The 71,037-nt window shown below is 45.0% G+C and overlaps 1 protein-coding gene and 1 long non-coding RNA gene across 6 annotated transcripts; one reads left to right on the forward strand and one right to left on the reverse strand.

Annotated features, from left to right (window-relative positions):
• Positions 1–12,857: 12,857 nt before the first annotated feature.
• On the reverse strand, positions 12,858–15,827 carry LOC131565902 (uncharacterized). The gene is made up of 3 exons (XR_009275497.1): positions 15,700–15,827; positions 14,058–14,174; positions 12,858–12,974 (listed from the first exon to the last, which is right to left on the reverse strand). It is a non-coding gene; the product is annotated as an uncharacterized LOC131565902 (long non-coding RNA).
• Positions 15,828–26,072: 10,245 nt separating this feature from the next.
• On the forward strand, positions 26,073–48,113 carry LOC131565709 (synaptonemal complex protein 1-like). 5 transcript variants are annotated; one of them, XM_058816733.1, is made up of 28 exons: positions 26,075–26,174; positions 27,897–27,972; positions 28,135–28,181; positions 31,056–31,220; positions 31,613–31,680; positions 31,846–31,919; positions 33,236–33,294; positions 33,684–33,753; positions 34,321–34,394; positions 34,827–34,935; positions 35,458–35,552; positions 35,689–35,873; positions 36,313–36,380; positions 37,300–37,361; positions 38,404–38,507; positions 38,998–39,115; positions 39,371–39,441; positions 40,084–40,165; positions 41,014–41,076; positions 41,742–41,804; positions 42,665–42,781; positions 43,368–43,478; positions 44,142–44,234; positions 45,141–45,215; positions 45,476–45,535; positions 46,760–46,906; positions 47,219–47,305; positions 47,391–48,113. In XM_058816733.1, the coding sequence occupies exons 1-28, from the start codon at positions 26,097–26,099 to the stop codon at positions 47,532–47,534; spliced, it is 2,565 nt and encodes an 854-aa protein (XP_058672716.1). In that variant the 5' UTR covers positions 26,075–26,096; the 3' UTR covers positions 47,535–48,113. The 5 variants fall into 5 exon arrangements, with proteins under 5 accessions (XP_058672720.1, XP_058672716.1, XP_058672718.1 ...); XM_058816735.1 differs by lacking the exon at positions 46,760–46,906; XM_058816734.1 differs by lacking the exon at positions 45,141–45,215.
• Positions 48,114–71,037: the final 22,924 nt, after the last annotated feature.

Raw genomic sequence — 71,037 nt, forward strand, 5'->3', positions numbered from 1 at the left:
TCTATTGTGATGCAGTGGAACCTCATGGAACCAAAGGTCCATTGTTACACTGTGGGGCCCTGTGGAACCAATGGGACCATGGTGACACTGTGGTACTCCATGGAACAAAGGGACCATGGTGACATCGTGGTGCTCCATGGAACCAAGGTGCTCCATGGAACCAAGGGGCCATTCTGATTCTGCTTTGCCTCATGGAACCAAGGGGCCACTACCATACTGCAGGGCCTTGTGGAACTAAGGCAGCCTTGTGACACAGCGGGGCCTTTGGAACCAAGGGTCCATTGGGATAGTGCAGGGCCTCATGGAACCACAGAGACCATTCTGAGCCTTCGGAACCCATTGGAACCTAGGGTCCATTGGGATATTGCAGGGCCTCGTGGAACCAAGGGGACCTTATGAGCCTTCGGAACCCATTGTAACCGAGGGGCCATTGTGACACAGCAAGGCCTCATCGAACCATGGAGACCATTGTGACACATGGGGCCTTGTGCCACCAAAGGACCATTGCGGCACTGCAGGGCCTCATGGAACCAATAGTGACACTGTGGGGCTCCAAGGGATCAAAGGAGCATTCTTAAAGTGCAGAACCAAGGAGGCCATTGTGACACTCTGGGGTGTTGAGAATTTAGCTGACTAGAGACTAGGAAAGTACAAGGCCATGGCTAATTCCAAGTCCTGCACCTGCAAGATAGTGTGTCCTTGGGCCTAGCTGTGTATGATAACAAGTGGACAGAGAGACGTGGGAAATAGAGAATGTAAGCCCAAAGGAATGAGGAAGAGTTGATGGTATAGTTTAACCAATAGATCACTTAGCTTACAGAATATTCATAAGCTTATTATTTGCTGTATAAGTGTCTGATGCTCTCTTCAATAAATGGAACTTGCTTATCACTCATATTTAGTGTCCGAGTTTCCCCTCATCGACAAATGGCTCATCCCCAACAAAGGCCTCATTCTGCAACAAATGGCTGCCCAAACAGGGACCTAAAGGAAGTTTGAACTTGAGAGCCATTCTGCAACAAATGACGCCTGAACAGCGACCCTATGGACTCTACAGACCCTACAGACTCTACAGACCCTACAGACCCTACGGACTTTACAGAAGATTTGGGCCTGCGAGTCACGGTCGGTGCAGTATTTTGGTGTCGGTCCCGATGCAGCCCAGGAGGCACAAAAAGTGGGCCCTGCCTTAGGCGACCCTACAGAGGAGTCCTGGAAAAAGGCAAAAGGGCGGGCTTCGGTGCCCTGGCGACCTCACAGGAGAGTCCAGCTGACTGAATGCCTGGCAACCTCACAGGAGAGTCCAGCTGATTGAATGCCGTCGATGTTTTGCAAAGGGCTGCAGCAGCGCTGACTATCAGGTTAGAAGGTAATGGAAAGGCAAGTGGCTAATCACCTTTTTAGATGCTTTTTAGAGAAACGAGGATTACAGGGTATAGATCTGCTTATTAGAAAAGCGGGGACTATAGACTGTCGACTTGGGAAGAGAATTCCCGAGATTGCTGCATATAGACTTGTAAAGACGTGAGTTGTGGTGCTGGCGCTGCAAGTATACGCACAGTGGGTCAGCAACCCTGCTGTGATGGCAGCAGTAGCCGCGGCTCGGGGCGCCTGCGGGGCTGTGCCACTCCGAACTCGGCATGGGCACTGCGCCATGGGGAGGAGCCGCGGCGGGTGGTCGCCTGAGATGCTGCGCTGCAGCGGCGGTAGCGGTGGCAGCTGCGGGGGGAGCGGAGCCGCCGTGGGGGGAGCGACCCACGCTGCCATGGGTGCAGTGCTGGTTGCGGCGCACGCAGTGATTCAGGCTGCCGGCGAGTCTTGCGAAACCAGAATCCCAGCGCGGGGGGGTCGCGCATTCTGACACAAGCGGCACATGACCAGAGCGCTTTTCCAGTGTGAGCGCTTCTCCCTCCGCCCTGCGGCCAGCAGGAGTCAGTTTCGACTTAGCAACCTAAACAGACAGTACTTTGACAGACTCCAAGTATAGCTCCGCGGCTCAGCCGGCGCCTCCACAGACAGTGTCTCTGGCGCACAAAACTCGGTGCGGCCGGCCGGCGCTAGGCGAGCAACAATACGAACAGCCACAGAGCGCAAGCCAGGCGGGTGCTGTGCCCATGGTGCGGTGTGGTGCGCACCGGCAAGGCTGGGTGCACGGAACTCAGCAGCAGGCGGGCAGCCTGTGGCGGGGCCCACCGTGCCCTGCTGGCAGCCTGAAGCGGTGGCGGCAACGGCGCAAAGAGGGCGCAGCGTGGTGGGGGGGGCCCCCCGCCTCGGGGGCCACGACTCGCGCAGCCGAAATGCTGCGCTGCGTCCAGCAGCAGCTCCGTTAACCCACCGCACCACAGTGACACGAACAGCAGCGGCCCGATCCCAGGGCCTTCCAAGCGCGACTACTTTCCCACCTCCGCCCCATGGCCGGCAAAAGCTTCAGTTTTAGACCTAATAGCCATAATAAATGTGGCTCTTGTCAACAAAAGAAAAGATCCCTACTGCAATTAAGAGACTTGTGATAATAAATAAGCGACACCGAACAGCATTGCTATCAAGACACTCCTCACCTAAGTTAAAAAGACTTTTTGTTCTTCCTGGCAGAGACTGTGAAAGAGAATGAGTAGTGAATGCGTGAGCCAAATTTCGGCCGATTTAGCTGAGCGTCCATTATACTGTCTTCAAATCACCTGTATTAACATAGACTTTAAACATCAGAAGCCCAGATAACTCAGTCGGTGGAACATCAAACTCTGAGATTGTATTTTGAAAAATTTACAAATGTTAAAGATGTGTTAAAGCAAATGTATAAGTAAGATGTAATAAGTGTGCTTTTTGCATTCTTTGAGCTTTGCTTGGATGTGGTAGATGTAAAAGCAAGCACTGAATTGTCGCAGACATTTCTCCACAGAAATCCTTCCTTTTGGATTTCTGCATCTTCGGGAGGCCAGGGGCCCCCGAAGAGAAGGTAAACAATTATTATCAGCTGCTGTGGAATGCAATAGGATTCACCTTGATTGGCTCATTTTCTATGTTTATAATTAAGAGCCAATCATCAGTTCAAGCCAGGGGACTGAGTCCTTGGCCACAACTTTGTTGTGGGTTCTTTTCGATCTATTCTTAGCTTAGCTAGCAGCTCTGCAAACCTCTCTCTATATTCTTTTTAGTATAACTATAATGTATTATATCATATATTAATAAATTCAGCCTTCTGATCAAGATGCAAGATTCACCGTCTCTCTCTCACCAGCAGCGGCCCACTCAGGTCGCTGTAATATCTGGTGACCCCTCGTGTCAGAGCAAAAATTAATCTGATAAGACCAGAGGAGCAAAATTGCTGCACTGGGTAAAAATCCTGTATGTGTAGCATTTGAGGGTTGCTTTGAAGTGACCTCAGAAAGTGGATTCAAGCCAGGAGCTGAAGAACCGAAGATCCTGATTTGGACAGAGTTCACAGCCAAGGCTGACCACAAAGAGAATCTTTCTTCTGGAAAATCATCAGGAAAGATGATGGAAAAGAGCAGCAGACCTGTGGAGCTGGCCAGAGAAAGCTGGACTCTTTCAGAAGGTACTGTTCACTTTTCTATCCCTGATGAACCAGCCCTTCGTAGCTTGTGGCTGTTCGTATGGCAGACCCATGCCTTGCCAGAAGAGATTCAATTCTCCTCTGCAGAGGAAAAAATCATAGCCCTCTGGAAACATTGGTGCAGAGAAGATGGTTGCTTTTTGTCAAAAACAGATATCTATGGGTTCTTTCGATGGGCAAAGCTTTTTGGGTTCTTTGCTGATATTCTGTATGCTTTGGATGTTTTTGTCTGGGAGTGCATGGACTCGATTATCCAGTGCGTCTACCTGGAGGGACGCGTGTTGCCTTCCATCTACCCAGCATTTATAAAGCTTTTCCCAGTCCTGAAACGCAGAGCAGCTTGTTTTCAATGGATTTCTAACTGTTATGGCCAGGCTCCGTTTCCACCGCCTTTGGCAGAAGACCCGGTGGGGGACGACTTTGGGTTTTTTCCCCCCCCCTGCTTCGTGGCGGGGGGGGCCGAAACTTCGCGGCGCGAAGAAGTTTTTTTTACTCTTGCTCCGGAGCATGCTCAGATGGAGTGTCCTCCTTCCCCCCCTTCTCTCTCTCCGGGGGGATGGGAGTGGCCGCTCAAGCCAGCGCCGGCCTCTCAGACTCCGCCTTCAGAAACGGGGGCGGCACCGGTCTCCGAGGTTTCCTCCACGGCCCTGCTAGAGCCATCACTCCAGGAGATCCCGTCTCCGCCTCTCCAGGAGGTCCCGCCCGCGGTTTCACCGGCCTCCCTGCCCCCGCCAGAGCCTGTGTCGGAGAAGGCAGAAGAGACAGCACTTCCGCCGATTGACCTGTTGCTAAGCAACGGCGACGCTTCGCCGCTCCTCCCAGCTCCGCTGGTGCCCGTGCCGTGCCCGCCGCCGTTTTCAGAGCCCAAGGACGCAGCACCAGCGTGTTCCCGCGTGTCCCCGCCGCCTCCACAGCAGACCCCAGAGTCAGCAGCAGAAAACGGAGTTGAGCCCGCGGGACCCTCGGAGCAGCCCGCGGCGGATCCCACGCTCAGCGCGGTTCCCCCCCCGGTTCCGGCTCCCTCCCCGATGCTTCCACCGGACGTCCCAGCAGTCGCTCCGGCAGGGGGTCTCTCCTTCCGTGGAGCGGGGGCTGCCCGCCAGCTCACTGTTGTGGCAGTCCAGCTGCCTGTTTTTAAGATCAGCATTCTCGGCGGTTTGGGGGGTGGTTTTTCGGGGATTGTCCCATGGAGGCTGCCACCTCTCTTGTGTCCTAGTGGCATGGGGGGCAGGTGCATCCAGAGAGTTCTGCCTCTGATCCCCAGCCCGGAGGGGATGGGGATGAAGCCAGGGGGCGGATGAGAGACAAACCCGATGTATTGCAGAGGGAGAGGGCACAGTTGGAGGAGACCATGGCTGGTTTGCTGTGGGAAACAAACATTCCCAGACCCGAGATGAAGATTCTCGGGGCAGCTTCTATTTCCCTGCTGCTGGCATGCCTCAGTGGTTTAGGGGAAAGGAAGCGTCTCACTGCCCGTGCTGCCATTGTGCTGGCAGCAAAGTTCAGGCCTGTGGGAAAGCACAGCCTCCCTCACGAGTTTGGCCTGGGATGCTGGGCTCAGGAAATTCCTGGGCCGGGCCCGCTGCGAGGCCTCTTGATGTTTTTGGGGATTCTGGTTTGTCCTACTGGTCCGGGTCCCCCTGTGTGAGCCAGTTTTGGGGTTCCTGGTCCAGTATGGGCCAGGGCCCCCAGGGCCTTTCCTAATCTGGCATTGCTCTGCTCGGCTGCTGCTCTTTTGCTTTTCGATCAAAAAAAAAAAAAAAAAAAAAAAAAAAAAAAAAAAAAAAAAAAAAAAAAAAAAAAAAAAAAAAAAAAAATTATTTTAAAATTAAATAATAAAGACTGAAAATACTGGGCAGCAGCTCTGAAGCGCTGAAGCACTGAAAGGCCAGCAGAAAGGACATTTCAAAATTGTACAAATTATTTTAAATTGTGTTATGCTGTTTCAGGACCAAAAAGGACTCTCAGATGTCCAAAAGAAACAACTTCAACTGATGGACTGTTCCTGAAACTCAGCTGCATGGACTTGAATTCTCTTTGCATTGTTTCTTGCAATTTTCTTATACTGTAGGATTGTTTTAGTGAATTATTAGTATTCTATATTTTATAGGTGAAGGAATTTCCTGTTCATTCCACATCAGCATTTTTCTTTTATTTTTATACAATTTAGAAAGGTGAGATGTCGCAGACATTTCTCCACAGAAATCCTTCCTTTTGGATTTCTGCATCTTCGGGAGGCCAGGGGCCCCCGAAGAGAAGGTAAACAATTATTATCAGCTGCTGTGGAATGCAATAGGATTCACCTTGATTGGCTCATTTTCTATGTTTATAATTAAGAGCCAATCATCAGTTCAAGCCAGGGGACTGAGTCCTTGGCCACAACTTTGTTGTGGGTTCTTTTCGATCTATTCTTAGCTTAGCTAGCAGCTCTGCAAACCTCTCTCTATATTCTTTTTAGTATAACTATAATGTATTATATCATATATTAATAAATTCAGCCTTCTGATCAAGATGCAAGATTCACCGTCTCTCTCTCACCAGCAGCGGCCCACTCAGGTCGCTGTAATACTGAATTCAAAAGAATTTTTCCACAAGTATACCTTGAACAAACTCCTTATGTTTAGGTGCATTCAAGTGTAAAAATGCTGTAGCACACACATGAAGGAAGTTGTTTTAGCTTAGTATTTTAGAGTCAGGCCTGTAAGTAAGTTATAGTAAATGCTATATTCTATGTCTATAGTAAGTTCCATCCGTTGCTAAGTAGTTTAACTTAAGTTATCTATTAAGTGCCATTAAATGTTAAATACTGTTAAGGTTAAGTTTTGTTAAGTTTATGTCCTGTTAGGTTTAAGTGCTGTTCAGTTTAATTTCTGTTAAGTGGTATTAAGTTTAAGTGAAGTTAGATTCTGTTACATTTAAATTATATTAGGTTTAAGTGTTATGTAGAATTTAAAGTCAGTTAAGTTCTGTTGAAGTTAAGTTCTGTTAAATTTAAGTGATTTTATGTGTAAGCTCTGCTGAGTTAAAGTTCTGTTGAGTTAAAGTTCTGTTAAGTTTAAGTAAAAATAAGTTTAGGTGATGTTAAGTTCTGTTAAGTTTAAATATTTTAAGTTTAAGTATTTTAAGTCTAAGTGCTATTAAGTTTAAGTGATGTTAGATAGATTTATGCATTTATGCTAAGCGTTTATTTTATGACCTGTGTGCAAGGTGTTGTCATGAACATCAGAGAAACTCTAGTTAAAAGAGACAATCAGAAGCATTTGTGAGTAAAGCCATTCTTTTTTTAAGTATATCTGCTGCTTGAGAATGGAAAGCAAACTTACCAGATAATCAACGCAGATGAAACCTGCGCACATGTTGCTCCTTTAGCTTATTTTTGTAAGTTATATTAGCTTATTTTTGTAAGCTATATTAGCACACCTTTGTTTGAGCCTTGTAGCAGCATAGAATCCTTTCTGTGTCTGTCGTATAGCATATCCTATAAATAGTGATAGCCTTTTCAGTTTGTCTCCCTGTCTTAGATCCCTTGTAAGAGAAAAAGCTTGCTAGTTGAGAATACTGCTTGTAATGTAATAGTTGTTAGAATTGCCTATTCTTGTGTTGCAGAGTGTGAAGCAGTTAGCCCATAGAACTTTGCTTGTTCCAAAAGAAAACGGGGGAAATGTTGAGAATTTAGCTGACTAGAGACTAGAAAAGTACAAGGCTGTGACTAATTCCAAGTCCTGCACCTGCAAGGTAGCATGTCCTTGGGCCTAGCTGGGTATGATAACAAGTGGACAGAGAGACGTGGGAAATAGAGAATGTAAGCCCAAAGGAATGAGGAAGAGTTGATAGTATAGTTTAACCAATAGATCGCTTAGCTTACAGAATATTCATAAGCTTATTATTTGCTGTATAAGTGTCTGATGCTCTCTTCAATAAATGGAACTTGCTTATCACTCATACTGAGTGTCCGAGTTTCCCCTCATCGACAAATGGCTCATCCCCGACAAAGGCCTCATTCTGCAACACTGGGGCATCATGGAGTCGAGGGTCCATTGTGACACAGCACGGCCTTGTGAAACCATGGAGGCCATTTTTACACTTTGAGGCCTTGTGAAACCAAAGGGCCATCGTGGCACTTTGTGTCCCCAAGGAACCAAGGAGTCCATTGTGACACTACAAGGCCTGATGGAACCAAGGAGTCCCTTGGGATACTATGCAGCCCTGTTGGGCCAAAGGGCAATTGTGGCACTGTGTGGCACCCTGGAACCAAGGAGAAAATTGTGACACTACAGGGCTCCATGGAACTCAGGACTGATGGAACAATGTGGGACTCATGGAACCAAAGATTCATTGTGACATTGCAGGGCCTTGTGGAATACTGGAGCCCATTGTGACATTTCAAAGCCTCATTGAACCAAGGGGCTCTGCAGGACCTTGTGGAACCAAGGAGACAGTTTTGACACTGCAAAATACACTATGGAAAACAATACAGAGAGAATTGTCTTGTCCTGTATTCTTTTCTGGTTTATAGACTGATACCAGCAATGTCCAATTGATATTGACACCCAGAACCTCCTAATGCAGTCTCAATAGATATGAAAATCAAAACCCTTCATGGCTGACAATGAATCCCACTTTACCCCTAACCCCTCCTTACCATTTCCCTCGTCCAAGCTCTGGGACTTCTACAGATCAGGAATGGTGTGGCCAGCAGGAGCAGAGCAGGGATTCTTCCCCTGTGCTCAGCACTGGTTCAGCAGCACCTAGAGTGCTGTGTCCAGTTCTGGGCCGCCAGTTTAGGAAGGCCATGGAGGGGCTCGATTGTGTCCAGAGAAGGGCAACAAGGCTGGTGAGGGGTCTGGAACACAAGTCCTGTGAGGAGCAACTGAGGGAGCTGGGGTTGTATATCCTGGTGTCCTGGTTTGAAAAGGAGGTGAGTTTTTTGGGATGCTGTGGTTAGGCCAATAGGTGCTCAGATTTGAATATTGGCACATGGTGTGGCCACTGAGGACATGAATATGCCTCTGAGAACACAGGGGGTTCAAAGCAGAGAACTGCCAAGAAAACTTTCTTTTGGTTCCAGTGGGTGAAAGAGGTCAGAGCTCCCCTGCCCAGCTGCAGGCTGGGTGCGGGAGAGGAAGCCATGGGGCCGGGTGAGGTAGGCCGGGGCCTTGGGCAGAGAGGGGAGGTGAAGGCCCCTGCAGGATGGAAGGGTGGAGGAGCACTGAGAGGCAGCAGGCAGCCCCCGGCCCCCGAGACAGAGAGAGACAGAGCCTGTGCCTGTGCTTGTGCCACCTTGAAATTTGACATCATGTGCTGGCAGCGCGGCTGAAGGAGAAGGGGGGCATGCAGCAAGGGTGTGGCGAGAAGGTGCCCAGCAGGGCCAGCATGGGAGTCCTGGACAGGCAGAGCCTGAGATTTGAACTCTTTTCTTGGATGATGGAAACCTTACAAATGCTGATCCTCCTGGATCTGAATGACAAGAGAGATTGAGATGAAATAGAAGGAAATGGACAAGTGTGATGAAAGTCCGTGCAAGTGAAAGATATCAGAAGAGTAGAGAAAAATCCTAGATGATGGAATGGCATTTGGCTGGACTTCTCTTGTATAACCATGGACAGAACCATTTTTCCCGTGACACAGAGAGTGCATTTAGGGGGAGGCAAGGCCAGAAAACCTGCTGGCTTCTGCCTGCACACAGCCATGAAGTTGTCATGTTCCAGAGGGGGAATGTGCTACCTAAAAGCAAACCAGCACATTATCCTGGGGGAAGGAAGAAATTCCCCTCTAGCAGATCAGGTTTGGGTAGGGATGTTGTGGGGATATAGTCAGGCAGGCAGAGCAGCAAGAGAGGAGACCAAACACTGTGGACTTACTGGGAATAAAAGCAAACCTGAAAAGCAAAAGAAGGAAGGAACACAGCCAAGACCATCCCTGTAACAAGGAGATGGCAAAGAGAATTTAAATGGGCAGTAAAGCAGCAAGGAAGAATCATAAAACCATGACAGCAATCAGCTTGCCATAAGTGACAGAAACACAGGCTGTGCTTACGGACTATGGGCTTCAAAGGCATTTTCTGCCTGGAAAAACAGGACCAGCACTGACTGACAGTGTGGTTCCAGTATGAAAAGCCAATCTTGGCTCTCCAGGGATTCCTGCTGCCTGTGAAGGCAAGCTGGGCTGCTGGGCATTCCTGCCTCTGTTCTGCCCTCTGGGGTTCACAGACACAGCACACATGCATTTTCTAGCACACTGATATCATCAACCCCTGAGCACCAAAATGCTCTCCAAAAGTCTAAACCAGATGATTTGGACTCCCTCCTGTCTCCTCCCACCAGCCCACTCTTGGCACAAGCCTCATTTGAGAAAATGTCTCCCATGACTGAAATTCCAATGGTCTCAAGTTTTCCTCTTTACAGTGGAACACAACTGCTGACATTTTTCAACTTCTTCCCTCTCAGCTCTCTTGGGAAACTGCAAAACAATCTCAATTTCTTCAAGTGAAGGTGGAAACCTCCAGGAGCACATGGCTTTGGATGTGCTGTCGTTCTCCAAAGGGAAAGCAGAGCACAGTGTTGATTTTGGAAAAGATGAGCAGAGCTGGAGGAAGCTGAGCAGGAGCCTCAAGTGGCACCTAAAGGCCTCTCACTGCTTCTGCTCCATCACTGTGATTGCAGGGGTCTTCAAGAACACGGTTCCTGCAGTGCCAATGCCATTTAAGAGAAGTGACTCCAGCATAAAGTGCAGAAGGCTCAGCCTCTGAGCTTTGGCTGTGACCTGCACAAAGGGAGCCAAACTGGCTGAGAGAAGCAGAGATTCCTACCAGGAGCCAAGATTAACCAAGGAGACACAGGGTGTGGTGTAGACCCAAGGCAAAGCATGAGAGCAGGTAAGAACTGTACAGCCCTCAACATTCCTGTCAATCCAGAGCTTGCAAGAGAAGGAAACTCCTTTGGGATACACACCATCAATGCATGCCCAAAATCAGGGGACAAGTCTCAGCACAGAAAGATTTCCACCACCTTGCAGAACAAGGTGCTGAGATATTTTCTTCTGCATGTGCTGCAGCAGATAACTTGCTTTGCTGTACACTGGGAGAATGACAGCACTCTCCTCTTCCAGCACAGTGTTAAAGCTTCGTGTGCCAGCACTTACCTTGTCCTTATTCATGAGAGACAGCACCATTTCAGAGACCTCCCGAGCGACGAAGTTCTGAAATACCAGCTCTGGTGGGGAAACCCCAAACCAGCTCTGTTTCGGGGCAGCTGACGGCAGCTGGAGAGGAGAGACAGCAGGGAGAGCTTCAGCTGCTGTGAGGAAGGTTCATGCAGGAGAATCTTCCACTGATCCCCAGTGAAGTACAGACTCTGAGGGAGCACGTCTGCCCAGCCCACACTGGGCAGACAGTGGCTCACCCACCTCTGCTCTGAGCTGATCCACAGCTGCTGGGCCACACAGAGCAGGCTCAAGCCAAGCTGCTCTTTTGGCATGGATTTCTCCAGGTTTCCTTCTCCAGAGTGCCAGGCAGCACTTTCCTAAAACACAGCCCTGTGCCCATGTGGTCACAGAGCTCTGGGGCACTGACTGAGCACTCATGGAGCAAGTAAAACCCATGAATTTACATTAGACTCCATGGGAAAGGATTTTGGAATGTCCTTTACTCTGAGACAGGGAAACCGAGGCCCACACAACTGCAATATCTTTTTTGCTCTAGAACTTAGACATCAGTAAAAAGAGCACAGGCCCAGAGGAGGTGTGAGAGATGAGGTGACATTTGGCTGAAGCCAAAAGTTTATGAAGCAAACGAATGGAATTTCTTGGTTCTGTGTGTTGTTTGTGGTTTGGATTTGCTCAGGTTGGTTTGTTGAGTGTCACAGTCAGAGGCACGGGGTTGAAGACCTGACCAAAAAGAAGGAGGATGAGAGGAGAGGGGACAGAAAAGTTGGTGCTCAGTAGAGAATGGAAGCACCTGAGTACCCATCCAATGGCAAAGGGCACAAGGACCGCCCCAGCCGGGTACGAAGGGGATACAAAGATTGCCATTTTCTCAGAGGGTGTGTGTGTGTGTGCTTGGCTCTCCAGGAGGGAGACATGCCCGGCTCAGCTGAATCGTTACTAAGAAACACTTTTCTTTTGCTCTGATGATTTTGTTCCTTTTCATTGTACTTAAAAGTTAGTACGTTTCAAACAGAGGGAAAAGCAAAAATAAAAAGACAAATGAGATGAAAATAAAAAGACAAGTGAGGTGAATGCTGAATGAGGATAAGTTTCAGTTATTTTCTCAGCAACTTGGGTAAAAGTAGAGTTGGTATCTCCTTTTTCCATGAGCTTTAAATGGGTGCTTTCTTGTCATTACTGCGATCTTATTTAATGTCATTGTAGAGGCACATCTGGAATGACACAACAACAGCAAATGCTTCTGGAGCAGAGACATTGTTTGGAGAAAACTCTGCCCTGCTTTGTCTGCCACACTGCTGTCACTGCAGAGACACAAGCAGGTCTCCTCTGTGACTTCACAGCAGACACATTCTGCTGAAGGGAGTGGCTGCAGCACACTGTCCCTTAGCTGTGCCCTTCCCTGAGGTGTTCCCAAGGCTCCTCTCCAGGACAATCCTTCACCTGGATTGTGTTCTGTGTCTCTTGCTGCCAATTTCCTGCTCAACAGCCCACCTCAGTCACCTACCCGTTTGGACTGTGCTTTATACTGAGCTAGTCCTGCCAGAAAAGCAGCTTTAAACACACCTCTAAGTAGGCGCTGATCCAGACAAAGCACATCCATTCCCCTCTGCCCAGGGCCAGTCCCCTGTACATCTGGCAGCCTGAAAAATCCAACACCCCATCAGGGTCCAACACATTGTTCCAGCCCAAAGAAGTAATGCAATTTGTTCTGTTAAATCTGAAGTAATTCCTGCAGATCCTTGTCCTTCAAAGGCCAACGCTGCCACTCTGGAGGGAATCTTGTGACCCCAAGCATTTGATGGTGGCCACACCAAAGCAAGAGGTGGCTCCTCCAGCAGGAGAGGGGCAAAGGGCAATTTTGGGCCTCTGTGTCCCCAGCCTTCCTCCTATTGTTTTAGCAATGGCAGCTGCACTCCAGCACACCCCAGCAGCTTCAGCAGAGGGTATTTGTGTTGGCTTAGTGCAGATCAGGACTCCCAGTCCACCCCTCCCAGCACTTGGCAATGACAGCAGGACCTGGACACTGAGGTATTTTGCTGCAGGCAAGCCTGTCACAAGCACACACCCTCTTCAAACTTCATATGAAACAGAAAGGAAAAGAGCAGGAAAAGGCTACCTTTGGGCGAGTCTCACTCCTGTCTAGAAATGGGCCAATTCTGGGCAGAATACTCCCCCCAGTGTTGGCCTCCTTCTTCCTGCTGAGAAACTTCTCCCTCTGAAACTTAGAGGGAAGCAGCTGAAAGGCAAAAATACACCAGCTAGAGCCTCAGATATGTGCTTTTTCAGAAAGGCTTTTCTTGAACGAGTGACACTGGTGAATAACTTGTGATCACAGCCACTAGGACAGCCCTGGGAGCCCTGGAAGTTTCCTGCTGAAATACTTAGCATCAGTCAAATAATAAGACAGAGTGGAACACACATAGTCCAGCCACATGGCTCTGTCCCATTGGCTTCTCCGTGACTGGATGGGACATGGTAGGGGATTTCTGCTCTTTGGGCATTTGTTTCCTCTTACGTTTCTTTGGATTGAGGCAGTGACCTTTCCAGAGAATGGGGAGGAGCTCTCAGAACTGCCTGAACTCCATCCCTGCACAGCACTCAGAACTCACAGCAAGGAGGTATTGCTGCTGGCTGAGTCCAAGAGATGAAAGAAAACAAAGTTGAACCAAGAGTGAGGTGCACAGGAATGTCTCTAGGTTTTAGTTCTCCCTGTTGATTGTTTTCTCTGTCTGGGCTGACAGAGCCCTCCACAGAAGAAAACAGAGGCATCTCCTTGACAGAGCCTCAGCAGTGCGGCATCTTCAGCCAAGGGAGCTGCAGACAGCAAGGGGCCTTTGTGGCCCTGGCTCCAGTGCTGCCTGTAGGGCTGGATCTGTGCCCGCACAGGAGCTGGGAGAGAACAGCTGCTTTGGAAGCTCTTCCAGCTGGGACCAGCCATGGCTCTCAAGGCTTTGGGCAGAGTATGAACTTCCCCCCGCCACATGCCCAGGTGCCCAAGGGCAAGATGGTCAGAGCAGCACAGGTGAGTGCCCAGCCTGACAGAAGGAATTCCTGTGGCAAAGGGAAAGGGACAGAACACATGCCCAGGCCTTCAGCTGTACATTGGTTTCACTTGGCTCCGCTGGCACAGCCAGGCAAGACACAGCTGAAGCATCCCACAGTGTTCCCTATTGCACCAGGACAGCCCCAGCAACAGCAGCACAGCACAAAGGGCTGGGGAAGGGCTCTGCAGCTTCACAGCACTGCTGGACAACAGGGGCAGGGAGAGCAGGGACACCAGGGCAGTGCCAGCCTTAACACAGCCCCAGTGGGTACTCACAGTAAAAGACTTCAGTCCTTTCCTGGACAAAAGACGAGGTGTTGTTGTCTTTTCCGGGAATCCAGACGCCATTTCCAAGGGAGGATGTCGCAGATGACTGACAATGCCTCAACAAAACTGGAAGGAGCAACAATGGAACTCTGAAAATCCAGAACCCAATTCATGGTACATTCAAGGCATATACTGGTGCTAAAAATGTTACATTACTTGAAAGTAGCTAAGTGCTTGTTTGGTGTAAATAGCTAGTATAGTTAGACCTCTAGTTGGACTTTATTTGAACTATATGGCTACTTTGTGCAATTCACAGATGGATCATACTGAAACCTGGAGCTCAAAAGCTGAACATTAATAAGAGTTGGAACAGACAAAGTCGTAGCTTAAATATTACTTAAAAATAGCTAGAGTGGGCCTCCTCTTCTTTAGGCTAAAGCACCCCTGCTCTCTCAGCTGGTCCTCACAGCTGAGAGACTAATGAGAGACTGGAATGTTATGGCTAATGGCTTAAATGTCATTATAAAGGACTTGCTGCCCATTGTGACAAAACTGTATAAAGAAGCTGCAACCACTCAAGCCCACCCTTCCCTGAAAATGCCTCCTGACTGGAACTTGGCACTGTGAGTTAAGCTGCCTAAGGGAACTTGAGACAAGATCAAGGTGACACTACTGTCCCATTAGCTCAGGTCTGGGGAGAAGTAAACAAAGCTGAGGAGTAAAACCTATCTACAACAAAGCCAAACCCAGCAGCTGTCCTGAAAATCAGCCCTGTTTGGGTTCAGGCTGGGGAAGTCATACCCACAGACTCTTCTGCTGAGGCCAGGTTTGCACACAAATCTCCCAGCAAAGACCTCCACAGTGCCTCCAGACCCATTCCTGAAGCCTTGCACCAGACAACTGCAGGGCATGCAAACTAACAGAACAAATCTGAAAATCCAGAACCCAACTCATGGCAGACTCGAAGGATATACGGGTGCTAAAGATTTTGTATTATTTGACAGTAGCAAGAGACAGACTCCAACTTGCCCCACCCCAGGGAGGTACCTGGGCAGTCCCACCTTGCCCAAATCTGCATTAATCCATTGGAGTTTTACATTTTGCCAGACCTCACCACAGAGAAGACCAGAAGAGGATTTAATGGTATGCTGATGGCATCCATGGAATGGTGATATTTTCTACTAAATCTGTCTCTGTCACTCTCTTTCTCCACCCCTTCCCAACCCTCATCCCCCTCTCACTTTTTCTTTTCTTTCTCTCTCTTTCTTCCTCACATTTACTGTTCTATAAAATCCAGACTATTGACTTTGGCATATTTGCACCTCAATACAGAGGCATCCCCCTAATAATTTTAATCACCAGATGATAAAAACCCACTGAAACTTGAACAGGACTTATTCACCTTTAAGCAGTTTAAACAATTACTATAGGAAAAAAATGCATAGACTAGTATATTTAGAAGATGTTGCATTTCTTCAGTGAAAAAAAGCACAATCAGTAGAGCATTTACTGTTCATCCTTTCAGGTGTACATGTCACTGAACTACTGTGCCAGAAGACCGGCATGATCACATCCTGTATTTCCCTTTGGCATTCTCTTTCAGAGCACACATGAAACAAAACCAAAAAGTTCAACTTTAGTCAGTCTTTACCTTCAAATGAAATTCAGGACTCCCTAGCAGAGACCGATGCTCTGCACGCTGAGGAACTTTTCGCAGAGGCCAATGCTCTGCACCTTTAGGAATTCTCTGTGCAGAGCAATGCTCCGTGAACAATTCCCCTGGCGAATGGCCCGGTGCAGCCGCCTGCAGGAGCCCAGGCTGCGCACACCCAGCCAGGGCCGCGCTCTCACACGGCTGAGGCCGCGCCGCTGTCACAGGCGCTGAGGGCCCGGGCGCGTTTACCGGGCAACCGCGGCACCGAGTGCGGGGCCGGGCGGGACCGGGCCGGGCCACAGGGATTTGCAAAGGAGATTGGCACTGCAGCGACTGACTGCAGTTTGGGGCTTCCCAAGAGTCTTTCTGTAAGTAATGAAAGGTTAAAATGTGGGGATAAAGGCACCGATGTCAGGTGTATACATTGCTCTTTGCCGCACTAGTATTCTACCCTGGCCGGAACAGCAGGAGGGGCTGAGGGAGCTGGGAAGGGGCTCAGCCTGGAGAAAAGGAGGCTCAGGGGGAACCTTCTGGCTTTGCACAACTACCTGACAGGAGGGGACAAGAGGCTGCTGCAAGTTCAGGCAGCGCCGGAGCCGCGTGGTTCCCCCTCTCCTCCCCCGCTCCGCCTCTTCCTCCCTCCCTCCTCCTGCTCCTCCCCCACACCCGGAGCCCCCGCAGCCCGCGGGAGGGGCAGGGATGGAGCCGGGACAGGTCGGAACGCAGAGAGGGCTGGGGGGATGCCAGGAGTGGGAGTGACTGGGCTGTACTGGGATCATTCTGGGTGACTGAGTTCTACTGGGATCATCCTGGGATCACACTGGCAGTGAGGAGGAGCAGCGCGATGGCTCCAGCGCTGGGGCTGGGGGCGCTCCTTGGGGGCCAGGGGGAAGTGGGAGGCCCGGCACGGGGACCCTGAACCGCAGCTGCCGGCACGGGGACCCCCCTGTTCCCCTTATCCTGCACAAGGCTCCCCCTGAATCCCCCATTTCTGGACATCAGGGCTCCCTGCTTCCCTTCTCCTGGCCATCCCATGGCTCCCAGACTCCAGACTTGCTGTGGGCTTGACCCTGAGATGCCCTGGAATGCCTTGGTCCCCCAATCCTGCCTTTCACAACCCCCAGCCCCAGCTTTGTGCAAAATCAGAGACCCCCTGAACTCCTCGTTCTCAAACATCCCGGGTATCCCCACCCTGGTCCCCCCTTTTTGGGAAATCCTGGACTCCCCTTTCCTGGGCTCAAGGACCCCCTGGAACTCCCTTCTACCTCTCCACATCCCTGCTCATGTCCCCTGTCCCTCAGCTGTGCCCTGTCCCTGTCCCCTGTCCCTTGGTTCTGTGGGGCCCAAGGTGGCAGCAGGAGCCAGGGCAGCCCCAGGGGAGAACAACCCTGAGCCCCAGCTGGGCCAGTTTCCCCCAGGTCACTCCCAGCATGGGCCCTGTGGCTCCCAGTCACTCCCAGCATGATCCCAGTATGATCCCAGGTGTTTCCATTCACCCCTACTATAGTTTCAGGCACTCCCAGTATGGTTCCAGTCCTTCCCAGTATGATTCCAGTATGAACCCAGTGACTCTCAGTACAGTGCCATTTGCCACCAGTATGGTCCCAGTCACTCCAAGTCACCCAGTATGATTTCCAGTCACTCCCAGTAGGATTCCAGTCACTCCCAGATACTCCCAGTATTATTCCAGTAACTTCCTTTATGGTTCTTTTGTGATTCCTGTCACTCCTGGTCTCTCCCAGTACATCCCAGTTGTCCCTAATGTGTTTCCACTCACTCCCAGTTGCTCCCAGTAGCTTCCAGTATGATTCCATTTGCTCATAGACACTCCCAGTCACCTCCAGCATGATTCCAGTCACTTCCTGTATATCCCAGTTGCCCCAACATGGTCCCAATTGCCCTCAGCCTGCCCCTAGTCACTTCCAGTATGATTCCAGAAGGATCCCAGTCACCCTCAGTGTGGTGCCAGTTGCTCCCAGTATGATCCCATTTGTCGCAGCATAGTTCCATTTCCTCCCAGTGTGATCCCAGTTGCCTCTAGCACAGACCCACTCCCTCCCAGTATGATCCCAATCTGATGCCATGATGATCCCAGTTGCTCCCAGCTTGGTCCTAGCTGCTCCCAGCTTGGTCCTAGTTGCTCCCATTTCCTCCCAGTGTGATCCCAGTTGCTCCCAGTGGCCCCTGTGTTATGTTTTGGAATGGGAGGAAATTTAGGGAAGTGATACAAAGTTTTTTGTGGATCTGACAGTCTGTTGACCTGCTGAAAAGTTAGACATGCTTTTGTGAAGCACACATGGTAAAGACCAAAAAATTCAGAAACTTTTCTTTTCTTTGTTGGTCGGCAGGGAGGTGCTGGGTTTGGGTTTTGGCTTCAGCTCTGTGTCTCGGCTGGGCTGGGCTGGGCTGGGCTGGGCAGTCTTGCTGCAGGCTGGGCTTCTTTTCTATTTTCTGGGTTTCTTGCTGGCTTCTCTCTCCATGGGCTCTGGTTTGGCCAGGCTGGGCTTCAGCAGCTGCTGGGCAAGGAGACAGGGGAGGCTGTGGAGCTTTAGCCAGAGCAGGGCTGACTGTGGCTGTGAAGATCTCGCCGTCAGGCTGCTGCTTCTTCTTGTGAGCATGGCTGAGATCAGAGACTTCTGTAGCTGCTGTAGAAAACTAAACACTAACTATAAAGCTGTTCTGAACACAACTGAGCCACAGCTTTCTGTTACAAGTTATTGGTGGGTTAGGTAGGCTTCAGGCGTGATGTTAACTTTTTCAGTACTTCAATCTTCTTTTGAGTGAGAGAAAAGAACAAAATGCAAGTATATTGAAAACAAGATGAAGATGCAAGTTAATAGTAATTCCCAGATGGGAGGGGTGAGAAGATGCTTTGTTTTTAGAGCTGAAATACTCTTGTAAGATATAAAGAAAAAACTCTTTTCCCTTATAACACATAAAACTCCAAGGAAATGAAAGTGTTTGAATTGATATTAGGTAAAGTGTGGGATCTCAGCACCTCAGGACTGATGTGCAGAGTGACTGAGACCACCCTTGGGGGGCTCGGGAGTCCTGGAATGTTGCCAGAAGTGTCTGGTGGCTGGGCTTTGATCCTACACGGGAGACGACACCTGTATGAGGATGGGAGGATTTCACTGGGGTAAATGGTGAAGGGATAAGTTAATTAGAGTGTGAAACACAAGGTTTAAGATTTCTGTACAGGGGGGTCTAAAGAAGTAAGATGGAGGAATTGGGGCGTGTCCTGTCCTTCTTCTTCTTCTTCTTGGCCTCCATCTTCTTTGGTGATGTTGGCACTTTGGGGTTGGTTATTACTAAAAGTGCACTGGTCAATAAGGGCAAAAGGTATTGGGGAAAATTGATAAATATTGTATATGTAATTTTGAGTGTAAAGATAGGTGACCGCCCCGGGGGCGCGCAGTGTGCTCATGGCTGGCTTGCTGTGCAGACCTCTGTTGGGCTGAGAGAAAATCTTTTAGATAAACAACTAATAAACACTGAAGACCGAGAAAAAACCTGAAGCCTCTTCTCGTCCTTTGAAGCGCGGGCTGTCCAAGGCCACCCCGGGCCTTTCCAGGTTTTAAAACAGCCTAGAAACCGACAGTAAAGGCTTCTACATTAAAGTAAGCAGATGTTGAAATAGCTGTAATCCCATGAGAAGTTTGTACAAAGAAAGAGCGTAGTCTTGTGCTTCTAAAAATGAAGATCTCTGCTCCCAGAGATGAAGAGGATTTTAGAGATAGATAATGAGAACTTTTGCCTTTGAACAGCTCATCTTTAAAACAATACCCCATCAATCAACATAGCACATCTCCAAGCTGTGGGAAGGCTTGTAGAAATAAGAAAGATTTTATGATAGCAAGGTTCCCCTGGCGGTTGTTATTCATGACAAAATTGAGAACCATGAGAAAACTGTTTTTTCCTTTTGTAGAAAAGTCTCCATAACTTTAACAAGAGGGACTTCTCTCCCTAAGTGAACTAAAAAATGACTATTTTAGAGGTAGTAAACTGACTAGAAATCTTAAGTTTAGTATCTTTACATTGTCAGTGAGAAAGAAAAAATTGTGGGGAGAAGTATTCTAAAAAGTTTGCTTTCATTCCTACTACCTTTTTTTTTTTCTTTTAGTTACTATTAATAAAATTTTTCTTTCTACCCTTTTAAAGTTTTGAGCCTGCTTTACCTTTCTCCTAATCCTATCTCACAACAAAAAATAAGTGTATTAGTAATTAACCACACCAAACCCACGACATTCTTTAGTCCATTAGCCAAAAAAGCCTCAAAATTAAATAGATCTTAAATTAGCAAACCAAAACCACGACACCCTGGCACAGAGCCAGTCACTCCCAGTATGATCCCAGTATGAATGCACTGTGATCCCAGTCTTCCCCAGCACAGTCCCAGTCAATCCCAGTTGCCCCCAATGTAGACTCAGTGACTCCAGTCGCTCTCAGTGTGTTCTCAGTCATCCCCAGTATGGTTACAGTCACTCCCAGTATATCCCAGTTGGTCCCACTGTGATCCCTGTTGCCCCAGTTCTGGCCCTGCTGAGTCCCAGTGTGCTCTGATCCTGCTCCCAGTGGGTCCCAGAGCTGGGTGCAGTGTATCCCGGTGTATCGCAGTGTATCCTGGTGTATCCCCGTGTATCCCACTGTATCCCGGTGTGTCCCAGTGTGTCCCAGTGTATCCCAGTGTATCACAGTGTATCCTGGTGTATCCCGGTGTCCCAGTCCATCCCAGCCTGTCACAGTCCGTCCCAGTCCCTTCCCTTCACTGGGAGTGACTGGGATCCTACTGGTGGAAAGTGGAACCTTACTGGGCCAAGTGGATGTGACTGGGAATGACTGTGTGTGTGCTGAGGGCAACTGGGATATACTGGGAGTGTCTGTAACCATACTGGGGGTGACTGGGAACACACTGAGAGTCCCAGAGGGTCCAAGGACACCGTGGTGACACTACAGAACCTCATGGAACCAAGGGGATCATTGTGGCACCACTGGAGCCTGTGGAACCAAGGGGCCTTGGTGACACAGCAGGGCTTCATGGACCCCAGACACCATTATGGCGCTGTGGGGCCTGATGGAACCATGGAGACCATTGGGACCCTTCAGGGCCTCGTGTCACCAAGGGGGCATTATGGCACCTCAGGGACACATGGAAGCAAGGGACCATTGGGTCCCATGGAACTGAGGGAACATGAAACAGGCCTGGCTGGCTTGGCCTCCCAGGGGCCACCGGACAGCTCTGGCTGGTGTTGAAATGTCAAGGGCTGCCTCTCATCAGCTCCTGGAGCACTGCGGCTCTGTCCTTTCCTTGCTGTGAAAACAACTGTCAATCTCTTCTAAGTACCCATGGCCAGAATTGGGATTTCAACTCAAAATTTTTCCCATAGGAATATTGCCAGGACAAGTCTGGCTGGCAATGGTTTCAGGAGAGTCACCTCCCATCTGTCCCCAAAACACTGGGGAAGGCTCCGTGCTTTCCTCCCTATGAGAAAGAACTGTCCTACTTCTCCAGGCACGCATAGCTGAGATTGGACTTCCACCTCCAGAATTCCCTATATCCAAAGACTGCTCCTAGACAAAATCTGCCATTCCTGACAAGTCTGGCTGGCCTTGGCCCAGTGACACTCTCACTTGCCTTCCAAACACTGAGGCTCTGTGCTTTCCTTCCTATAGAAAAGAACTGTCCTTCTCAGCCAGGTACCCATGGCCACAATTGGGATTTCACTTCTAGCATTGCCTATTGTGACAGACTGGAGGAGATTGTTGGCTCAAAACATTTCACGTGCTTGGGAGGAAGGGCAGGTCCAGCCTTGCCCTGCCCTGTAAGCCCAGCCCTGCCCTGCCCTGTGACCCCAATCCCCCCAGAGCCCCTATCCCAGCCCAGCAGTGGCTGCCAGTCCCTGGCACAGCACAGGCAATGCTCCACAGCCATCTCTGCAGCCCCCAGCCCAGCTCCTGAGGGACCAAATGAGCCCAAGGACCACCCATGGGAAGGGCCCAGGAAGTCCAGGGGGTATTGAAGCCTGACCACAAGGCAAGCACACATCTTGACCCTACCTCCTCCTGGAATTTCTATCTGAACACTGCTGCAATCTAGGAGTTGGTAGCTGTGTGTGTGCTTCTCTGTATCTTTTTTGTCTTTCTCTCTTTCTAATTCACTCTTCTTGTAAATTTTGAGTAACCTAAAATTGAACAGGCTCAGAGGTAGTGAAGTTGAATGGGCCAAGTCAGTGCTTTGAGAAGTGTTTTTTGTTGATTGAATGTCATAATAAACCTTTTGCCAAAGTTTCTCTGATTTTCTAAAGTTCCCAGTAAAGGCTGTTTTGTTGTTTTGAGCTCCTGAGAATCTCTTGTTGGTATTTCTCCAGAGCATCCAACTCAGAGTACAGAAACAGCTGTAATTCCTTTTAAATGTCTCCTTGAGAGATTTTTTTGGGGGATGGGAGTCAGGGCTTGTCTGTCCTGCTTGGCACAGCCCAGCAGGGCTTTCCCAGCCACACTCCACACTCCATTGCCCAGCTGAAGCCGCTTGGTGCCTCTGAGTTGTGCTGTCCCAGCCCCAGGGACACTCTCCTTGTCTGCCCATTCCCCCACGGTCTCTGGGCAGGGATGGCCTCAGTGGGGGCTGCTGACATCCTCAGCACCTTGAAGGCTGCTGCTGAATTTTCCTGCTCCAGAGGCTTTTTCAGCCTTCAGCTCTCCAGTGCAGGAATTCAGTGTCCCAGGGCTCAATAACATTCAGAACACCTTAACAAGCCAAGCCTCTGGGAATAATTAGATTTAGGTTTTCAAATCTTTTGTGGTTAATTGGGCAGATTTCAGAAATGCATTCAAACAGAATATATTTTATTTAAAAAAACAGTGAGAAAAGATTTCTTAGGTCCCATTTAGGTTTTTCCCTGTTGATAAATTGATATGTGCAATCTCCAATTGACACTGAATCCAAGTGAACTTCCTCATGAATTTGAGTAGATATGAAAATCAAGACCCTTCATGGCTGACAATCAATCACACTCTGTCCCTACCCCCACCCCACCATTTCCCCCATCCAAGGCCTGGCACTCAGAGCAGCCTTGTGCAAATCTGAGCTTCCTCCAGCCCAGGCTGCACCTGCAGCTTTCAGCTCCTTGGCTCCAACTCCCACCTGCTTTCCTTGGAGAAGGAGCTGCCTGAGACACAGAGGGACATTATGAATCAAAAAAACATGGCCATTAACTGCTTTATACCAACACAGAGTAATGGCAACCAAAATGCACTCAGACCAGGGTTTTTTCCACTCTCTTTCAAGCCTCGCGCATTAGGCACCAAATTTTGTCCTGGTTTAGGGCAAATTTGGGAGAAAACCTCCAAAGGGGCCCCTCCAGAAAGCAAACCCACATTGCCCCTCCCCACAACCAGGTCAGGAAGGATTCCCTGGAGAGAAGTGGAAAGAACCTGTTTATTTAACAGGCACAGCACCCCCAGCACACAAAATGAACAATACAGGGTGACATCACTCTTTCACCAGTCTGAAAAAGATGACAAATTCAGAAAGCCTCTCTTGGGGGCGGTCGCTCTGTTATCAGTCCCTCAGGTGCTGGGGTAGCTGCTGCAGCCACAAGGTGCAAACTCTTGGTGTTTCCCAGGTCCCAGTCCAGAGCAGGTTTGAGTGGTTCTAAAAAAAGGAAAGGAGAAATAGTACAGGGAAAAATTCGGACTGCTTAGCTAAACTAATTAATGAACAGAAGCAAAAGCAAGAGCAAAGCAGGAATAAAGCAGAAGCAAGAGCAAAGCAAAAAGCCAAGCAAAAAGCAAAAGCAGCACCATGTACTGCCCTGTCTCTGTGTCCCGCCAGCCGTGGGGGAGTGGCTGAGAGCAAAACCAAAACAAAACTTCGCTCTTCAGAGCCAGTCTTGAAAGCACAGAACATAGTATCCAGCATAAACAGAACAGACAACTGGGGATACAAGCGTCCTAACATCACCCTAGGACAGCAAAGTTATTCCAAACTGCCCCCCAGCAGCTCCCTCCTCACCGATGCCATCTGCTGGGGCTGTGCCAGCTTCAGGAGATGCCTCCAGGGCCTGCATTCCCTGTGTGAAAAACGCATATTGTATGACTGGCTTTTAACAAATATTAAAATTAATATTATATGTGTTGTGTTAAAAAGTTATATTGTACTAATTTTCTTAAGTAGTGTTTTAAATCTAGTTTTAGGTTATAACATAATGTTAAAATAGAAACTATGCTATGTAAGATACTTTTTTAAAGAGAGGACTTACAGTGAGATAGCAGCCACAGGACACCTAAATCTTTCAGAGAAAGAGAATTTATTGCTCTCTTAACAGAAGAAACGAACTTCTTCCTGCCTGCTCAGCCATGAAGATGCCGTCAGCATTCAGAGGAAGAAGTTGACACTGACCAGACAGAATCCTGTGTTTGAATAGAATTTATGCATCATGGATGAGGGGTATGAATATGCAACAGGTTATTGTTTTTAAGGGTTAACCCTCTGTTAACCTGTGTCCTTTCTTGGGCTTATTTTCCCCAGAAAAAGGTACTTGGACATCCATGACTCTTTGTTCTTCTTGTCTCATATTGTCCTAAAACTTAATTGTCCAAATTTTTATTATCCTAATTATATTAATCTTTTTATAACAATTTAATTACTACTAAAATTTGAAAATTTTAAAAAGAAGTGATTGGCGTTTTTCACACAGTATCTGCCACAACATCCCATGTACCAATGTTTCTGGGGGAACCATTTACAACATGGGGGGGGGGGGTCACAGGATGTGAAAAACACCAATCACTTGTTTTATAAAAATTTAAAAGTAATAAAATGGTTATAAAAATAGCAATATAATTAGAGTAATAATAATTTGGGTAATTTGGATTAAGACAATATGATACAATAGAAACAGAGTTACGGATATCCGGGTACCTTTTCTGGGCAAAATAAGCCCAAAAAAAGACACGGGTTAACAGAGGATTAACCCTTAAAAACAATAACCTGTTGCATATTCATACCCCTCATCCATGATGCATAAATTCCATTCAAACACAGGATTCTGTCTGGTCAGTGTCAGCTTCTTGCTCTGAATGCTGACGGCATCTTCATGGCTGAGCAGGCAGGAAGAAGTTCGTTTCTTCTGATAAGAGAGCAATAAATTCTCTTTCTCTGAAAGATTTAGGTGTCCTGTGGCTGCTATCTCGCTGCAAGTCCTTTCTTTAAAAAAGTATCTCACATAGCATGGTTTCTATTTTAACATTATGTTATACCCTAAAACTAGATTTAACCTACTACTTAAGAAAATTAATTGTAAAATACAAAGTTGTGTTTCGTGTCAAGTACAAAGAGGTGATGTGTGTTGTTGTGAATGCGAAATGTGTAGACCCCGACAATGAGAGAGCTGTGAATTCTAATAATAACTGAAGAGAATAAAGCATAGAAAAAGGCCTTAAACCTATCTATTGTTTGCAAATTAACCCTAGTTGATTTAAGAGCATTAGAATTAAAGTGTTAAAAATGTTGCTTTTTGCCTGCATTTAATCCATAAAGAGTTCTGCAATAATAACCTTTTGAAGTATAATGTTAGAATATTACTTGTATCCTTGAAACTATAGCTTTAGAATATATATAAAAGAAATATGCTTATCTTACGCCTTATTGAAGCAGAGAAAAACAGCTTGAGAAAAGAAGATGAACATCACATCAAGAGTTTATAGTTTCGACCAAAAAGAAGCTAAACATCACTGTTACGAGATTTATAGTCTCTGCAATTAAAAGGTGAACACACATCTGAAGTGCTAGACCCCACCACATGAGATTCATCTTTCTTCTTTCAGAAATGAAACCGTCACCATCTAGAGATACTCCTTTTGAGATACATCCTGGAAAACTAAGATCACAATAGTGTATAGAATCATGATGTAATAATTTAGAATAAAAATTGCTGATGAGTAAAAAAATTAGAAACAGAAACTGCTGAAAAAGCTGATGAGTACCCCTATAAATACCTGTAACCCTCAATTATCGGTGTGCAGTTGGAGGGAAAACTTCCCCCACTGTACCCAGCGCTGTATTGCTCATACTTTACCATGTTAAATAATAAATTGATTGCTGCTTGAATATTAGCCTAGTCAAGCTTCTTATTCATAACATTAATACAGCATAACTTTCTGACAAAACACATATAATATTCATTTTAATATTCGCGAAAAGCCAATCATAAAATACGCATTTTTGCCACAGGAGAACTGGGCTCTCCCAGTTATTCCCTGTGCAGGCGTGACCCCCCCCTTCCCCTCAGAGCTCTCCCGCGCTGAGGGGCCGCTGCCGCTTCCCGCCCTTCGCGCCCGCCCTCAGCGGCCGCCGGGAGCTGGGCCGCCCCGCCCGCCCTTTTATCGGAGCCATGGAGAAGGAAAACCGCTTTAAATTGTTCATGCCGCCGCGTCTGAGCGCTGGGCAGGTGTCTGCGGGCAGATCCCAGGTAAGTGCTCGGCCGCGGGGCCGCTGAGGGCGGCCCATATCACACCTTCCCCCCCCCCCCCCCCCCTCCCCCGGCTGCCCCTTCGGGCTGTGCTGCTCTGGAGGCCGCGGCTGAGGAGGGGACGGGGGGAAAGCGCAGGGGCCCTTCTCCGGGGACACGGGGACAGTGCTGGGCCCGGGGAGTGCCCCGGCAGGGCCCCGAGCTGGAGCACACACACACCTGCCCCTTGCTCCCAAAGAGCCCCGGGCTGGAACACACACACACCTGCCCCTTGCCCCGGGCTGGAGCACACACACACCTGCCCCTGTATAGGCCGAGACGGCTCCTGTGCTGGACTCATTTCTGTGTGTATGCCTAGTGTGGCACATGCACAGACATCTTTGGTTTGAATTTCAAAGACCTTTGTTGTTGTTATCTATCAAAACTGAAGGGAATCATCTTCTCAAGCATCCGCTCTGTGTTGTAAGTCCGTGTTTGATGTGGGTAATTCAGCCCAAAGAGCGAGCAGGGCTCTATCGCTGGCCGGGGTCTGTGTACAAATCACCAACGGGATGGGATTGCTGAGGAACTGACTTGAGCTGTTTTATTTTCCAGCATCAGTCTCATTACATGGTTATGACAGTGGGAAGATGCCAGCAGCTCACATCCCAGGCAGCTGACCAAGAACTTAATGTTACAACTTACTTTAAAAGTTTTTTGACCAGTCACACAAATCAAAAGCACATTGACAGTAGTTCAGTCCAAGCACTATAAGCACACGTACCTTTGGTTAAAACAATGCTTGCTTATTTTGAATACAATACCTGCTTTTAAGCCTTAAAGCAAAATGCACATAGCTCCATTATTAACCTTAAAACTTCCTAATATCTGGCTAGATAAACTTTTCTGTAACTTAGGGAGTTATTCTAGCCAAACGTTAATACACAGACCATTGTTCTATTTGTCCTTACTTTTCTACTTTTTACATTATTTTTTCTGCTGACCTATCTCATGGCTACTGCTTGGCTCTAATCCCAGTTCTGCTGTCTCTGAGGCTGCCTTTTGCAGCTTTCTGAAACCCCTCTGATTTTATGGATTCCCACAGGCCCCACTCAGATGCTCGCACTGGCATTGGTGTCTTGGTCTCACTAGATCAGGTGTGCAGTGAAAATGTACTGGCCCCACACTGAGTTACGGGAATTCCACAAGTTATTTTTTCATGTTGAAGCTCCTAATGAAGTATTTTGAGATTAGGGATGAGATATTCTGACAGCAGATGAGTTAGCTGTTTACAGGATGAACTTCTGTGACTTCAAAACCTTGTAAAAGGGTATTCTCATGCTGACACATAATCAGATATGGTTTAGAAGTGCCCTTGGAAGTAAAGCAAAAAAGAAATATCAACTACTGGTCTTGAAAAAAGTAATTTGTCTCCCTGAGTCCTTTGCCATGCAGCAGTGCCCAGACAGGCAGAAGCTGCTGAGTTCCCTGCATTGAAAGCTCCCCTTTGGCCACAGTCTATAAATCAAACTGCAGGACACCAACAGTTTGATCAACCACTGGGAAGTAAGAAGTGAGTTCCAAAGCCATTACCAATACCTTGGGCTTTGAAAATTGTAGGCAGCTGTTTTATTAATGATAAATTCTATTTTCACATCATCTGTAGGGATTTTTTTCCCTTGGATTTTACAATTCATTTTTTACAAATCTACCCATAAGGAACTAATTTTTTAATTTGTGCAGGGTTTTAATAGATGTTCAGATGATGACTTTAAGCTGCCATTCGATGTGTGGAGCCGTGGCGAAATCACTGATTCAGGTACAACTGGAATGTTTGCCATGCACCTTCTTTAGATTTTTATATATTGTCAAGTTTTAATTTTCATGAGTAGTCTCACAGTTCCATATCTGTAACTGTTAAATACAGTTTCACTGTTACTTGTTTTAGAAATACATTGATCAAAATCTCTTCATGTTTCAGATACAATTTCACAGCAAGTGAAACTTTGCTCTGAAGTAGATGAAGAGGTGAGCTAAGTATCAACTCTGCCCATCTAATTAATTCCTTGGGGTCTTTTGAATTTGTTCCCAAACAGTGCCTAAAGCATTATTCCGTAGATATTTTAGGGCTAAAGGGAGTAGTCAAAAGGGAATAATGTTTTCTGTCTCCTGTTTAAAGCTTAATAACTTGGAGGAGATATTTGTGATTTAGTGAACATGCCTGGAAACAAATCTTTAAAAATTAGGGTGATTGCAATATTGTTGTTGTTTTTTTCTTTGTTTGAAGTGCCTGCGAAGTCTATGAGCTTTATTTAGAGTAAGATTTAAACACTTAAGTATCCTTGTGGAACTGGTTCTGAATATTCTGTTGAGGGGCAGAAGGGTTGAAGTCAGAGTATTCTTTGGAAAACTGAAGTAGATTATCCCAATTGCCTAGTCTGACTTTATTTTATCTGTAAAACAATGAATTCAGTGGTTTCCTCAAGCACTGTATTCTTCTCACAGTGTCTTTGCCAGCACATCTCTGCTTTAGCACAATTCAGTACAGCTCATTTTTTTTGCAATACCTTCTGTACTTTGCAGCTACAAAACACTGTTTGCTACCACAAAATAAAACACATTTCTTGTGCTCTCTCTGCTGATTTTCGTATTCCTGACAACTTTTTAGACTCTTTTAATCCTAAGCTATTAAAGTGCCATCAGGACTGTAACAAAAGTGTATTGCAGCCAAAACAAGGATGGTGTTTGGGAGTGTTGTAAGTGAACCAAAGGGCCCTTAGGGCTTGTGTGTTGCTCTCCCTGCCTCGACCACTGGCCCAGCACTGCTTGTAGGGCACTTTCAAGGTGTTCTAAGGGCACAAGGGTGGTGCTTTTCCTTCCTGCTCTGTGTGTGAGCAGAGAACTGCTGGGACACTTGGATATTTATAAATCCCTGGGTCCAGATGGGGTCCATGCCAGGGTGATGAGGGAGCTGGCAGATGAGCTTGCCAGGCCTCTCTCCATCATTTATCAGGAGTTGTGGCTCACTGGTGGGGTTCCAGATGATTGAACACTGGCCAGTGTGACACCCATGTACAAAAAAGGTAGGAAGGAGGATCCTGGTAATTCCAGGCCAGTCAGCCTGGCCTCAGTAGCAGGTGAGATAATGGAGCAGTTCATACTGAGTGCTATCACACAGCACTCACAGCATGGCCAGGCTATCAGACCCAGCCAGCAGGTGTTTACCAAGGGTGGGTCATCTCTGACCAAGCTGGGCTCCTTCTGTGAGCAGGTGACCGCCTGGTGCATGCAGGAAAGGCTGTGGGTGTTGTGTATCTGGGCTCCAGCAAGGCCTTTGGCACTGTGTCCCACAGCACACTCCTGGAGAAGCTGCAGCCACGGCTGGGACAGGAGCACTCTGTGCTGGGCTCAGAACTGGCTGCATGGCCGGCCAGAGAGTGATGGTGAATGGTGCTGCATCCAGCTGGCAGCCAGGCACCAGTGCTGTCCCTCAGGGCTGTACTGGGACCAGTTCTGTTTAATATTTTTACAGACGACATGGATGAGGGCATCGAGTCCTTCATCAGTAAATTTGCAGAGGACACTAAGCTGGGAGCTTGTGTTGATCTATTGGAAGGAAGGAGAGCTCTGCAGAAAGACTTAGATCAGTTGGATGGATGGGCAGAGTCCAGCAGCATGAAGTTTAATAAGTCCAAGTGCTGAGTTCCACATTTTGGCCACAAAAATCCCCTACAACGTTCCAACCTGGGGACAGTGTGGCTGGACAGTGCTCAGGCAGAAAGGGCCCTGGGGGTGCTGGTGAATATGAGCCAGCAGTGTGCCCTGGTGGCCAAGAAGGCCAAGGGCTCCTGGCCTGGATCAGGAATGATGTGGCAGCAGGAGCAGTGAGGTCATTCTGCCCCTGTACTCGGCACTGCTGAGGCTGCACCTTGAGTGCTGTGTCCAGTTCTGGGCCCTCAGTTTAGGAAGGACGTTGAGATGCTGGAGCACATCCAGAGGAGGGCAACAAGGCTGGTGAGGGGTTTGGAACACAAGCCCTGTGAGGAACGTCTGAAGGAGCTGGGCATGTTCAGCCTGGAGAAGAGGAGGCTTAGGGGTGACCTTATTGCTCTCTACAGCTTCCTGCAGGGAGGTTGGAGCCAGGTAGGGTCGGTCTCTTCCACAGGGCAGCACTGACAGAACCAGAGGACACAGTCTCAAGCTACATCAGGGAAGGGATAGGTTGGATATTAGGAAAAAGATTTTCACCAAAAGAATAATAAAGCGCTGGAATGCTCTTCCCAGGGAGGTGGTAGAATCACCATCTCTGGATGTGTTTAAAAAAAGACTGGACATGGCACTTGGTGCTGTAGTTGAGGTGTCAGGGCAGGTGTCGATGATCTGAGAGGTCTCTTCCAACCTCATTATTCTGTGATTCTGTGATTCTGTGTGTGTCCATGGCAATATCACAGGTACTCTTGGGCAAAGTCTCTGAAGCTGCTTTTACTTAACTCAGCAGTGTCTGTCAGAAGGAGAGGACAGAAGTGGTGGGAAGAACCTACTAGAAGGAATTTTGGCTTCACTGATAATTCTGGCAAAACTTTTATTGATTTTGGTGGACTGAAGTTATCCATGTCTTTAGGCCCATCTATTTGGTGATGTCTGAAGGGGGTTTGGGATATTTAATTGTATTTGTTTCTCCTGTGTGCTTTGTAATGCCTTTTGATACATACATAGAGGATGCACAAAGATTTAAACTTGGACTCCTGATCATATCTAAGCTTATATCACCATCTGTGGAAAAATATTACTCTTGTGATGTTTCTAGGAGAGAAATATGTTATCTACAACAATATTAATTAGATATTATATACTATAAATTGGATAGTATTTGAGATTAAATTGTGGACCCTGTTTTAATAGAATCCAGAAACAATGAATGAATTGTTCTCAAAACTCTACAAAGAGGCTGAGAAGATCAAGCAGTGGAAACTGACTGTGGAAACTGAACTAAACCAGAAAGAAAGAAAACTCCAAGAGAATAGAAAGATTATTGAAGCACAGAATAAAGCCATTCAAGAACTGCAGGCCAGTATTGTATAGTGTACATTGAATAGATGAAGTTCAGTGTTTCCTGATTCAGTATGACACTATTATTGATACAATTAAATATTAAAGACTGTTGCAGTTTGGTTTGTGCCTTGAGAAAGTGATTATTTTGAGAAGTTGCAGGCACCTGTCCTGTGTGAGTGTGTGTATGAAGAATATACCTGTAAGTGTCTCATTTGCTGGTAAATTATTGTTCATTAATTACTGCATCTTTCATGAAAAAGATGACTCAGCATGTAATACCAGATAAAACAGACTTCTGTCTACTGATGCCCTAAATGACTGTTTCATGAGGGATTTGAGAAATCAAAGTGCATTTCTAATACATTTTCCAATAACAGTCTTTTTGCATTTGTTCCCTATGAAATCAGTTTGAAAATGGAAAACTCCATTTGAAACTGGAAGATGAGATATGTGAAAATAAAGATCTCTTGAAAGAGTAAGTAATAGAACCAAGTATATATTTTTGTGGTGGAAATAATCCATTTTCACATGGGCAGTTTTATGTAGCTGTTAAATATTGAAGGTCATTTCCATTGTTACTCCTTAGGTGCACAAAGTACTGTGCACTCCTGTGCAAACATGATATTTTTCCCTCCTTTAGAGCTGCTGCTTCGAGGCATCTGTGTAATCTGCTCAAGGAAACCTACACTCGTTTCACAGAGAAGACCAGCAAATGTAAATGCTTTTTTAGTTTTTATTTATCAGAGTAAATGTGCTTCTAGCTTGCTCTGAATTCACAAACAGAAGCAAGAAGAAGAAATTTCTCGTGTTGTTCAGAGAAGTTCTCCAGTTGAGATCGACTGGATGTGGCTCTCAGAATGAGAAGTGAATTTTAAGTGGCTCACAAAATTGGAAGTGAAGCCCCAGGTCTAACAGACTTGTGGTTTGTAATGCTAAATGCAGAGGGCTTTTGAAGGCAGTGAAATTGTTTGCTGCAAGGTTGCCAGCCTGGGAGCTCTTTGGGTGCCCAAACAGTGCTCCAGGTTTGAGGCAGTGCCCACAGCCCCGACTGGCACTGGAGCCACTGCAGGGCAGGGCAGGGCTCCCCAAGGCTGCTCAGCCCATTGAAGCTTTGCAGTCCCAGCCACACTCTGGGAATATATTCAGACATAAGAAGTGACACTTCATGCCTGTTTTTAGGCAGTAGAATCTACTCTAAATTCCCAGCACTCTGGAACAAATTTCCAGAGCTGACATTTCCATGTTTTCAGCCATCACACATTTGTGGGGAAAAAAGGTCTTAACCCCAAGGTATAATGAGTAACTGGAATTCTTCTCATGAAACTGAACAAGCCAAGACAGTTGGATAACCTAATGAAGTTTAAATTCTTGAGGTTTTAAAACATGTTCTTGATTGGGAATTTTACTTTATATGCAATTTAGAATTTTACTAACTTGATCGTGGATACTTAAGAAGTGTCTGTGTCTTTTTTGTCTTAATTCTAGAAACACTAGAATAGTTGGAATACACTTAATTCTAGAAACACAGTGCATAGATGTACTGTTCTTTTTTGATACCTGTTTCTGTTACTGTTCTCTTTTTAATTGTTTTCTATCAATTACAAAAGGGAAAGAAAAGAAGGAAAATATGGACATGGAGTGTTGCAATTTTATGACAGATCTGTGGTTATAGATTGCAGTTTATAAATACTAACAGTTTTGATACATTATTATTCAACAGCATTAATACCATAATAATTAATATGGTCACATAAGCTGATCCAGAATTACACTTTTCACAGAAAAAAATATCTTGGGAAGGAAATTTAAAAGCTGAGCTTGCTCAATGTTTCAATGAAATACACATTTTCCCTAGATTCTAAATTTTTTTAGATTGTAACTTTTGGCACCATGTTTCATAATGACTTATTTAATAAGAAAGGAGCTGATAATTCCTTTTTTAATTCATTATGCTGATTAAGTATTATGACTTGGGCAGCTGGCATTCTTGTTCAAAAGCAAAACTTTCTCCTATGTTCTTGCTTTGATAGATGAACAGGAAAAGGAAGCAACAATACAATTGTATGAGGAACTTCACAGCAACGTAGAAGTAAGTGACCAAGCTTGATGAAAGGAATGTGAGTTATGTGAGCTGAGCTGAGTGCCATGTTTATGTTGGGATACTGTTTGTATCCATCATGTGTGGGTATCATGTCATGTGTGATGCAGGAAGTTGGGTTTTCAATCCCTTTTCAAGAATTATTTTTGTGTTACATCAAACACATTCAATGGAGAAAGTGCAGCAGTGTGTGGGATGTAGATCCCTATGATCTGGGTGATGTGTGCGTAGTGCTGGGTCACTGCCACAACTTCTGGCTTCTTTTTGGGCTCTGTTTCACCTCCCTGCTGGTTCCTCAGAGTGGCTGAGGTGGGCAGCAGCCCCTGGAGAAGTTCCAGGGTTTCCAATATTGAACTTCAAATATTAAATTTTGTTTTTAGAGAATGACAGTGGCATTTGAAGAGCTTTGTGTGCAAGCAGAGAACGACAGACTGGAAATGAGTTTCAAATGTGAGAATTCTGTTTATTGAGTTTATGCAGCTGGCTCAGTTTTGTACTTCATAGCTTGTGTTACACACGCAGTGTCAGGGCAGGCAGATGTGAAGTGCTGGAATGGTGAGCAGCTCACACTGAGACACTGGGACCCTTCTTTTATTCATGCTGCCTTTGGTCACTGCCTGGCCGCTTCTGTTGCTGTTCCACTGGGCCAAATCTGAAACTTTATTTTTCAAACAGTCACTCAAAATTGAAGTTTTGTCTGTGAAGTACAGTCTAGAGATCAATATTTATTTCACATAGTTTGTTTATTTAAATGAGAATCCACTAGTGTATAGCTACAGAAACTTTAGCTAAATGCTCTCTCTCTGTATGTATAGCCTGCTATGTTCTTGTTTCATTTTCACATGGTCTTTTCTGTTTGTATTTTGATTATAAAATCAAACATTGCCTCAACAATTACTCTTGGAAAACAAATGGTAGAGCTGTAGAATTCCAAGCAATCTTAAAGTGGAAGTTGTATTGAACTTGGAGTATATTTCAGCTAGAATGTTAACTATGGATGTTACTGTATCTCCAAAGTAAAAGAAGAAGCGGAAAAAGTGGACAAGTTTGAGAAAGAATGCAGACTGGAAGTCAGCCAAAAGGAAAAGCAGGTTTGCTTATTTTACCAGCTAATATGTAGAGCTTTATTTGTGCCTAAAGGTGCAATGCAAGAGCCAAGAAGTGTTTCTGGGTATTAGTAAAAAAGACAAAATAATGTCTGAAGCTGCTTTTAAGTCAAATTCTGCTAAGTTTAATGATGTTTCAGTACCTTTAGTCTACTGGAATTGATGGTTTGATTTTGAATTGGAGAACATTTTGTTTAGAGTAATGTGACTTGATCAATATTTGGCTAAGATTGTATCTAGCCAAATATTATCTATCTATCTATCTATCTATCTATCTATCTATCTATCTATCTATCTATCTATCTAATCTAACTTCAATGACAGCAAAATGTCTGCTTATCATAGCTGGGGTACAAATGAAAATTATTATCTGTCCCTTTTCCAGACTTCATGATGATATTTCCTGCATTTTTCTAGATTCCAGCTCTTACCATACAGAGAGATGAAAAAGATGATGTCATAAAAGACATCAAGGCTCAGCTGCAGACATCACAAAATAAGATTGCTGACTTAATGGAAGCAAAATGTAAGAGTTCTGCCTGCTGTATTTAAATGTAATTGTTTACAGAATTTCAATGTAGTTGTTTATGATTGTTTATTTATTATATGTAATTGTTTATTAGAAGCATAGGAAACAGGGCCATGATAGTCTTATTCTGTTGCTGGTTGGCAGCAGAATTTTGGGGCCTTGAAGGCCTTATTTTTGTTTGGAACAGGAGCTGCTCATGTGGGAGCAGGACTGGCAGGGCAGTTTTTAGGGTGAGTCAAGCAGTGAGAGCTTTTGAAAATTGCAAGGGGAAAATATGTTGCTTCAGTTTTGCAAATTTAAAGTCAGGTAGATGTCACTGAGGAAACTTACTTTTCAGAACTTACTTTTCAATATTTTAAGCCATCTATATTCAAATTTTATCTATCATTTTATAGTAGATGATGTCAGTACCATTGGTCTTTGTTACATTCTTTAAATGTATGTAATTTTCCATTTTTAGCAGCATTTTTTAGTAAATATCCTTTTTTTAACAATATAAACTTTTTTTTTTTTGTTTAGTACATAATGAAGAAATGTTAAAGGAATCCCAGGTCAGTAAAGAACATTTGAGGGTAGAGCTGGAAGAGGCTAAAATTTCATTGCAAAAGGCAGAGGTACCCCTTACTTATAGCTTTACAGTAGAAATAGACTGGATGATCATTTGCATAAATAATTATGGATACTTTAGACACGAAACAGCTGTAGCTGTTTGTTGGAAAACATGTTTAGAAATGATATCATGTCTTGAAGGTTGCTCAGAAGAACTTGGAAACTGAATTCCAGACTACAGTGAAAACATTAATTCAGGTCACTGGAGAAAAGGAAGAGCAGGAGGAAGAATGTAAAAAAATGAAGGCTTTGCTTGCAGCCCTGACAGAGGAGTTTGAGACTTCTGTTGCCAATTTGAAAAGCTTGCTGCAAGAAGAGCAAAATAGGTAAATTAATGAGTTGAAATTCTAAGAGTGATCTTACAGGTTGCAGTCTATAACAAAACCAAGAACAATTGGAAATGAAGCTGAAATTTGGAGGTTTTTTTCACACAGTGGTCTAAATGCAGAGAATTTATGTAATTTTTTTTTTGTTTGCGATAGTTGATACTGTATAAAAAGTAAATTTTGCCCCCTTCAACTTGCATAATTCTGTCTTTAAAAAATACAGATTTCTGTAGATATATATTTGTTTACTTTTATGTCTACTGTTCTGAGGTTGTAAAACTGTAATTTGATGTGTGTTGCAGGCAGATAAATTATCTGCCTGTTAAAAGTTAAATGTTCTTAAAGTGCTTGTGGTAAGACTTTGTCTTATTGTCCTGTAAGTTTCAAATGCAGTGCTTTGTACTCTACATTTGGTATTTTTCATTTACCATTTTCCTAGATTAAAGAAATCTGAAGATGATTCAAAGCTGCTTACCTTGGAGCTCCAGAATAAATCTGCTGAACTGGGTAAGGCTTGTAGAAAGGCAGAAAATGAGCTGGGCAGTAATAAAAATGTTTTCTGCTCTTTTCTGGAAATGGACTGTCTCTAGTAGTTGAAGAAATGATTTTACAGTACCTGTACCTGTCAGGAATGCCTGGATTTATTTTTACTCAGCTGATCCCTTTTCTTTGGGGGTCATTGGTACTGGCAGCAGCCAAAGGGCAGTGCTGTGCACAGCTCCAATAGTCAGACCATTCATGCATGAATTCCTCTGCAGGTCATTTTGGTTTGCAGCGCAGAGCAGCAGCACTGCAGGTGCCAGGAGTGACTTCTGCAGCAGAGATAAAACCCTCCCATGGAGGTTTCTGTGACCCTCCCCATGCTGGAAGTGGAATGATGCTGGCAGGGGTTCTCTTTAAATATCATCAATTTGATACCCTGTGGTTTCTAGGGATGTGCTCCTTAGTCCCCAGAGTAAGAGCTCTGCCTTGCTGTTGAGAACTTGTAAAAAATACCAGAATTGTGACTGTGCACACAGAAACCATCTGGAAGTTAGTAACAACTGGTTTCCTTTCTCATCATATCCATCTGATACCTTCAGCAGTTCAGATTTTTTCTGGAACAATGCAGGTGCATCAATACTTGGAGAATACTCCAGTCTTACAGTCCATGGTTTATTTGAAGCTATAATTGTGGAAAACATAATAGGCTCTAAATTTTATTTAGGATAAATATTTAGCTTCTCTTCAGATATAGATTTGCTAATGTCTGAATCATCTTTTCAAATCTACATTTAGATTAAGTCATAAATTAGCTTTTCATTTTCTTCACTTAATCCAACAAGTTTTGAGAACTGGGTATTGCAAAAGGGTAAATGTTTTATACTGCCTGCTAATAATGAAAAATTATTCCTGTTCCATTAATTTTACATTCCATGTGCTGTAGAAGAGATGACTAAAGTAAAATGTGATAAAGAAGTGCAACTTGAAGAGCTGTCAGAAACTCTGGTAAATGTTCATTTTATTAATCTCATGGCATTTGCTCTTCATATGAAATTCCTCTTGCTTAGTAAGTATCTTAAATGCCATAAATAAACACCATCTAGTCTACCTTAACATTTCTACTAAACTTTCTCACACACAATTTCAGTGTTTTCTTTTAAGAACTTCTTTATCGCCTCTGTTTTTCTTGTCTCCCATGTTTTTGGTTTTTCTTGTCTCTTGTGCTTTTAGTTTTCCTTCTCAAGGTTTTTGATTATTTCTTCTTTGTTCATGCCCACTCAAATGCCACTCCCTCTGGATATAAAGTTTTCCCATTTTTTCTTCCTTCCAGGAAGGTAATTAGCTCTGGCCTCTGTGAACCCTTCTGTGCTGTGACACAGGCCCATTTTCTGTCACAGAAGTCAAAGCTATATGAAATACACTCTTAACAGAAGTTTATTTTCATTATGATTTTATATTTAGAAGCCTAACAAGAATCCATATCAACTCAAGTTAAGATAGTGTGAAATCAGGTGTGTCTGCTTGTTGTTATAATCTGTGCATTGAGTGTTCTGAACTGAGTTTCACTCATTTTCTAAAATGGGCAAATTGGAGGACTTTGATTGAAGAAGAATCTTGAGGCTACTGTAGAAAATATGCAGAGAGAGAAAAATGTGGAGAGAGAAATGAAAATGCTCTCCAAATGAGAGAGGTCTGAAGTAGGGCAATAGTAACATATTTTTAGAAATAGTGAAGTTGCACATCATGAACTTGTATACAAGTTTATACATAAGAAACAGCACCCAGAGCAGGGTCCCACCCTAATTTTGCAGCCCAGGTAATGAAACTCACAGCAGGGGACAGACATGAACAGCACTGGTGTCACAGTTCACTGTCTCACGCCACTTCCAGATCCCAGCAGAGATTGGAAAGATGCAATCTAGATAATCCATGGCATGGATGTTGTTTGGTTCTTCTGAAAGCCTTGTGCTCTTAGCTCATGTCTGATAACCTCCAGCAGTTGGAGTTTGCACATGGATACTCAAAACTCTTCCTTTTCATTTTGCAGAAAGAATTCCATGGTTTGAAAGCACAGCTGACAAGTACAGCTGAGAAGGAACAAGATTATTTAAAGCAGCTTGTGACTCTGAAAACAGATCTTGAACAAGAGGCGTATGACCATTTTGAAAATAGAATATTTCATTAGTTTTGGTGTAATATAGAAGTTGCTTTAATCCACAGTGAAATGAACTATGATTGTTTTCTAATGGAAGTTTTGAACCACATATATGACATTATTTATATACTTACATTTCTAAATTCACCTTTCTCTATTTATATGTATTCTATGGCATATGTAGTTGTTCCATATCTCTCTGACTTATTTAACAAGAAGAGGAAGTTTCTGAATTCATTGTTAATCTTGCTTTAAAATACATCATCTTCACTAACCATTATATTTATATAAAAGTTGACTCTGATTTTCTTTCCTTCTTCTGTCACCTTTTTACATCTCTCTGACTCTGCTGCAAAGCTTATATTTGTAGATAAAGGCCTAGACTTCTTTCAGCATGGAATGACACTTGATAATGGGTATGTTTAATTTAAAAGGAGATTTCAAAATGCATCTTCTTATTCCTCTTGGCCATTTGTTTTAAATTAGGTTAAAGAATGAACAGCTAACAGTGTATCTCAGTAAGCTTTCACTAGAGAAAGAACAAACAGCACAAGAGAAAAATGCTGTGGCTGCAGAACTCAAGAAACTGCAAGAACAACAAGAGGCAAGTTGTAAACTTCCAGCTTTCTTGAAAGGACAATACTCAGTTTGACAAATGACTCAGTTTTGCAAATTAGATGATGAGCTGCAACATGACTTGGGTCTGTAGAGTACCTGAGCTACTTTTTGTATTTGAATTGGAAAGGAAGTGTATTTACACTTGTGAACAAGGCAGGTCTGTGTGCTTTGGATGGCTTTGAATTTTTTAAGAAGTCACTTTGAATTTTATTTCTTTGCTGACACATGGGTCTTTATTTAGGATAGTAAGAAAAAAGAAGACAATACAAAGCAGTTAGTTGAAAATCTAGAAGAGGCAAATAGCCAGCTAAGGCAAGTAAAAGCAAATATTATTAACTGATATTGTTAAAGGAAGTAGACTCAAATAGTTAGTTGTGTTCAAATGCTGCTTTCTGGGATTTTTTGATTAATGTTTTTCTAGATTACATAGCTAAACAGAAACTATTCAGAATTGCTGTTGGCCAAGTAGAAATTTTCTCAGATTAGAAATACCAATTGCTGCAGATACAATGTTTGCTGTCATTTTGTATTCCATAGTAAGAGCTGTCTTGTTTTGCATTAGACATCTCAGGTGTGAAGGAAATTCAAATGGAAGTTGAAGGTTATGGATGAAATGTGACAAGGCAAAACTGGATCAGAGTTACTCTCTGTATCCCCAGTTCAATAGGCAGCTCCCATGTTTCACAGCTGCATTGCAATAGTCCAGGTCAGGATGTATTTTTCTGGGGTTCCTGGAACATCTTCTCCTACTTAAAAGAAGTATGGACAGTTCACATATTGACTTACTGGGCCTGTTGCTGCATTTCAAGAACATTTTCATTGAGCAGCTTATGAAGTTCCCATCAACATTAGCATCTCTTTTTAGAAAATAAAATATGGGTTTATTAGAAGTACTGAAAACAAGTTAAAGGCAATATGTAAATATATACTAATGTTTGTTAATTTGGTACTTAGAAATGAACTGGAGTCTTTGAAGGAGAAAATGGCAAAGACAGGTGAAGAGATGAAAAGTACACTGGATGAAAGAGAAGAAAATGTATGTCCTGTGTCATGAAAATATCTTACAGAACCTGCAGGGCAGCATTCAATGTAAAATCTTTGTTGGGATTTTTTCTGCAGAGCTCTGCCTGGGGGATGTGATCTCTGCCAGAGGTTTCTTCTTTCCCAGCTGCTGCCAGCTGTGCCCTTGTGTGTCCACATGTGAGCCCTGGTATTTCAAAAGACAAGCACAGTCACTGGGATGTTCACTCTTTGCTGGAAGTTTAATATTAAAGATTTGTTTGTTTTCAGGCAAACAGAGAACCTGTTTTTCTGTTTTTCATATACCCACTCAGTGATGGATGGGCTCTGGATTAGCTTTTTATATGTATTGTGAGTTTGAGCTTAAATAGATACAAACATTTTTACTTTCTTTCTATTGGTTCAAAGCAACCTGGGGTTTTTAGCATTAGAATGGATTTCAAAATTTCATTGTAAAAGCCTAATATTTACAATTTTAATTTCAGGTTAAGAGAACTGAAAATGAAATTTCAAGAAAGGAAAAGCCATTGAAGATTGTAGAAAATAATTGGGAAAATTCATTTTTTCATGGATGTAGGGAACTTCATACAAGTGCATTTTTTAAATTGTGAAAATGCTGGGGGTTTTTTTCTTCTTCTTTCTTAATTCCATAACCACTAAGGAACTGGTTCACTGCTGTTAATTAACATCTTGTGGTACTTTATGGCTAAAACTCTGATTATTCTAACATGTCAGCTGGTGTTTCAGTCCCATTGGAACAAACCAGACTGGTGCAAGGGCAGATTTGAGAACATTTACAGGAATTGCTCACATAGGGAGTCATTTGTTGAACTTACTAATTCACGTCTGAAATATCTCTTTCAGATGAATAATCTGAAGAAACAGGTGGAAAATAAAACCAAATGCATGGAAGAGTTGCAACAGGAGGTGTGTAGAGATTTTAAATGTCACAAATACATAAACACATTATACTTTGGATTGCCTTTTCAGCAGGTTTGTGTCTGCTGTGATGTCTTTAGATACACCTATGTAATTTAAAAATTCTCCTTTTTTATCCTAACCCTGAGCAAACTAGGGAGTCAGCTTTGGAATCACTTGATTTGTGTAATGAGCCTTAATTTGAAAAAAGCAATTACAAAAATAATATCTTTAATAAACTTCTACTCTTTTTCATTTAGTGCATAGTGTTATTTATGTACTTGTATGAGTATCTCAGTTATCACTAGTAGAAAAGAATTCTGCACTAGCACAAATTGTATAAACTTCAGTGTAAAAATAAATAACTTGTATTTTTGGTCATGACATCTTCACACCTTCTGTCAGCAGCATCTTAGTTTTAATTCCCATTCTGCTCCTCATTTGTTATTCCCTGCTGCTGCTCAGGAGGAGCCTTTCTTAAGGCCATGAAGAAACAGTAATTATCACAGAAATTAGCTGAACATTCATTTGTTTGAAGAATTGTTCTGGAACCTGAGCTGCACAGCAGAGAGTTATTTGCCTGATGAAAGCTGGAATTTCTTGATGCAGTTAAACCATGACATAATTCTATGAACTTATTAAGATAAAGTGCTTGTTTCGTTTTATTTCAACAGAATAAGGTGCTGAAAAAGAAAATTACTACAGAAAGCAAGAAAAGCAACACTTATGAAGGGAAGGTAGGTTTAAATAACATCATGTAGAAGATGAGGTGAGTGTTTTAAGTCCCAGTGTAAGTAATGATAATACTTGTTAAATACATTCTGAGCTGGTTTATGGATCTGGGATACAGACTTTGCAGGAATGAGCTCATAGTTTTTAGAAGATGGTTCCATTTTAATCATTCGGCACTGGCTATTGGACATTTAAGAGATGGATTCAAATTGCAATTATGATGCTTCTAATCTGTTCCTTACCTTTTTTTTCTTTTGTTGATAGTGGACTGAACAGGGTTCAGCAACCTCATTGTAACAGAAAAGCATTTAAAAGACATATATATACATATATATATATATATATATATATATTACTCTTTTTAGTGTGTTCTTTAAATGTGTTCTGCAGTGGCAATCCCTCTGATGGGAATATTGTGTCCAGCTTTGGGTACTGCACTTGAAGAAAAGTGGAGTTTTTTGAGGATATTCATATGATAAACTTAAAAGGAAAAACTGTAATCAAAATGCCCAGCTGGGAGGAAAATGTACCATAAAACCTGTGAAAATCTGATACAGATTTACAAGAGAGAAGAAACAAACATCTGTGTTTGTTTTTTCCTGAGGCATTCAAAGCATTTAGGGTGACTGCTTAGGGCAGTCTTCCCCATTGTGCTGTTGCCATTGTTCCTTTGAGTATTTTCTAACTCACTTCAGGCCAAAGTTCAACTCTTTATTAAAAAAAAACCCCTGAACTTTTAAATAGGAAACACTTCAATCATACCTGAAAAGTAACAGTGTTTGTGCTCAAAAATAAGAGGTAAGAAAAAATCATCAACATAGTAATTACTAAATAAATAACAGCAGCAATTCTGCATTCTCCAAAGGTGAATAAATTGCAGTTAGAGATGGAAAATATAAACAAGCAACATAAGGAAGAAGTTGACATCTATAAAAAAGACATAGAAACAAGAAAAGTAAATGAAAATAAACTTCGTGAAGAGGTGAGAGGTGTTAATTTTTACTGCAATTTATTTTTTTTTTAATTTAAAATGTTTTTATGAAGATTTATTGGCCAGAGTCCTTGCTCATATTTCAGTCTTATTAACATAAATGGAACTTGTTGTGAATCCCTGTGAACAAAGCTTTAGTACTGTTAGGTGCTTAGGTTGAAGTATTTGAATATGTCTTTGAAAATGAGAACTCAATTAAAAATTCTTTCTTTCAAGATATAGTTCAAAGAAATTCCACCCTTGGTGTAAAGTCAGCCCAGTTAAATTAGATTATAACTTCTCCCACATTAGTATTTTTCTGCCCACACATTTTTTGATGGCAATGCTAAGAAATGTTAGGGCAGAGTGCTTGAAATGGCCTTTTGGTTTGGAGTGAGCTTGCCTGCCATGGCTGTACCTTTGATCTTGCCCATGTAAACAATCTGCAGAAAAGATGAGGCATTTGAAAGGGATCTTAAAAGCAAATAAAGCCCAAGTGGGACTGCAAACTTTGTACCCACAGGGGGAAGAAGAAATTAAGATTTAAAAAAAAATATATTGTTATGTTGATGAATGAAATGCAATTTATTACTGACAGGTAGAAAAGATGAGGTTGCTTTGTGATGAAACTGCAATGATACAGAGAGAAACTGATGCCAGATGTCAGCACAAGATAACTGAGATGGTGGCACTGATGGAAAAGCACAAGGTCAGAGATTTTCCTGCTTGCTGTGGTTTGCAATGTGTGATACCATGTCAATACCATGTTTATAACTTGTGACACCACGTTAATGACCTTTCAAAAGCAGAAACAGGCCTGAGTCTGGGAAAAGGAAGCTGAACACATGCTGGACTTTGCATCATCTAAAATCAAATTCATTGAAGATTTTGAAAAGATTCCTATGGGCAGATAATTCCGGTCATCTAAACTTCTGGGATTTTTAGATTTTTTTTCAATTCAGGCTTCCTTTGATACCTGTGAATGCAATATTTTTCAGTATCAGTTTGGCCTCTTTCTCAGAGGTTACCTAGTGACTGTCAGCAGTTTAGCCTGACACATTTTAGTTTACCTTTCTATTCCTCATTTTGCAATATCTTTAGCAGATGCATTAATAAAGATGGCACAGCTGGCTCTTAGTGCTGAGCACATGTTGCTGCACAGAAAAAAAGCACTCTCTGCCAGTCCACAAAATAATATTTGAATTGAGCATTTTCTGTTTTACAGTTTGTGCAGAAGCATCAACGAATCTTTTCTTTCTGAATCTTAAGAGCCTGGTTTGAAAAAATGATGTTTTAAGACTGGATAACTCCATAATTGTAACATTTAGTCACATGTTTTGAGTTTGTTGTTGGTTTGGTTTTTTTACCACAGAATGAATATGATAAATTGGTTGAAGAAAAAGATGCAGAGTTAAAAGTATACAAAATGAAACAGCAAAAGCAGATATCATCAGAAAGAGCACTGGTAAGGAGTACTTTGCAATGGTCAATAATTCAGTGAAGGGGCTGATGTCCTTGTGGAGTGGTTTTATACTGGCTAAGTGCCAGGCACACACAAAAAAACATTCACTCATTTTTCTCTGCTGTAGTTGAGCAGTGGAGGGGAAAGAAAAATTCAGAGACTGAGTTGAGATAAAGATTAGGAGAAAAACACTTTGAGGGTAAAGCAGATTCAAACTTAAATAGTATAAAAAAAATATTATTAATAGAATTAAAAGTGAGTAATGAGAATTAAAATAAACCTTTAAAACACTTTTTTTTCCCAATCCATCCCTCTTGCCCACCCACAGCACAGAGAGACAAAAGATGTGATTTTCAGTCAGTGTGTGACTTCTAAAGATCTTTTTTCAGTTTGCTTCAAAAGTTTCTTTTCCTGCTGTGCTCTGGGGTCTTTCCCACCAGAGACAGTTCTCTGGGAACTTTTCCAGTGTGGTTTGAATTTTTACTAGTAGCAATCCCACCCAACCTGCTGCACCAGATCTTATTCTGGGCACTAAAAACTCAAAATGTTTCTAAAAAGAAATTGGAGTAGCAGTGTGTTTGTGTCTGCTCCTCCAGGTAGTGGGTCATGTTCTGACTCCCCACTTTGAATAGGAAACTTTTGTTTTAAATATTTAGATTGTGCCCTCTCACCCCTGTTCTCCCAAGGGTTTTAAGGTATTACCTTGAACACTTCTGATCAAGTACCTGTTTCTAACAGTGCTTCAGTCTTTTTTAAACAAGCTAAAGCAAAGCTTCAAGTATAGGGCTGAAAAGCAAATAGAATTATCTTGTGTACCTAATGAGTGTCCCTGTTAATTAGTCCCTGTCTCACTTGGGACTGTTCTGGGCTGTGCATAGTTAACCCTGTCCTGTATTTAATGGTTTGTAGGAAAATGAGCTGTCATGTTTGAAAAAGGAACTGTCCTCCCTTAAGGAACAACTGAAAGCAGAAATGGAAGAAAAGGTGGAGTTTTTTATTCCCTGAGCAGTGGGCGTGAGAGGTGTGGCCTGGGCTTGTGCTGTGGGAAGAGCTGGATTAGAAATGAAACTGAACAGAAAAATAGTGACTTTGGAATGCTGGGGTTGTGCTAAATCTGGTCATATTTTTGTGTGAACTTTGTAGCAGTCTGTGATTATAGACTGTGCTCTGTCATTACACCAAGAACATTTTTAACAACTGAAATCAAATAAATATTTCCTTGCTGTCACATAACTCTTTTGTAGGAGAATTTCGTAAAAGAGCACTCTGGCAGTATGATTCCTGAAAGTGAAAAGAAACACAAGGTAACTTGAACTTTTTAATTGCTTTTAGAATTTGGGAGTGTTTATATGTGTAGAATCAATTGAAATGCCATGACAATGACATGTTTATTTGCATTCAACAAAAGACATTGGAATGCTTTTGACTTCAAACTTTTTAAATTATAGAAAATACAGACTTATGTTCCTGGTACTCCTAAACCTTGTTTAGATCTATACAGTGAATCTATTAATGTAAAAAATAGAAAGTCTCCAAATTATATTCCTAAAATTAAAAAGATAAAAGTAAAAATAAAAAATGTATTCTTCTGAACAGGAAGCCCCTTGGGCAGTCCAACATTGAAGTTTTGTAACTCCTAACAGTGAATTTTTCTGGTTGCATTTTTCTACCTGTATTTCTTACTTCTCTGTAGATGATTTTTTTTTTTTCCCCTGGGATAAGAAGGGATTTTAAAGGGTCACACCATTCCATGGAGATATTAGAGAGCAGTTTCTGGAAGGGCTCCCAGTGTGTAATTTTTCTTGCTCAGTTGTTGATTTTTTTATGTCTCTACAATTGTTTTACTTATATTAAAAGTGTCCATTTGTAAAGGCACTTTTCCTCTATGGAAGAGAAAAAAGCTGATATAGCTGTAAAAATGGTCAAAGTATCAAAGTAGTCCTGACTGCAGAACTCACCCTTCTTCCTGTCAGGAGTTCACTTGTGGTTTTCATATTGGAACAATGGAATCCAGCAGCATTTTGATGTTATCTGTCAAAAAAAGGGTTGCACTGGACCATTCAATGCTTCTCAGTTTAACTTCTAATGAAAAAACTATTTTAAGTAACACCAATCTTGATATAGCTATCAGTCTTTCTCTGGAAGCCTTTTCCTGCAGTTTTGTTTGTTCCCATTTTCTTTGATGTTTGATAGAGTCCAATGGAGTGGCTACAGTTCAGAATAACCTAAATTTCTGCAGATAAGCATGGGGAACTTAAATACAATGTGCCATGAAACTCAGCTCTTCCATAGCTTCCCCTTCATTCTCCTCATTTGGCAACAAAAATAGTATAAAAAATGATATTTATACCCCACCCCACTTTGTTTGGATCTTTGCTCCATGTTTGGATGGAAAGATCAGAGTTCCACCATTTCTCTCAGGTGAATTCTTGGACACTCAGACTGTAAACTGGGTCCTGAGTTTGGCTTTAGATTCCATACTTACCCCATAAAATATAATCTAAAAAGAGAAACATTTTCTTTCCCAGACATATGTTATAAAGACTCCTCCAAGGGATAAAATGCAGAGTGGAAGAAGCACAAACCTGCCTGCAGAGCAGAGCAGCAGGAAAAAGCAGAAAGTGCTTGTGCAGCTGGACACTCAGTCAGACAGCTCTGAGCACACTGACCTCCTGGTAAGAGCCAGAGAACAAATCATGTGCTGAGCAGCTCTTTGTGCTCACTGCTGGGGCTGAGAATGGAAATAAAGAGTTTGGGCTTCCACATTCAAGCCAATATTTATGTGTATATTTTTAATTTATTGGTTCTTTCTGGAATTGTAGCTGTATGTACATAATTAACATTCTTTTTATGGAACTGTTAAGCCTCATAATGACATCTTAACTTTTTTTTTCATAGTTTAATATCCTTAGGGGGAAAGAAAAAGTATTTTTAATATAGTGTGACTAAGTAACTTTCAATTTAACTTTTAACTTTTAATTTAATAGAGCATAGTCTCGGAAGAAGAAATGTTTAAAAATTTGTACAAAGATTATCCACAAGCTTCACAACTACATTCCACAGCACCAAAAAAGGTATGTTAGCCTTTCCTAAGATTAAACCAAGCAGTTAATCAGATTGTTAACAGAAACTAAAGGATGGCTTTATTTTCCTTCCTAGAGCCCAGCTCCATGCAGTGTGAAATCTCCAGGCTCTGCTCTGAAACTCAAAACCATGAGGAGAATGCGCGAGGCAGGCTGGACTGCCCTCTCCAAAATGGACAGGAAAAGGAAAATTAAAGATGCTGTAAAGCTCTTTGCTTAAAATGCAGAAATATCCAGTGCCCTGGCATTTCTTGCAGGGCTGTTTTTCTCTCAGAGTTAGTGATTTGTTGCATTTTTCTGTCATACTCAGTGTGTTTAATACTATGTTCATTCCTTTACACAAATAAACTTTAGAGATCCATAACTGCAACCCCTGCAGAGCATTTTGCACCTTTCCTCCCTTGTGCTTCAAAATGTTGGGAAAAAAATTGGCCAGTTTTAAATTTGGAAATAAATAGAACTACATAGAAAGTTGTTTCAAAGCTGTTTCTAGCATTAGAAATTCTAGTTTTAAATAACTTCTGTTCTTTTACATTTACTCTGTTTCTCTTAACACATAAATACTTAGTGGAGAAAATGTAGCTGTTAAATGAATGTTCTTTTACTGAAGTCCACTTGCTTTTTCCTGCATTTTAATGGCTGTTAGACCGGTCTTTTAGATTTTTTTATTTTCAGTATGTTAAAATGGTTTTGAAACTTCTACAATTTCAGTAGAATTACTTGTATTTAAAAAGATTTCAGCTTCATAAGGAGTAAAATATGCATGTTATAAGATTGTGAAGACAATGTTAAGATGCCATTAAATTGTTTATCTGAAATATAAAGTGTGGGACTATTTGTTGTTGCTTTACATATTTGAACACAGACAGAAATCACCCACTGGGCCTTCCTAGGGACCAGCACAAGTACAAGGATAGTTTAGAACATCTATTTCTGTATTAATCCTTGATTAATCTTGGTTTCACAACAATGACAAACCCTACTTCAGAGCCTAGACATAACAAGAAAACTACAAGTACATCTTAAAATATCATGAAAAATCAAAAATCCCAAATGCAGCTGAAGTGGGAAGCAAAACATATGTTTTATTATTTTTGTGTAGTCTTAGGGATAGGCCAGTAGTTTGGGTTCCTTATGTTGAGCTGTTGAGCAGTGATGCAAATGAGATTTGTTATTGTACGTAGCTAACAAATATTGTGCAAAGACCTGGAAGAATATGCTGTGCTTTCCCCATGAGCACCTGAAAGTGAAAAATGAGAAGTTTGTACTGCCCACTTCTAGACTCAAACAGTAACTAATCAATTAGAGCCTTGGTATTTTTTAGGGACATGAATCCATGGTATATCACATAATTCTCCTGATCCTGTGAGTGTGTCCTGTGAGGTGCTGTGTCAATCACCTGAAAAAGTACAAAAATATTGCCAGCAACACTGCAGAAAGCTTGCAGGAAATGCAAACAGCAGGGAAGGGTGTAAAATCACATCTGCCCCTTTCTGTGCCTGTTTTCATTAATGGATGAGGGTGCCCTGCTTGTGGCCATGGCAGCAGTGCACGGCTCCATCTCTCCTGTCTCTCTCTCTGGCCTCAGGCCCAGTTCCCTGGAGCACCCAGGGGGGAGAATCCAGGGAGTGAAAGAGACAAAGGGCCCAAACTCCTGGGCTCAGACACAGACAGGTCCATGGGGGAAGGAAAAGCTGTGCAAGGAAGCAAAGCCAGGAATTCATTCCCTGCTTCCCACAGGCAGGTGGGTGTTCGTCTGTGCCCAGGTGAGCAGGGCTCCACCCCAGGCAATGGTGACCTGGGGACACAAATGCCATCACTGCCAGCATCCCCCCCTTTCTGCTCCTTCCCCCTCTTTCCAGACTGATCCTTCTTCCACACGTTCTGGGAATGCCCTGGGCAGGAGTCAGAGTCCCTGTCCCAGCTGTGTCTCTGCCCCTTTCTGCTGCTCCCCCAGCCCCTCGCTGCCAGGGCAGGATGAGGAACAGGAAAGGCCTCGGCTCTGGGTAGGAACAAAAACCTCCTGGAACCTTCCCTCTGTTTCCAGGCCAAACCCAAGCCCTGCCCCAGAAAAGCCCCTGGGAAGGAAGTTCAGTCTCCCCAGCCCAAAGCAGTGCCCAGAGCCCATCCCAGCCCCAGGCACTGCCTTCCCCAGAGCATCTCCTCTAGGGCAGGGATGGCCCAGCGAGCACCAGCCGGTGGCGATTGCAGTTCAGGGGAAAACAGGCGGGAGGGGATCCATGCTGGGAGTTCCAGTGGTGCTTTATGGGCTAGCACACCCAAGGGCTCCAGGCACCAAGAACCAAGAACAAAGCAGGGTCCAGGGTTTTATATGGGCCAAGGGAGGTGGAGCTTTGGTGTTGCCATGGTATTTTCTGAAAAATCCCTTTGCCAGGAATTTTCTCCTGAGAAGCTGAGAAGCCATCTCGGGAGGAGCGGTGGTGTGCACACACCCCATGGGTCCCCTACATAGACTGTTTCCTGTAAAGCTGAAATCGCTAAAGAGCTGATCACGTGCCATTCATACCAGTCTTGGGGACTGGTCCGGGACAGGCCACACCCGAAGACAACTGAGGGCCTCCGGTATATCTGGCCCTATCTGGAGCGGTTCGGCAGCAGCCTAGGACCAAACAGTGTGGAGGAGCATCAGTCAGTAAAGCCAGAGGCAGGAGTAGGAGGCAAGCAAAAGAAGTGTGTGTGCAACGGGGCCCGACAGCTCAGAGCCCCGAAGCATCTGTGGCCCTTCGAGCACCGCGGTTCTGGACTCCTGCGAGGGGACCGGCCACAAACGAAGGGAAGCAAGAGAAGCGTGTGTGAGTGAGTGAGTGAGTGAGTGAGTGAGTGGCCTCCCAGGGGGATAAGGTGGGCCCCCCTCCGGGCGTGCAGAGGAACAGAAATGTGAGTGGCACACAAGGGGTTGGCCTTCCCCCTTAAGGCTTGGTAGGCACCCTCAGGGCGTGCTGAGGGTGCAGACCCATTGGTGAGTTGGCACACATACCCCGAACAGAGCTCCGGGATTGTTGAAGTGAGGGGGAGAACGACCATCCTATAATGCATCGAACTCCAAATTTATTGATCGATCAGTCACCTTAAATAATAGTGTTAATTAACTTCATGCATATTCCAAAATCCAGGTTTACGATAGGCTAACAGAGAAAACTCTAACCACTCCTTTTGTTTTACAATACCGTTGATTGTTTACATCAAACAAAATCAGTGTTCTCACTGTGATACGAACGGTTCTCAAAACTTCCATAACTGTTCCCAGGGTGTCATCTTTTCCCAGAGAGGATGTTACCTTTGTTATGGGAAAACTGCCTGAGAACTTTATTGTTTATACAAGGATGCCTGAGAGAGACTAATTGTTTATAGAAGTCAGGCTGGAAACTGCTTTGAAACTGCTTCACAGCTACCTGTTACTTTTCTCTCAGCTGCATGGCTTCGTGGCCTTTTTCCTCAAGCCATGCCTGAACTAAACTCCCGACACGGGATCATGGAGGATCGGGGCAGTGTGAGTTGCACACAATCCCTGGAGTGGGGGGACACGAGTCCCTACCAGGGTTTGGGGTGCCACAAGTACGGCAGCAGCACTGAGTAGAGCCAAGAGGGACCCAGTGCCCAGGGTGGGACGGCGGTGCTGGTGGTTCAGTGTGCCGTGGGTCAGGTAGAAACTGTAAATCCACTGGAGGCCCCTGGGGGGATTGGGGTCACAGGGCAGGGCAGTGCTGGGCTCACACGGCAGGTCAAGGCTGGACCTGCCCCTTCCTCCCCCACACACCAAATGTTTGGAGACAACAATCTCCTCCACTCTGTCACAAAAGGTAGTGTTGGAGGTGGAATCCCATTTGTGGTCATGGGCACCTGGCTGAGAAGGACAGTTCTTTTCCATAGGAAGGAAAGCACAGAGCCCCAAGGTTTAGAAGGCAGGTGAGAGCCTCAGTAGGCCAAGGCCGGCCAGACTTGTCAGTAATAGCAGATTTTGGACTTAGGGAATTTTGGAGGTGGAAACCCAATCTTGGCCATGGGCACCTTGACAAGCAGGACAGTTCTTTCCCATGGAAAGGAGAGCATGGAGCCTCCCCCAGTGTTTTGGGGACAGATGAGAGGTGACCATTGTGAATGTACTGCCAGCCGGACTTGTGATATTCCTATGGGAAGAATCCCTGGATATAAGGAAATTTGGAGGTGAAATCCCAATTCTGGCCATGGGTGTCTGGAGCAGAAGGACAGTCCTTTTCCATTGGGAAGGGAAGCGTAGAGCCCCAGTGTTTTGGCAGCCGATGAGATGTGAACCTCAACATGCAAAGGTCACTTGGACCAGTCAGGCCGTCCATGGGAGGCCAAACCAGCCAGACCTGTTCTGTGTTCCCTTGGTTTTATGAGGGTCCATAGTGTCACAATGGTACCTTGGATCCATGGGGCCCCACAGTGTCATAATGGGGACTTGATTCCATGGGTTCCAGCAGTGTCACAATGGCCTCTGATTACAAGAAGACCTGCAGTGTCACACTGGCCCCTAGGTTCCATGGGGTCCCACAATGTCACAGTGGCCCCTGGGTGTCATAAGGCCCCACAGTGTCACAATGGTCCCAAGGATTCCATGAGCCCTTGCAGTGTCACAATGGTCTCCATGGTTCCCCAGGCTCCACAGTGTAACGGGACTCCTCTGTTCCATGAGGTCTGCAATGTCACAATGGACCTTTGGACCCTGGGTTTTTACTGTGTCACAGTGGTGTCCTCTGGCTCGACAGTGTCACAATGGACCATTGATGACAGGAGGCCAATCTGTGACACCGTGGAGCTTTGGTTCCATGCAGTCCTGCACTGTCACAATGGTCTCCTTTGGTTGCCCAGTGTCACAATGGACCAGTGATGACATGAGACCCTGCAGTGTCACAATGGACCTTTGGTTCCATGCAGCCCTGCAGTGTCACAATGGCCTCTCGGTTCCATGAGGACCCACAATATCACAATGGTCCTCCCAGGGTCACAATGGTCTCACTGGTTCCATGAGGCCTCGCAGTGTCACAATGCTTTACTTATTCCATGGGGCCTCATAGTGTCACAATGCTCTCCAGGTTTCCATGAGTGCCCTGAGTGTCACAATGGTCTCTGTGATTCCGTGGTGCCTCTCAGTGTTGCAATGGCCCCTTGGATCCATGACAGCCCAAAGTGTCATAATGGTCTCCATGGTTAAATGAGGCCCAGCAATGTCACAGTGGTCTCCATGATTCCATGAGGCCTCACAGTGTCACAATGGTCCCTTGGTCTCACAGGCCCCCACAGTGTCACAATGGTCCCTTGGTTCCATGACCCTGTGCTGCTGCATTTCCTCTCCCCTTCTCAGGCTGTCCTGCCAGCTAAGAAATGCTCCTTGGGCTTTGGCCTTGGCCAACAGCCCCTGGACTCAGCTCCTCTGCAGCTCATCACAAACACTGTCTGCTCCAGGCACTTCTGCTGCCCAACCAGCTCCTGGTTGCTGTAGGAGCAGCCCTGGGAACTGTTTTTGTTCCCTCAGTGGCACAAGATCTCTGTTCTCACCCTGTCAAAGAAAGCTGTTGATGCCAAGTGAGGCCAGGATGAACCATTGCTGTGACTGAAGCCCCTCTCTTGGGGCCCTGCAAACAGCGCTCCAAAAGGAGCCCTTGGAGCTCTCCTGGGCCAGCAACTCCCTCTGAGTGGGGCCTCTCCCAGCCGGGAACTCTCCCGTTTGCTGCACTCGGGGATCCCAAACAATGACGGAGCCTGGGCCGATCCCCCCACTTCTCCAGGCTCAACCCTTTGCTCTTTGCTGGGGAGATGCCAAAGCATCAGCAGTGAGCATTGCCTGCCCTCAGGGGAATTTCTCACAGGTGCCTTGCACTGACTCTTTGTGTCTGTGTGCACACAGGAGTGCCTGTGCTGGGGAAATGGGGCAAAATGCTGCTCTCTGAGGGGCTTGAGTGCCTTGGATAGCTGAGTCAGTCAGGCCTGCAGAGAAGGTTAAATCACAAGGTCTAAGTGAAGCTAATTGCAGCTAAGAGTTGTTCTTTGCCTAAGCTCTTATGTTTAATATAAATTATAACCTAAATTAAATATTGTAAAATGTTATTCCTCTGTTAAATTGCAAAGTCATAAGTTTAAGTTAGTTTAAATGCTGTTATGCTCTGCTCTTCTGCTAAATTGTGAAGTTGAAGGTATCAGTTAATGTTAAGGTATAAGTTAAGTCCTGTTAAGTTTGAGGTCTGGTAAGCTTTTTTGCCGTATTCCTTTTATCCTTGCCCTCACTGTCCTTGTGTGACACGCACCCACAGAGGGAGAGTTTTTGGTTAATTTCTGCTTTGATTGCCTGGATTCTGTTTGGTTTTGTTGTTGCTTTGTTTCCCTGGTGTGCCTGAAGTGTCCAGTGAGGAGCAGAGTGACTCTTGCCAAGGAACTTTGTGCTGCTGTCCCTTAATATTCAATCTGGTTTTTGCTGCTGCCTTGCTGGGGATTTTTTCAGCCCTCACAAGGCCTCGTTGGCAGCAGGGTGAAGGAGCCCTGGCCTAGGCTCTGGCCCTGGGGGACATGGGGACGCTGACGGGGGGTCCCTGTCCGCTTGTGCTACCCCCAGGGCCCTGGCCCCCCATCCCCATGTCAGGATCTGGGGTCGATCTCGTGGAACATCCTCTGGGGGAGGCTGCGGGGCTGGGGCCGGGGGAACCTGGGGGGACAGGGAACCCCGCTGTGCATGAGCAGGGTTGGACTGCTCTGGGGGGAGCTGTGAGGGGGGCTGGGGCAGAGTGACCTCCCCAGGGACCTCACACAGCCCCTGTGATGTCACACAGCACCTGTGATGTCACACTGCCCAAGTGATGTCACACAGTTCCCTCTATGATGTTGTAGCTGCTCAGTGACCTCACACAATGAACTCTGTGATGTCATAGCCCAATCTGTGACCTCACACAGCCCACTCTGTGCTGTCCCACAGCCCCTTGTTGACATCACAGCTGCTCTGTGCCTTGATGACACAGCCACAGAGGTGCTGCGTTGATACAGCCCCCTCGGGGACATCCCACAGCCCCTGCCAGTGCTGAGCCCCTGTGAGCTCCATCTGTGCCCTGCTGGTGTCCCTGAGGGGCCCTGGCAGTGCCCCAGCCTTGCTGGGCTGGCACAGGAGATGCTCCTGGCCAGAGCTGTCTCTCTGCAGCGCTGCCCTTACTAGGAGCTGCCTCTGGGCCAGGAGCCCAGCCCAGCTCAGCAGCACAGACACAGCACAAGGACTTTAATGAACCTCTGGGGCTTTGGTGCTCTTTGCATCAGACTCAGTCCCTCAGAGTGTGCTCAAAAAAATTCCTCAAGAACTGAATGTAAGATGGAAACACTGAATTTTCTTGTACTTTCAGTAGATCCCTGTGAGGCACAAGACTGAAAAAGTGTCCCCAGGTTCCAAGTAGAGTAGAACACTGGAGGCAGTGATGACAGGTGGGGACAAACAAGGGAAAGGTGTTTCTGATGCTGAGCACACATGTGCCTCTGTCCCTGCAGGCTGTCAGCATCCCCTGGCTGCCCCACCTGGCTGGGCCTTTCCTTTGCTGACAGCTCTGCCTCCTGCCTGCCTCTGCCTGCCCACACAAAGCCTTGGGCTGCTCCAGACTCCTTCTAGGGGGCCTGCTGCACCGCAGCCCTGCCCTGGCAGGGAAATTCCTTTCTCCTGGTGTCCGCTCTGCACCTCCCCAGCTGCCCTTGCTTCTATTGTTTCCTTCTCATGCTTATGTCCTCTATGAAGAAAAGCTCCAACCTCTCTGAAACCACCCATCTATCCCTCCAAGACTATTCCTGTTCTGTCCTCAGTCTCCACACCACTGAGCCCACATTCTCTACTTGCTGGTTATGTGATGAGGCCTCCAAACTCCATCTTGGGAGATTTTTGGAAAAAAAAATAAGGTCTGTGAAAATGGAAAAATAGTGGTCAAAGTTATTTTCTCCTAAATCTTGCCATGACAGAAAAAGATCAATATCTTTAAACTGAATAAGGGTAGATTTACATTTGTTAGAACGAGGAAATATTTTACAATTATGAAAGTGGCAGGAAACTGCAGTTGTTTTTCCAGAGAATTGGATGCCCCATCCCAGGAATTGTCCAAGAGCAGGAGCTTTGTCCAACCTGACCCAGTGAAACCCTCTCATACCCAGTGACAGAATTCCTGTTTTGTGGGTTCTCTGATGTGCTAGGTGCCTTCACAATGCTTGTGGCCAGAATGTCTGCAGAGGGCAGCCAGGCTGCTGCAGGGGCAGTGACCTCACAGCCATCACCATGGCAGCCCTGTCCCCTGGGCCTGGCTCTCCCCTTTCCTCTGCCCCTGCCTTGGCTCTGCTGGCACGAAGACTTTTGTCATTAATATCTTGCCCCCAAGGTGCTGGGGCCAATGGCTTCCCAGTCAGGCTCCTGGGGTAGAAGTGGCTTTTCAGAGCCCAGCCAGGAATGAGCCCTGAGGCAGCAGCTCTGCAGTGGTGGCCACCAGGCCGGGCTGCCAAGGGAGGCTTCTGGCCATGGCCTGCAAGCAGCTGCTGCTGCCAAGGTGCCTTTGCTGCCTCAGGCTCTCCCTGGCACAGCTCCCAGCACGGCACTCTGCCTTTGTGCCCGAGGCCTTCCCTGTGCTAGGGCTGGCCTGGGGCTTCTCCTGCAGCGAGACCTGCCCTGCTCATAGAACAGGAAAGGCAGTTCCTGCTGGAGCAGGAGGCTCTGCCTGCAATGGGCTCCAACAACTCCAGCAAGGCCCTGTTCACTTCAAAATTGTTGCCTAGAGCACTATATTCTAATAACTTTTATAGCTCCTGAACTGTGGAGTAAATAACTGTGCTGGTGATCGTTCCATCTGATTATGATCAGAATAAGCCAGAGACCTATTTTTATAAATTAATCTGGTACTCTATCATTAATCCTGCAGGACAAATTGTGTTAAAGTTGAATTCCACCTGTTCAATCTTTTACACCTTTGAAAATTCTGCGGCTGGGATTGGATCCAGCCACTCTCAGTCTCCTCTCTTTGAAGGAATTGAAGAAGTTGAGGGGCCCTGCAGGGGTTTGAGGAACCATGGTGGCTACTGGGTGTCATTTCTTCACCTCATGACTCAGCAGGAGTTTCTCCAATAAAGAAATAAAGCTTTTGCCTGAAGCTCCCACTGTGCCCATGGCAGGAACCCCTGTGAGTGTCTGGGACATCCCAGCTGTTTGGCAGCCTGGGGACTCCTTGGATGTCGCCGTGGAGCCCCCGTGAGTGCCTGTGACAGATTGGTGCCTTTGCAGCCCAAAGTCCCATGGGATGTCATCATGGAATGGCTGTGACTGCCTCTGACCACAGGGCTCTTTACCATCCCAGAAACCCCTGAGAGGTGTCCATGGAGCCCCTGTCTCTGCCTGTTACAGTCCAGCCCTGGAACAGCCTGGAGACTCTTGGAAAGTCCCCATGGAACCCCTCTGAGGGCATGCAACAAATCTGACCATTAGCAGGTAACCATCACCAGGCCCCTGTTGCTATGCTCAGTTTCCATGGCAACCATCCCCACTGCCCTGTTGCTATGGTCAGTTTCCATGGTAACAATCCCCAGCCCCCTGTTGCAATGGTCAGTCCCTTCGCAGCTCCATGGAGACCCCATGCCAGGGGTGGTCGCCATGGACACCAGCTCAGGCCTGCAGCCAGAGCCCGTTGCCATGGCAACCATCGGCAGTCCCATCCCCAGGCTCATGGAATCCCAGAACAACAGAATTGGCTGAGCTGGGAGAGACCCATCAGGATCCTCCAGTCCAACTGCTGGCCCTGCACAGGACACCCCAACAATGCCAGCATGGGCCTGGCAGCGCTGTCCAAACACTGCTGGAGCTCACAGAGCCCTGGAGCTGGGACCCTTCCCTGGCGAGCCTGGGCAGGGCCTCAGCAGCCTCTTGGCAAAAACCTTTTCCTGACATCCAACCTGAGCCTGCCCTGACTCAGCTGCAGCCATTCCCTCCACTCCTGTCCCTGGGCACCAGAGGGAAGAGGTTCCCACAGCCCCAGCCAGGGACCTGCTCCGGAGGCTGTTGCCATGGCCACCAGGGCTGGACCAGCTGGGATGCTAGGTTTCCATGGCCAGGGTTCAGGAATGGGATTCCCCAATTTCCTGCTCCCGCTAAAACCACGCTGCCCTCACTGCCCTCCCGCCTCCCATGGAAAGCACAAAAGGCGAAGATCCTGGGCTGGGATAAGAAGAATTTATTGGGAAAAGGAACAAGATAAGGAACAAACAGAACAGAAACAATATTGATAACAGAAGGGATAAATTAAACTGTTTACAGGGAAAACTAAAACACAACTCGCTGGGTCTGCCTGGCCACAATTTCCCCTGTCTGAAAAGGACACCTTTCTCCTCAGGGACAGAGAGAGAGAGTGTCCCTTTTCTGCGCCTGGAAATGTTCTGAGGTGGGAGTGAATGTAATGACAGAGCCATGGCCAGACCCTCATGTTTTTCAATGCCACATCATGTCACTGGCAGGGGCAGGAAAAGGGATGGGCATCTTCCCAGCATGGATCATGGGGAACATGGATCATCAGCGTTCTTCCCAGTGTGGGTTCTCCCATGGGGGATGAAGCTAGAGTGGTGCATGAAGCTCTTCCTGCACTTGGGGCATTGGCCGGCCATCCTTTACTGGTGGCTCCATTGGTGTCTTGTCAAGTGAGAGCTGGTGGTGAAGCTGTTCCCACACTGGGAACACTCGTAGGGCCTCTCCCCAGTGTGGATGTGCTGGTGGGTGATGAGGGTGGAGTTGTGCTTGAAGCCCTTCCCGCAGTCGGGGCAGCGGAAGGGCCTCTCATCCGTGTGAATCCGCTCGTGCAGGAGGAGATTGGAGCTGCTCTGAAACGTCTTCCCACACTGGGTGCACTCGTAGGGCCTCTCCCCAGTGTAAATACGCCGGTGGGTGACGAGGTGAGAGTTTTGCTTGAAGCCCTTCTGTTTTGTGGAGAAAAGAAGAAACCTCACAACTTTTGTAGTAGATAGGGTCAGGCGCTTGGAAAATCTCGAGATGTTACGGAAAGCAGTAGAATTCCTCTCCCCCTAACGCCTAGTGATAAAGGATCACCCAAGAATGTAGTCCCCCCTAACATTAGTAACTTTCTACTCCTTACTAACCAATTACAGTAAAGTAAAACCCCCTGACATAGGAAAAAAACTTTCCCGGTATAAAACCCGACGAGACGGAACAATAAAGGTCTTGAACCGTCCACCATACTGGTGTCTGTGTGTGTTCTTGGCCCGAGTGACCCTGGAGAGTTTGGGTCGCCGTGCCGTTTCCTCAGAACCAGGTCACCTCGCCTTGCATCAGAAGGCGACAAACTTTATAAAAGTTGTAAAGCCTGGTATGCTTTTATTACGACGCGTGCCAGACGCAAGCCTCCCCAAAAGGCATGTGTACCCCTGAAGACCTCAGGTCACCTTTTATCCCCCTTCCAAATGCATATGCATACAGTTTCACAATAGGTTCATACATATTCATTCTGCGTGACATTTATCACCAGTTCTTCTTTATCAAAGGAATTCCTAGGTTGGGGGCAAATGGACCTTGTGGTCATTTCTGTTTTTCTTTCTCTGTCTCCTTGCTGTCTCCAGCATGTGACTTTTCTTTCAGCTTTGGCCTCACAGACTTTTCACCTCTCCTAGACACTTCACCTAATTCACAATGGATCTCTACTCTGTCTCATTCCCCCCTTTCCTAGGAAATAAGTAAATTCTTTTACTTAATGAAAATCCTCACGACAATAAGTGTCTTTTAATGCTTCACCATGTACGTTTGACAAAGAGGTTAGTACAGCTATTCGTTGTAGCATTCTCCAGTTCCAAATTAACAATATAATAGATAATCCTAAGCTTATCCCAACTAATATTAGTAAAACTACAATGGAGTGGCACAACTTATTAAAGATTCCATTTGCAGTTGGTGACCACCCAAAGATCACATCCCATCAGTGATGATCCATATTTTGTTTTATTCTTTGTAGAACTCTGGTTATCTCCTTTGTATCATGTTGGACAGTAATTAAGGTTTTCTTTCCACTTTCTTGGATTTCCTTCAAGATCTCCAGTAGGTCTTGGTGATTAATTAATTGTTTTACTAATGTAAGGTTCATCCCAATAGGGCTAGGTGGTAGTCTGTGATACATCGTGTAATTGGCTTTGATCAGCTGGTGGGATGTCACTGGGGCCAAGTACGAAAAATCACACCCGATAATCTTAACAAAATTACAAATACAGAAATTAGAATGGTTTCTACTAGACAGAATAACATCATTGCTATCAATTTGTACAGCAGCACAGGCAGTTCTCAGACACACACACCCTTTTCCAGTATATACGAACACAATTTTCTGGTCAGTGCCTGGATGAATTTCAAAGTGACAAATACTCTGTTCAGTGTCCAAACACACATCCTGAGCATTAATAGTATTGCTTTCACAAATGAATCCCATCTGTTCTCTAGTAATGCAGGATTCTAAGTTTACTGTCTGCCACTTTTCATTCATCTTTCGTGCCCACACTCTATGTTCTGAAGGATAGAGTATTGTTTTTCCATGGTTTAATCCTAGGGCAATGATGGGATGGATAACATAAACAGTGGCATTACTTATGGTAAGCACAAAGGCAGTTGCCACATTAGAAACAGGATCATAGGTGAAATTCACCATAGTCCACCAGGATTGAAACTTCCTTTCAAAATCAATTGCATTATCCCACACAATCTTCCGAATTTCACCTGGAAAATTACCTTCACCCCCTTCCCGTATGATCAGAGCTGCTGTTGCCTGCACCCATAACTGTGCTTGTATACAACTGAAAGCTAAAGATAATTATCTTGAACTGTACTAAGTGCTTCTACTATTAACTTGTGGTCTTGGTCCCTGGCCATTTCCCACTTTGGCAGTACTTTTGAAATCTGCCACTGGCTAGTTCCTAATGCCAATAGAGATGACTGTAAAGGTTGCTTCAATTTTGTTAGGCTACCTGCTGCAGTGGCCAGTTTATTCATTAGTATTTCTGAATCAATTCCATTTAAAACTCCTAATCCTGTCCCTAATATGCCAGTTAGATCCTTTCTTGTTCTGCTCCTGAGATATGTGTGTTTTTGTAACCATGTTGTCCAGCCCTCAAAGGAAGTTTTTAGGAAGGGGGAGAAGGCTGGATTTTTGAGATGTTAATTTGCATCATCAACTCCACATGTTTGAGAGACCATTCTAGATTGAATAATAGTTGTTGTTCCCTCACATTCCTTACTACGTAGGGGCCTATTTCATACACCTCAGGTTCAAGTTTGGGTTGAGTCTGAACTATTTGAGTCTTGGTATGGGTTGTATAAGGTCCTGCTGTGGTAAAAAGTGTAGTGTCTACTTTGAATTTAAATGAAAGCCAGATATCATCCTGTGCCCAAAGGCAAGTTATTTCTACATTATTAAGGTGAAATTACACCAACAGTCTGATTCACTTAGGCTATCACAAACTTCCTGGTGTTCATATACACCAGGAGAGGTTGAGACACTAATTTCATTTGGTCTCTCATAAGCTGTCCCATTTATCATCCGGCACCCTACCTTGATTTCTTCTCCTCTGATCCCTTGAAGCGTCCACAGTTTCTGTTCCTGCCATTCCTGTTCCTCTTATACCTGATCTCTGTGAATTACTACAGTGGATAGGTTTAAATCCTTTATCTCAGAAGGTTTGCCTATGGATCCCGTATACTGATTAAACGCCTGGGACCAAGGCCATTCAGCATTGCTTTGGATAGAGGTACTCTCAAGTCCTAAAACTTCAGTTATGATTACACACAAAGCAATTCTACAAACTAAAGTATGAGCTACTCCCAACCACAATATACTCATTTTGCCCGAGTAAGTTTTAGTCTCAGTTCATTGTCTCCTGGCATCACTCCTCAAGGGGTTTCTGGGCCTTCTTCACCCGAGAGTGATGAATCCAGGCGTTCTGCTCCTTGATTTTGATTGCAGTGAAGGTGGTGAAAAGCACTTGGAACGGTCCCTCCCACTGTGGTTCCAAGGTCTTTTCTCTAAGAGACTTACCATATAAATAATCTCCAGGTTGTATGTTTTGTACTGGCCCATCTAACTCCCGGCTCCGAGTTCCAGCCACATGTTTCTCAATTTCTCTGAGCTCTTTGCTTAAGGCCACCATGTAGGTGGCTAGTGTTACCTCTCCAATGTGGGTGGACATTCCCTTTTGTATTTCATATGGTCTTCCATAGAATATTTCAAAAGGGCTCAACTTTTCTTTAGCTCGAGGTTTAGTTCGAATTCGCAATAGTGCCTGTGGAAGAGCTTGGGGCCAGGGTAGATTAGCTTCCTGCCCCAGTCTTATGATTTGCTGTTTAATCAAATGATTCATTTTCTCCACCTGGCCGCTTGATTGGGGGAGGTATGCGGTGTGAAGTTCCCAGTCTATGCCCAGGTGGCTACTAATCTGTTGCACTATTTTGGAAATGAAATGTGATCCTCTATCCGAGGATATTGCGGCTGGAACTTCGAAGCATGGTACTGTTTCTTGTAATAATACTCTGGTCACTTCTCTAGCTTTGACAGTTCTGGTGGGGAATGCTTCTGGGCACCCTGAAAATGTATCTGTCAATACCAGCAAATACCGATACCCCCCTTTCCTTGGGAGTTCTGAAAAGTCAATTTGCCACTGCTGTCCAGGCCCATGGCCTCTCCCAGTCTGACCGAGTTTCGGTCTGGGGGTACTTTTGGGATTAGTCTGGAGGCAAAGATCACACTGTCGGGTCATCTGAGTAATAGTGGCATATAAATCCCTAGCAACAATTCTTTCAATCAGGTATGTGTATAGGGCATTTATTCCCCAGTGCGTTTTCTGGTGTTCTTCCCTTACTAGTGACCACATTAAATGGGAAGGGATTACCAGTTTCTTTTCAATGGTAGCCCACCCTTCTTGGTTATACGTCCCTTTTTGATCTTCAAATAATTTCCTATCTCTCTTATAATATTCTGACTAACCTTCAAGGGAGATTTGTCCATCTGGAATAAGGACTCCTTCAGTAGCTACCTCACCTTTTGCTGCTTCTTTTGCCTCTCTATCCGCCTATTACAGCGTCCTGAGTGGGTCGCTGCTGGTGAGAGAGAGACGGTGAATCTTGTTTCTTGATCAAATGGCTGGATTTATTGATCTATGATATATAATACATTATAACTATACTAAATAGAAAAAAGAGAGAGGTTTGCAGAGCTTGCTAGGCTAAGCTAAGAACAGCAAGAAAGGATCTATAACAAAGTGGTGTCCAGGGACTCAGTCCCCTAGCTTGCACTGGTGATTGGCCCTTAATTATAAACATAGAAAATGAGCCAATCAAAGTGCATCCCATTGCATTCCACAGCAGCTGATAACAATTGTTTACATTCTCTTCTGAGGCCTCTGCCCTCCAGAAGACGCCAAAATCTGAAAGAAAGAATTTCTGTGAAAAAATGTCTGCGGCAATCCGCCAGCTCATTTCCTTCTTCCAATTCTGAGCTCACTTTTTGGTGTGTCTTAATGTGCATAATTGCTACCTTTTCGGGCAGCTGAACTGCTTCCAGCAGCTGGATTATCTCTTTTGCATGTTTGATGTTCTTTCCCTGTGAGGTCAGCAGTCCCCTCTCTTTCCAGATGGCCCTATGTGCATGTACGACTCCAAATGCATACCTCAAGTCTGTGTAGATGTTTATTCTCCTCCCTTTTTCCCTTTCGAGGGCATGGATCAGGGCAATTATCTCAGCCTTCTGTGCAGAGGTCCCTGTTGGCAGGGGTCCAGACTTGATTACCTCTCTGTAGGTGGTCACTGCATACCCAGCATGTTGCTTCCCATTGGCAACATAGCTGCTCCCGTCAGTGAACCAGGTCTCTGCATCGTCCAAAGGAGTGTCCTTTAAGTCTGGGCGGCTGGAGTAGGTAGCTTCAATGGTCTCCAGGCAATCATGGTGTACTGCTTCTCCTTGATTTCCACTGAGAAAGGAAGCTGGGTTGACAATATTAGTCACCACGATCTCTACATCATCTTGCTCTACCATGATGGCCTGGTATTTCAGAAACCTCTATGGTGAAAGCCAGTGGCCACCCTTTACTTCCAGTACTGCAGAAATTGTGTGGGACACTAGCACAGTCATTTTTTGTCCCAGGGTAAACTTGCGTGCCTCTTGAATATTCAGCACAACTGCTGCTACAGCTCTGAGGCAACCTGGCCAGCCTTTGGCTGTTGCATCTAGCTGCTTAAAGAGGTAAGCAACTGCCCTCCGGTATGGACCCAAGTCCTGAGCCAGTATTCCCAGGGCAATTCCCTGTTTCTCATGGGAAAATAGGAAGAATGGTTTACTCACATCTGGAAGTCCCAAAGCTGGAGCTGACATGAGAGCATTCTTTAGCTGGTGAAAGTCCCATGAGGCTTCTTTTGTCCACTGGAGATCTCTGCTTCCATCGGCAATAAGAGCATAGAGGGGTCTGACAAGCAGTCCATAATTATAAACCCACAGCCGGCACCATCCCGCCATGCCTAAGAAGGTTCAGAGTTCTTTTATTGTCTGGGGTTTCGGGGTTTGGCATATGGCCTCCTTGCGAGCCTGCCCGACGACCATTGCCCAGCATTCACCTCGTACGCCAGGTAGATTACTTTCTGTTTCACTACCTGTGCCTTTTTCTTTGATACTCTGTATCCTTGGAGTCCTAGGAAATTCAAAAGGCTTACCGTCCAGGCCACACATGCTTCCCTCGTCCAAGTGGCCACTAGAAGATCATCCACATACTGCAAAAGCCTCCCTTCTTCCTGTGGAGCTTGCCAGGACTCCAGATCTTTTGCAAGTTGCTCCCCAAACAAAGTATGGGAATTTTTCCAGCCTTGGGGTAGTCTGGTCCATGTGAGCTGGGTTTTGCGCCCACTTTTAGGGCTTTCCCATTTGAATGCAAAGATTTTCTGGCTGGCTTCATGGATGTGGAGGCAAAAGAAGGCATCCTTTAGATCTAAAACAGTAAACCAGGTTAGCTCAGGTGTTAGGCAAGTTAATAAAGTGTATGGATTGGCTACCACCAGATACAAATCCTCTGTTATTTTATTGACAGCCCTCAAATCCGGTGCTATCCGGCATGACCCATCAGATTTCCGAACAGGTAAAATAGGAGTATTGAAATCAGATTGGCATTCTTTCAGTAATCCTAACCGCAGAAAATTTTCAATTATTGGGCTGATTCCTTCCCTATCCTCTTTCTTTAAGGGGTACTGCTTGATTCTCACCGGTTGCGTTCCCTCCTTGAGCTTGATTACTATGGGGGAGGCATTTTTCACCCTCCCTGGCACATCAGAGGCCCACACCCCGGGAAATACCTGACGTAGTATTTCTTCATCAATTTCTTCCTTAATGCCAATAGCTGTTAGAGTTAAACTTAATACCTCTATGTACTTTTGATCATTCACCTCCAGAGTAATTTCCCCATTTTTGAATGTAATGGTTACTTGTAATTGTTCCAATAAATCTCTGCCTAAAAGTGCCTTTGGTGAATTAGGCATGTACAAGAATTTATGAATACCCCATTGTTTTCCCAATTTATACCTCAAAGGTTTACAAAAATATGCCCTTTCAGACTGGCCAGTTGCCCCCTGCACTACAACATAATCATTTTCCACAGGTACTAAAGTTTTATTTAAAACTGAATATGTAGCTCCCATATCAACCAAGAATTCCACCCTTTTCCCTTCCTCCCCCAGCCTCATTGTTATAACCAATGGATCCGCTGGGGCAGAATCCCCCGGTCCTCCTCAGTTGTTTTGTACGTGTGCAGCCATCTGTTGGTCACTCCTTCTTCGTTCTGGGCATTGGTCTCTCCAGTGACCAATTCTTTTGCAGATGGCACACTGGTTCCTGCCCAGCCGAGATGGTCCTTGTCTCGGTGGTCCCTGGTTGTATTTCCTCTGCCTTTCCTCCTGTACCACTGCCACCAACCTTTTCATTCCTTGTTTATATCCTTCCTTCCGGTTACTAAATACTCTCCAGGCTTCCTCTAAAAAGACTTCAAGATTCCTCCCATCTGGTCCCTGAATTTTCTGAAGCTTATGCCTGATATCTCCAGCAGACTGCCCCAAAAATGAATTAACTAGTTGATTTGTCCCCATCTCAGATTCCGGATCTAATGATGTATGACGACGCATAGTATCCCTTAAACACTCTAGAAATTCAGATGGATTCTCAGAAGACCCCTGCTTAAGGGAATATAAGGCAGACCAGTTTATGGTTTTTGGAATAGCTCTTTCCACCCCTGTTGCTATCCACTCTTGATACTCTGCTAATTTCTTTACCTCTGTTGACACATTAGGATCCCATTCTGGGTCTTCGAGGGGGAAATGTTCTTTTACATCCAGCTGTGTGGCCTTACAATCCTCTGCCAAATTCCCTGCTGTCTTTAAGATCAGCTGTTTTTTTGTTTCAGTGAAAGCATCTAGCAGTAGCTGGATGTCAGCCCAGTCTGGATTGTGTTGTTTGATAACATATCGTAGGCGTTTGGCAGTGAGTATCGGATCAACACAATAATTCCTCGCAATCCTTTTCCATGTCTCTAAATCAAGAGTGGTAAATGGCACTTTAATCATTAATTTCCCTCCTTCTGGTCCCACTGCCTGTCGCAGAGGGGCCTGTAGCACTACTTGCCTCCTTGTTCTAGATGCAACTGGACTCCCATGGGTGGGGTGGGTTCTAGTGGATGTGCCTTCCCCACCTGAGTCCTCCTCCTTTTGGGGAAGTTCCCTTCCTCCTCATCCTCAGTTTCAGCCTCAACCTCCCTCTTCCTCCTTCGGGGAGGAACTTTCACCCACTCAAATGCGTCTTGTTCTTGCTCCTCAGAACGACAGACCTTATCTGATCTCATAAACGGTTGTCCTATACTGCATGCTGAAAAACAGCGTTTGATTTGCCCTCTCTTTGCCTTGTTATCTTTTTCAAGGGCCAAGACCAGTGGCCCTTGAAATCACTTAAGAAATCACTCTTGGTGATTTCTTAAAACAAAAATTATATCAGCATACGAAACCTCATCCCATTTACCTTCCCGTCTTAAAAACAACATTAACTGCAGTAAAGTATTATAGTCTAGGGTTCCAGTGGGTGGCCATCTTGCTCCGTCCTCTAACCTGTATTAGGGCCACCAGCGTGCGCAATATTGGATTAGATCTTTTTTGTTCTCAGAGCCCCCCCTGCTGGTGACTTCCTTCCAGTGGGCCAAGATGCACCCTAAGGGGCTAGCCGGTGGAACTTCCTTGCTCTGGTTAGTTCCCATTATTTCCTTCTTGCTCTATCTCACTTCTACCCAAACTTCTTTTCACAGAACTTCACAGTAGCTTCCCAGTCCTCCTCCCACACACTCCAAGTGGCAGGTATCTTATGTGATTTCCCGCACAAAAGTTTTAGGATCTTAGACTCTGAATCAGCTTGATCAGAAACCTCTAATCTACACTCGGGGCATGGGCCCTGTCGTTTTTTAGAACAGCAGTACCAGCGTTTCTCACAAACTCTGCACTGTAATAATACCCACGCATCGTGCCAGCCTCTTGATGCACCAAAGGCTACACAAAATTTCCCGCAAAGGCAAGCTATTCCGTTTATTCCAGTGAGCTCTAAATCCTCTACGGCAAGCTGTTCCCAGTCCAGACTTACAAGAGTGCCAGCTGAAGTCCGGTAGAGGCCGTCTAAATGAACTCGTTCGTCTCCTCTATCTATCCAATAATTCACAGGATTCACAAACTCCCAGGGGTCGAGTCCAAACCACTGAGGCAGAGGAACCCCTCGGGTTCATCTGGCCACGGTGAAAGCGTGCACAACCTACACCACAATTAACCACCTTTACTGAATAAACTTCCTCACCCATGCTTTTCCACTGTTTACTCTATTTTCTCTGTTGGGTGCCCCCGCCCCCACAGCCTGCCCTGGCTGGCGTTTACTCAGCCTCTCCAGTCGCGGGTAGGAACTCCCCCCCTGTTGGAAAAGAAATGAAATTTAGCAAAATATTTAATTATAGTGAGTTGTGTGTGAACTGGTTTGTTAAAAAGTAGTTTTGTAGCCATTGAAAGTGTGTGTTGGGTTTTTGTGTGTAACCTAGCAGGTAGTCTTAGGGATTTAATAAATAATTAAACTAGTGCAGGAAAGTAAGAATGCTAACCTGTCTGGAGGCAGCATACAATGCTCTTAGAATAAGATAAGCAGAGGATTAATGATCTTGTTTGTGAACCAAGGAATGTATCACAAGGGGTCTGTGACCAGGCAAGGGGAACGGAGGACTGTTTCTTGGAGGCTAGGCAAGGGGAACGGGAAACTGTTTCTTGGAGACATTGTTGTGAATCTCATGTATAAGAGGGAAGGACCCATACGTGAATTTGGGGGCTGGGATTTTGGGACTTGAGTCCCCCAGTTCCCCGGGCCCTTAATAAAGCACCCACAAAACTTATCCGAGTTTTGTGTCATCTATCATTTGGGCAACAGTTTTCTGGTGACCGTGGCAGGACTCCGAGGGCTGCTGGGGCGGTTCGCATCCCGATCCACTCCAAGCCGGCACCGAGCACTTCTCGGGGAGTCATCGGTCGTGCCCGACCCCCCGCGCCTGTCGGACAAACTGCATTAAGGTAAGCCCGAAGGTGCTTTATATTGGAAAAAAAGGTGATAATTGGATTTGGATTTGGTGGTTGGTAAAAAAGCCTAGGCTCCGGCCATAAGACGTCTAAGGACGCAGGACCGGAACTCGCCTCCTGTTTGTTTTAGGGAAGGACGGCGAGAAGGTATATTGGTTTAAGGTATATTGGTTTATTTGGATTAATAGTGGAATTAAAGGTTGTAATATGATGTCTTTTAAAACTTTTAAAACCTTAGTGCAAGCCAATGGTAAAATACCTGGAAATACACCATTAGGTTGTATATTGAAACGGTGGAAAAGTGAGGGGTATTATCAAGAATTGGATAAAAGCAAAATGATAGATTATTGTAATCATTGGTGGCCTGAATATGAGATTGGGGAAGCGGGAGGGCCGGTGAATGGTACACTGGAATTGGGGATAATGGAATCTTTGATGCAATTTTTAAGGAGGAATGAGAAATGGGATGAAATACCATATTTGGATTTGTTTTTCGTTTTATATCGGAAAGAGGAATGGCAAAAGGAATGTGGTATTTTGGTTTTAGAAGTGAATGATGAAAGGGAGTGTGTGGGATGTAAAGAAAGAAAGGAGCGTAATTTGTATCCTTCAATCGAGGAAGATTTGTCTTATTGTATAGCACCTCCAAGGGTTCCGGTTGCTCCTAATGTGCCCCCTGCTCCCCCTGCGGATATAGCTATAAAAACGGGATCTAGTGAGAGTGATAGTGATGGTGGTGATGGTGAAAAGAATGAGAGTGTTAAAAGAACTCCGTTAGCAGGGAGGACTCACAAGGGAAGGAAGGGGCAGAAGGGGCCACAGTTAATTGCGCCATTGAGGGAAGCTGTGGGACCACAGGGAGAAAGGATACTTATAAAGGTGCCTTTCTCCCCCGGAGATTTGGTAATATGGAAGCAATCAGCGGGGAGTTATCGGGAGGATCCTGAAAGGGTGGCAAGGGTGGTTAAAATGGTAATAAAGACTCAGAATCCAGACTGGAATGATTTACAGGTATTATTAGATACTATAATGGATTCCACGGAAAAGAAAATGGTTATTAGAGCCACTAGAGAAAAGGCTCGTGAGGAAATTCAGTTGAGACAACTAAATGAGACAGTTGATGAATTGGTACCAAGTGAGGAACCTAAGTGGGACCCAAACTCTACGGGAGGAATAAGGGCTGTAAAACGATATCAGGAATTGTTGGTGGAAGGAATTAGGACAGGAATACCTAAGACTATGAACTGGTCTAAGTTGTATTTGGTCAAGCAGGACAAGAATGAGTCTCCGTCTGCCTTTTTAGAACGATTAAAAGACATGGCTCAGAAGTTTACTAATTTAGATGTAGAGGATCAATCAGGAAAACTTCAATTGGCATTGTTGTTTATGGGGCAATCACAAGAGGATATTAGGAAAAAGTTACAAAAGCTGGAAGGAGAGGATACTAGGAGTTTGGATAAAATGCTGGAGGTAGCGTGGAAGGTATACAACAACAGGGAAAAAGAAACTGCAAAAAGACAACAAGCTAGTATTCTGGCTGTAATGCAACAGACAGGGGCGGGAGGAAGACCCATTAGGGGTCGAGGTCGGGGAGGAGCTAATCACGGACAGAGGGGGTTGCCAAGAGGTCGGGGAGGATTTGGGTTTGCACCTAACATGGGGAGGTTGGATCCAAACCAGTGTGCCTTTTGCCGACAATTGGGACACTGGAAAAATGAATGCCCGGTTAGAGGAGGTATGGGCATGGGAAACATGGGATTAAGGACAGGTCCAATGGGGAATGCCCCTGTGGGAGGATTCACAGGAGGACCAGCAGAAGTTGCTCAAGCACTAGTTTTGGGAAACTATCAGAATCAAAGCTGACTAGAAAAGGATTTAAGGGTAGTTTTAGAAATAGATGAAAAGGATCAAGAATTTATGGTAGACACTGGAGCTACTTATTCTGTACTCAATAGACGATTGGGACCTTTGAGTGACAAAACGGTATACAGGTGGTGGGGGCAACAGGGAAGCTAGAGGAACAACCATTTTTACAACCTTTAAATCTTAGGTTTGGGGGGAAGGAATTAGATCACCAATTTTTGTATATGCCAAACTGCCCCAAACCCCTTCTTGGCAGAGACCTGTTGTCCCGACTTAATGTGAAAATAATATTTGAAGGGGGAAGGGTGAAATTGGAAATACCTGAGGAACAAATAGCAGGCATTTTTGTAATCAAGGAAGTGGATGCCTCTCCTATTCCAGAAGAAATTGAGCAGGCTGTAGTACCCTGGGTATGGGAGTCAGGGGTCCCCGGAAAATCTAAAGCTGTGCAGCCAGTAAAGGTGAAACTAAAGGAAGGGGCCCGACCAGTGAGGATGAAGCAATACCCCTTGAAGCTTGAGGCAAGGAGGGGAGTAGCCCCGTTAATTAAACAATTTTTGGTTCAAGGAATATTACAGGAATGTGAATCGGAGTATAATACTCCAATTTTTCCAGTAAAGAAACCTAATGGTAAGTACCGTTTGGTACAGGACTTAAGGGCTATTAATGAAATAGTGAAAGACATACATCCAATTGTTGCTAATTCTTATACCTTGTTAACATCTGTATTGGAGGAGTTTAAATGGTTCTTAGTGATTGACCTTAAAGATGCCTTCTTCTGCATCCCACTGGCAGTAGAGAGTAGGAAATATTTTGCCTTCGAGTGGGAGAGTCCTGATTTTGGGAGAAAGAAGCAGCTTATGTGGACGAGACTCCCACAGGGATTTAAATGCTCCCCTACTATTTTTGGAAACCAACTGGCCAAGGATCTGGAGGAATGGAAGATAACCCAGGTAACAATATCCCCATCCTTGTATGTAGTCCTGCAGTACGTGGACGACATTTTTCTGGCTACTAAGGAAAGGGAAATGTGCGTGGAATTAACAATTAAATTACTCAACATGCTTGGCCAAGCAGGGTATCGGGTTTCTAAGGAAAAAGCTCAATTGGTCAAAAATAGCGTTATTTACCTCGGTTGTGAGATCACACAAGGGCAGAGATGTTTGGGAGTAAACCGAATAGAGGCAATATGTGCTATTCCTTTGCCTCGTAACCATCA

The sequence above is a fragment of the Ammospiza caudacuta genome, chromosome 18 (assembly GCF_027887145.1).
Source record: "Ammospiza caudacuta isolate bAmmCau1 chromosome 18, bAmmCau1.pri, whole genome shotgun sequence".
NCBI classification, from domain to species: Eukaryota; Metazoa; Chordata; class Aves; order Passeriformes; family Passerellidae; genus Ammospiza; species Ammospiza caudacuta.

What these genes read in the sequence shown, in the direction of transcription:
- LOC131565709 (XM_058816733.1), top strand. Translation starts at nt 26,097, where the DNA reads ATGGAGAAGGAAAACCGCTTTAAATTGTTCATGCCGCCGCGTCTGAGC. An exon ending in TGTCTGCGGGCAGATCCCAG is followed by an intron (nt 26,175 to 27,896) that starts GTAAGTGCTCGG and finishes TAATTTGTGCAG; the next exon opens with GGTTTTAATAGATGTTCAGA. An exon ending in AAGAGCTGTCAGAAACTCTG is followed by an intron (nt 37,362 to 38,403) that starts GTAAATGTTCAT and finishes TTCATTTTGCAG; the next exon opens with AAAGAATTCCATGGTTTGAA.